The 71498-nt window shown below is 44.2% G+C and overlaps 2 protein-coding genes and 2 pseudogenes across 3 annotated transcripts; 2 read left to right on the forward strand and 2 right to left on the reverse strand.

Moving 5' to 3' along the window:
- Btf3-ps1 (basic transcription factor 3, pseudogene 1) lies at positions 2510–3369 on the forward strand (annotated as a pseudogene).
- Cox20 (cytochrome c oxidase assembly factor COX20) lies at positions 17942–29811 on the forward strand. Of its 2 annotated transcripts, none has more exons than XM_039090533.2 (4): positions 17942–25928; positions 28519–28633; positions 28723–28850; positions 29251–29465. In XM_039090533.2, the coding sequence occupies exons 1-3, from the start codon at positions 25890–25892 to the stop codon at positions 28824–28826; spliced, it is 258 nt and encodes an 85-aa protein (XP_038946461.1). In that variant the 5' UTR covers positions 17942–25889; the 3' UTR covers positions 28827–28850; positions 29251–29465. The 2 variants fall into 2 exon arrangements, with proteins under 2 accessions (XP_038946461.1, NP_001099446.1); NM_001105976.1 differs by having other exon boundaries at positions 25641–25928; positions 28723–28786; positions 29251–29811.
- Positions 29812–35472: 5661 nt separating this feature from the next.
- Positions 35473–44262, reverse strand: Hnrnpu (heterogeneous nuclear ribonucleoprotein U). Its single transcript, NM_057139.2, has 14 exons — positions 43483–44262; positions 42560–42671; positions 42398–42471; positions 40428–40567; positions 40117–40216; positions 39638–39750; positions 38861–39124; positions 38602–38721; positions 38250–38378; positions 37993–38161; positions 37471–37725; positions 37055–37236; positions 36759–36830; positions 35473–36309 (listed from the first exon to the last, which is right to left on the reverse strand). Exons 1-14 carry the CDS (start codon positions 44093–44095, stop codon positions 36256–36258), a joined length of 2397 nt encoding a protein of 798 aa, NP_476480.2. The 5' UTR covers positions 44096–44262; the 3' UTR covers positions 35473–36255.
- An 8183-nt stretch (positions 44263–52445) lies between these two features.
- LOC108348314 (60S ribosomal protein L17 pseudogene) lies at positions 52446–52974 on the reverse strand (annotated as a pseudogene).
- Between the last annotated feature and the right edge of the window lie 18524 nt (positions 52975–71498).

A 71498-nucleotide genomic window follows, 5' to 3' on the forward strand; every position in this document is an offset into this window, starting at 1 on the left:
ATAAAATATCCAATAAAAAAATGTCTCACTAAATCCCCCCCGGGGGGGGGCATGAACTGAGAAGAAACAGGAATTGAGGGAGTCAGGTAAGTCAGCTTCTTAATACTATAACAAAATTCCCAAGGAAAATCAACTTACAAAAGAGGAAAGGTTTATTTTGGCTAATAGTTTTGGCGATGCCAAATAAATAAATATTATAGTGAAACTGAGATTATTATAATATGAACAATCAACTGGTCCCATTGCTTTGGGCCTGTGGTGAGAGCATATAGAAGAGTAATTCAGCCTCATGACCAGGATGCACAAGATGCCAGGTCCCATGATCCCCTTCAAAGACATTCCCTCCAGTGACCTAAGACTTTCCTCTAAGCCCCACCTCCTAAAGGTCTCTATCTCCCTGTGGAATCACCCTAGGGATCAAGATTTTAATGTACAGGTCTTTAGAAAACATTCAAAATACAAACTACAGGACTCATGTGAAATATTTGCCCTAGGCAGGGGCCAGAGAAATGTGTGTCTTCCACAGTGATGCACTTTTCTAGTGACCATGGCTACCTCCCCAGACCCTGAGCTGTCAGTGGGCACTGGTCTAGGACAGTAACTTCACATAACTGTTGCTGTAAAATTATTTTAAAAAATGCTGTCTTTTACCCCCACTAAGTCCAGCACCATAGTGCCCCAAGATATCTGGTGGATATCTTCAACTCAGTCAGCAAAGCCTCTCACCCGCCTTGCTCCATCCCATATCACACTGCCGATGGCTACTCTCTGAGCCTGGCAACAATCTCTCTACCTATCCAGTTCCCAAGGCAGGTTGCCACCATGCCAGAAATACATATCCCAATTCCATGGTGGCCTAGTATCTCTGGCCACCACATACTTCTTAAACTTAAATCACCACATGAAAGAACACACAACACAATAACCTCTGATCCAGTTGATAAGATATAATTGCCCACCTAGACATACAAAGCCCTGTACACATCCATCCCTCAAGAACATTCATAACAACCTGTAAAGGTGCAGGGAGGAATCTTAACGTCAGCCTCCATGTTCTCTTGGCCGCTTCTCCCCACTCCTCGGTTCCAGTCTCCTCCGCTCTTCTGCCCATTCTTCCTTCCCGTCCAATGACAGGCCTCATTCCAACTTGTACCTGCCTTCACCTGTGTGGCATCATCCTACACAGAACATTCCAAGTTGTTTTTTGTTTTTGTTTTTGTTTTTTCCTGCAGAGGTTATGATGTAGTAGGGTCATTTTCAGGAAAGCATGAGAGAACGCGCTTCAGTCCCCAGATGGTGACAGCTACCATCACTTCTCACTCTGGGTCACTGAGGGGAGCTGTAGCCAGGGTAAGAAGGTCACACAGGCCATCCCCATCTCTTGACCATTTCATGGGGGTATGCCACTGGTCGCAGGGAGGCCTGTCAGAGGAGCAGACCCAGCAGCAGGCCGAAGGAGCCATCCCCACCCCAGAGCACCACACAAGTCCCCAGACCACAGAAGCAACAGCATAGGTAGTATTTTCAAGCCCTTACACTGTGAGTCACAAACTGCTGTTAGCCAAGGGCAAGATTCCTCCCTTTTCTGGGTCTCAGTCTCTTCAGTTCTAAAACCGAGAGTATTATAATATCAACTTCAGAGACACAAGATTACATGGGAAGTATGGAAGACCTTTGATGGGCGCCATGAAAAGTGAGGTGCTATCCTGAAACTGCGACTGGCTGGCTGGTTTATGTCCACTCGACACAAGCTAGAGTCATCGGAAAGGAGGGGGCCTCCATTAAGGAAATGCCTCCAGAAGATCCGGCTGTAGGCAAACCTGTGGAACATTTTCATAATTAGTGACTGATGGGGGAGGGTCCAGCCCATGGTGGGCAATGCCATCCCGGGGCTGGAGGTCCTGCGTTCTGTAAGAAAACAGGCTGAGCAAGCCATGAGAAGCAAGCCAACAAGCAGCACCCCACCCTGCTCTGACTGAGTTCCTGTCCTGACTTCCCTCCATGATGAACAGTGCTGTGGAAGTGTAAGCCAAATAAACCCTTCCGCCCCCAGTGGCTTTGCTCATGGTGTTTTATCACAGTGATAATAACCAAAGATAGATACTGTGTGGCATTTGAATATCCAGCAAAGGGTCATCGTGTAGAAATTACTTAGCAAGCATTTGAGAGTCAGGAGGTAAGTATGATCATTCTAGAAGGCGTTGATTCCCTGCCTCCCTCTCGCTCCTGTGGGGACATAGCTTAGTGATAAAGGCTTACTAGAGTGTACAAGGGCCTAGGTTTGAACCTCAGCATTGCAAAAACTTTAAATTTCTATTTACGTGTATATGATGGTGGCAGGGGTAATTTGCAGGTGACTGCAGTTGCCCATGGAGTCCAAAAGAGGATTCAGATGCCCTGGATCTGGAGTTACAGGAGGTTGTGAGTCACCCTACATCAGTGTTGGGAACTGAACTCTGGTTCTCTGCAAGAATAGTATGTGCTGGCGTTACTTCCGGCCTCCCTCTAGCTGCCATCTTGCGTCCCCGCGTGTGTGCGCCTTATCTCAGCTGGTCTGCCCGAGACCCCCTGAGCGTGAACCTTAGTCCCCCGCGCGGCCCCATTTCCACTCGGACAAGATGAAAGAAACGATCATGAACCAGGAAAAACTCGCCAAACTGCAGGCACAAGTGCGCATTGGTGGGAAAGGAACTGCTCGTAGAAAGAAGAAGGTGGTTCACAGAACAGCCACAGCAGACGATAAAAAACTGCAGTTCTCCTTAAAGAAGTTAGGGGTAAATAGTATCTCTGGTATTGAAGAGGTGAACATGTTTACAAACCAAGGAACAGTGATCCATTTTAACAACCCTAAAGTTCAGGCGTCTTTGGCAGCAAACACCTTCACCATTACAGGCCACGCCGAGACAAAGCAGCTGACAGAAATGCTTCCCAGCATCCTCAACCAGCTTGGCGCAGACAGTCTGACCAGTCTGAGGAGACTGGCTGAAGCTCTGCCCAAACAATCTGTGGATGGAAAAGCACCACTTGCTGCTGGAGAGGAGGAGGAGGATGAAGTTCCAGATCTGGTGGAGAATTTTGATGAAGCTTCTAAGAACGAGGCAAACTGAATCGAAGCAACTTCTGAAGAAGGTGACACTTGGCAGAAGTTACACTAGGAGCTGCTGTTTTATATCATGACTGCTTTTTAAAAATTTTTTGTTTATTATGGATCTGATAAAATCTAGATCTCTAATATTTTTAAGCCCAAGCCCCCCGGACACTGCAGCTCTTTTCAGTTTCGCTTAAGCCTAATTCATTCTTTGCAGCAAATTAAGCTGAAGACGCCTGGGAATAAAGTTTGGAAAAGGTTAATAAAATTCTTTGCCTAGTTAAAAAAAAAAAAAAAAAAGAATAGTATGTGCTCTTAGCTACTGAGCATCTCGCTGCTCCTAAATCTTTTTAAGGTACTCATGGAGCAAGCAAACCATCTTCAACGTTCTAAGGGCATCCCATGCTTTCTTTCCTCACCTAAAAGTAACCATATCGTTGGGCTTCAGGTTCCCAGCGACCACGTTCCACCCAGTCTCCCATCTCCCGTCTCCCGCGTTTTGATGTGTGAGTCATAGTAACAGTGTATTGCGAAAACTTCCTGCAGAGAAATGCAGCTTTGGAACGGAGTTGATGATGTCTTGGTGCCTCCCTTTAACTTTCTTTGGCATTCTGGTGATGTCTATGGATCTATCTGTTTTCAGACAGGGCTGCCTGATATTGCCAGGTTCCAGGGCTCAAATGATCCTCCTGCCTCAGCTCCCTAAGCACCTGGAACTACAGGTGCATCACGATACCAACTACAACTTCTTCTAAGAACCACACTTTTATGGTTCTGGTCGTGAGCGTCGTCTATGAAAGGCTCGTGCATCTCTTTAGCCCAGAACAATGATTTTATGCATTTAAAAAAAAATGAAATGGAGGGCTCTATAGGCAGCTCGGTGATAGGCTGTGTGATTTCTGGTTCAGTCCCAGTGCTGGAAGGAAAAAGTACCTAGAATCATAAAGCAAACAAATCATATCAAATATTATGAATGTTTTGTCCCATCTTACTATTTTTGAAGATTTAAGTTATGTGTATGTGTGTATATCTGTGTGGGGGGGGATGTGCATGTGTGTGCAGGTTCCCATGGAGACCAGAGGCATCAGAACCCCATAGAGCTGAAGTTACAAGTGGTTGTGAGCCAGTGGACCTGCGTGCTGAGAAGTAAACTCAGGTCCCGTGCAAGGGTAGTGCCAGTTTTTTAACCACTAAGTCATCTCTCCGGCTCATAAGTTTAAGATTCTGTGTATGTGTAGCAGTAACTAGTTAACCTGCTCTGAGCTCCCAGCAGGTTGTGTATGTGCTGTACCCACTCAGGAGCTCTCTGGATTCACGAGTGAAACACACACAGACACACAGACACACACACACACACAGACACCCTGCACACACACACACACACACAGACACACACACACAGACACACACACACAGACACATACACACACACAGACACCCTGCACACACACACACACACACACACATACACACAGACACCCTGCACACACACACGCGCACACACACACACACACACACACACACACACACATACACACACACACCATATTGCCGCTTCCCATTTGTATTACATTTTGGCTGTCTCAGCCTCCTCTCCTTCACGGGTGTGGTCCATTTTATACCCTCTCATGGGGATTCTGCCTCCTTCTCTCCCTCCTTTCTGTCCCAAGCCCAGGAATCCTAAAAGGCTTGCCTCTGGCTGCCCTTCCCAGGCAGTGGCAGCTGGCATCTTTAATTACCAATCAAAACCAACTGGGGGCAGGGTCCCTCTGTGTCTTATGTGCGGACACTCGTGTAAGCAGTTCTGAGGACCAAAAGTAACATAATACAAGCAGCGTTAGGCCAAACTCACTTCATTCTCCCCACCCCCCATTTTGTCCAATTAAAAAGGTTCTTTTCACTCACGCATACATCGAGCACAACCATAAAAATTATGTAAATTACAAAGTGTGATATACAATTAGCGTTAGCTAAAGTACTCTACCATCTATCTTAAAGAGCTTATGATTCTATATCAGAATTATGTTCTGATATCAGTTTGTATTTTCATCTGAAAACCACCTTTTCAAATCTCTCTTACTATAAAACGACTCAATGGCATGCGCTACTGTCACATGCCACGATACGTGTTCTTCACCACTGCAGCGTCTATCCAGCCCTCAAATAATTTCAGACATATGATTACTTCACATTCAATAACAATACTGGATGGAAAATATAACTGCTGATACCATAAAGGAGCAGTGCACACCAGGCAGCTCAGGACATCTGATGCAATGCCAGGTTGATACAGAAACAGCCGTGCTGGGGTTGGTGCGATGACGCTGCTGGCCGCTGTGCAAGCCTGAGTACCTCAGTGTAAGGCCCAGAAGCCATGTTTCTAAAAGTCAGCCATTGTGACGAGCGTTTGTAATCTCAGTTAGCCTACTTGTGGAGCTCCCGGCACATTAAGAGACCCTGTCACAAAATCATATGAACACCTACACTCTTGCACACGCAGAGATAGTTGAGTGGCATCTCAGGGACTGGTCCTGCCACTGTGGTGTGCCACCTGCCTCTACAGCAGGAAAGTTTAGTTAGAGGTCAGTAAATTCCCTATCAAAACTCAGGAGTAGCCTGTACTTTCTCTAGCACCTGTTCAGCATCCTATCTTTGGTCACCTTCAGTCACTCAGGACGCTGAAATGTAAGCCAGGCCAAGGCCAGCCGGGGAGACAGAGCAAAACCAAGTTCCAATTCCCAGAAGTCTACACTTAAGAGGAGCCTCGTGTAACCTATCAGCTTCACCTCACCCCTGTTAAAAGAATTACTATTAGTGAGGCTCCGCTAAGGGCTGTAACATGTGCGTCACAGCTCATGAATCACACCCGCACATCAAAAGCTCGGATGGGGAAAGCTGAGTTATAGTCTCTTTCTTGCCTGTGTGAGCGCATGCAACCCCACCCCCTCGAGGGCGATATAAAACACATGGTTTCCAGCAGTGAACTTTAACCTGTTCCTCTATCTCTTTCTTCTCGGCTTGGTGTGTATGGGAGTCTGGTCTAGGAAGGCTGCCTCTGGTAATGATGTTATTATTCAGTCTTCCACTCAGGACACAATTCAGTCATTGCCTTATCTCTGCAAGGTTAAAGCAGTACCATTCCTTAGAGATTTCGGTTTACAGAACACCTTCAGACATATTTGAACACTTTAGTAATTTGATAGGAAATGATCCCAATTTCTACAGATCAGTGAACCCAAACCCAAGAGAGGTTAGGGGACCTCCCATGACCCAGTATTGGTCTTACCCAGTGTTGGCTACTGTCTTCATCGCTGACTAAACGCCTAAAGAAAGCGACTTGAAAGGAAGGAAGGGATGGTTTGCTTTGGCTGCCATTTTAAGAGCACAGTCCATAACGGCAGGGGGCTGTATGTTGGCATCTCCGTCTATGGCCAGGAAACAGAGACGACCGTGGGTGCTCAGCTGAGCGCCTCCTTTTTATTTTGTCTGGGACCCCAGTGGAGGGACGATACTGCCTACTCTTTAGAGGGGGTCTTCCCTCCTCAATTAAACCCTCTGGAACACCTTCACAGGCGTACTGGCTGGTTGTGAGTATCAACTTGACACAAGCTGGAGTCGTCACAGAGAAAGGAGCCTCCCTTGAGGAAATGCCTCCATGAGACCCAGCTGTAAGGCATTTTCTCAATTAGTGATCAAGGGAAGAGGGCCTAGCCCACTGTGGGTGGTGCTGTCCCTGGGCTGGTGATCTTGGGTTCTATAAGAAAGCAAGCTGAGCAAGTCAGGGGAAGCAAGCCAGTAAGTAACATCCCTCCATGGCCTCTGCATCAGCTCCTGCTTCCTGCCCTGCTTGAGTTCCAGTCCTGACTTCCTTTGGTGATGAACAGCAATGTGGAAGTGTAAGCTGAATAAACCCTTTCCTCCCCAACTTGCTTCTTGGCCGTGATGTTTGTACAGGAATAGGAACCCTGACTAAGGCACATTGGTACCAGAAGTGGGGTATTCCTGTGACAACCTGACCATGTTTGGGAGAGGACTGTGGAAGGACTTTGGAACTTTGGGCTAGAAGAGCCATTGGAATGTTAAAAGCTTCTGTAGGAGCTTGGAAGATAAATGTTGAGAACAGTGCAGAAGATGGAGGCCTGGCTTATGAAATTTCAGAGGGGAGATTAAAGACTCTTATCAGGGCTGTTGCTATTTTGATTGTGAAGATTCTGTGGTGGGTTTTTTTGTTTGTTTGTTTGTTTGTTTTTGGGTTTTTTTTTTAAGCTGGGGCAAAGTTCTTCGGAAGGCAGGCTATGCTTTGAATCAGCATCCAATGTGTGGTGCAGTTTCTCCCATAGCCAGAATCCATGGGTCCAGGAGGGACATTGCACCACTGTAAATTTACAAATGTGTTTGCGATTGTACGAGAAATAGTTATATCATGTTAGGCGTATTCCTGACCTTGTTATTGTTTCTGGTGGACATGAGATATTTGTGTCAAGTTGACAAGGGGTGGATTGTAGTGGCTATTCCTGGTTGTCAACTTGACTCTATCTGGAATGAACTGCAATTCAGAATTGGAAGGCTCACCTGTGATCCTGATCTTGAGTCTGGGAGATACAAGTTTCTGACCTGGATGATTGTGTGGAGATCTTGAGGCAGAGTGGCTATGAATCCCAGGAGCTTAAGGCAAGGAGATCCCTTGAGTTCAAGGTCACCTGAGACAAAGCAATCCCAGACCCAGGCGCCCGTAGAACACACTTTAATCTGGGACACAGCTTCTGCTGGAGGTTTACATAAAGACATTGAAAGAAGGAAGAGTCTCTCTTTTTTGCCTGCCTGCCTGCCTCCTGGGACTGAGCCACCGCTAGCTCCTTGGACTTCCATTCACAGCCGCTGCTGATCATTGTTGGGGAATTGGACTACAGACTAAGTCATCAACCAATTCTCTTACTATATAGAGAGTACCCGTAAGTTCTGTGACTCTAGAGAACCCTGACTAAGACAACAGGCCTGCCTAAAGGTAGGCTTCCATAGTATCTAAATCCTGTCGGACCAAGCTTAGCCACCAAACAAGTCAAGGACAGCCAATCCCACTCTAGCCTGCACAGGTGTCACAGTGGGAAGGTGGGACGGCAGATGGGAACGTGGTAACAGACACGGGGACAGCACGGAGGGTGTCTTTCATGATCAGAGACACATCATACAGGGAGACAGTTCAGCCAACACACAGGCAGCGGGGGAGCTACCTGATGTGAGGTGAGCCAAGTCTCCAGGAAAGGACAGCCTTGGAGGGCAAATTAAATGATTCCAAGGGACATAGAACCCATTCTCAGATGATGAGGTGGAGTAATAGCTACATCGATGTGCCCTCACAATGCATTCACGCACGCACGCACGCACACATGCACATACCCACGCATCCATGCACGCCCCTACCTCCCCAGCCTACCCTGCCTCTCGTCTCCCATGCTGTAGTACTAAACAAATTCCCTTGAAACCAAATGGGCAGGTTTGCTTAGCAGGCCAAGAGTCCTTTTGCAGTCCCTCGGCCAGCACGGCTCTGGGCTCAAGGCTGCCCATGTACATCAAGCGTGCAGTGTTCCTACAGTAGACTCATCCCAGAGTGTATCATCTGTCCTCTCAACAATCCTACCTTTGCTGATGCTTACACCGGAGGAAACTCAGGCAAGCGCTAAACCACACGTCAAGTGCTCAAGGTGAAAACCGGTTCCTCCCCCCCACCCCCCAACTCTCTCTGGTCTTTCCGGCAAGTCCTCCACGCTCCCGTCGGCCATTGCACAGCAAAGGTGCTGAGCCTGTATCCAACCCCCATATGCTTACTGGAGGACCTGAGAGAATGAAGAGCCCAAATCAGCCTCCGGGACTCTGCCAAGGCTGTCACTGGCCTGAGACACAGCTTGGCTTCTGTAGCTGAGGATGGCGAAGATGGCCCTTAAGCCCGGAAGCTGTCCATCTCAGAGCCTGGAGCACAGCACTCAGCCTGAAAACTCGTTTGACCCTTGACCCTAAACTGCCCTGTAGATCTGTTCACGAAAGGATTTTTTTTTAATCTCCACAGAAGACTAGCAGAACTTGTCTGTACCTTCTTCTAAAGGACTCTCTTCTGAATTAAATCCACATACTTTAGTGATCCAAAAGCATTGCCCAAGAGGTCGTTTGTTTGTTTGTTTGTTTGTTTGTTTGTTTGTTTGTTTTAGAGACAGTGTCTCACTATGTTCTCCTGGCTAGCTTGGAACTCTGTGTAGACCAGACAGACCTTGAACTCATAATGATCTGCCTGCCTCCTCATTGTTACCATTGAGATTAAAATTTTAAATCAATAACATTTGAAAACCATGATGGAATCTCTGGGGAAGGATCATGGCAAAGAAAACTACACGTCTTCTTGGTGTTTTTAAGTGAACCTTACAAAGCAAAGGGACACACACACACACACACACACACACACACACATTTCCATTTCTCCAGTTTTCAAATGTCTCCCCCTGCACCTGATCAATGTTTTTTATTCCTTTTCTTTTTAATCTTCATTATATTCTCTGGTCTCTTTGGGGTTTCATGATGAAACTAAATACAAGTTCTTTGTTTTTAAGTAACTGAATTTGCCCCATCTTTAGTAAATTAGGAATTCATCAACTGAAGAAGCAATGGGTAAGTGTGCTGTGGCGCCACCTGGTGGCGAAATAGGCGAAAACAAGACTCCTGTAACAGAAGCGACCTCCACGTCCTTTTTTTTCTTTTTAAATAAAATTTAATATAAAGTGTAGAGGAGGGGTTAGAAGAGTAAACAAAAACTCAGGCTGTAGAAAAGTCCCACGTACACTTGGGATGCAGAGGCAGGCAGGTTCCTTCGAGTCTGAGTCCATCCAGGGCGCACAGCAGGACCCCGTACCAAAACAAAAATAAAACAAGACACCAAGGGATCTGTGGAATCCCACTATTTTGTAGGATAATTTAAATATATAACTTTAAAATTAGGAAGAGTTTTCTGGGGGCGGTGGTATACGTCTTTAATCCTGGCCCTCAGGAGGCAGAGGCAGACAGATCTCAAGTTTAAGGCCAAGAAGGTCACAGAGAGAAACCCTATTGAAAAACCAAAAAGAAGAGGGAGAGGAGAAGGAGGAAGAGGAGGAGGAGGAGGAGAGAAAAGAAGAAAAAGGAGGAGGAAGAGGAGAAAAGAGGAGAAGGAAATGAACTTCCTGGGTATGGTGGTGCACACCCTTAATTCCAGCACGGCAGAGGCAGAGGCGGAGGTCGAAGGATTTGAGTGAGTTCCAGGTTAGTTTCCGTGATACTAGAAGTTGATGTGCAGCCCACTGGGGGAATAAAGGACAGCAATGGTGTCCAGGAAAGGGGTACCTAGCACTCATGCAATCTGGGCATGAAGGCTGTGGCAGGGTAACTAATGACATTTGGACGGAAGGAAGGCAATCAGGCCCAGTGTTGTAAACCTGGTCAAAAGCCCGTGGCTTAGGGCTGGAGAAATGGCTCCGCAGTTACGTAGTGCACTTGGGGGAGACCTGATCTCAAATCCCAGCACCGTGTCAGGTGTCTCACATCCACCCATAACTCCAGCTCCAGGACATCTTCTCCCATCCCCTGATCTCTTTGGACCTTGCACACATGTGTACAAAATCAGTCCAGCACACACATATCCACATAATTAAAATTTGAAGTCCATGGCCAGAGAGAACCCACTACTATTGTTTTACTGAATGACATGTCAAATGCTTCAGAAAAATTTATGCTTATACCAATAGATTGGTGTTATCCTTGGCTTTGGCCAGTGAGATTCTCTCCACAGTGGTTAGTAGTAGCAAGACCCATAACTAGCCAAAGAGCTGAGAATAAGGCTTTTGAGTGCGCATTCCTAAATGGGACATCTATTCCAAGATGTACCCACCCCCACCCCCCGGGATTAGGAACAGCACAGAAGAGGGGGAAGAACGTAAGAGCTGAGGGACCGACAGCAGTGCTGTGAGGGACTGTCCTCCAGACACGACACACCTGTTGTGCTTAGGAACTTATTGTAACCAAGACCAAGGTGACAAGATTGGCCAATGCTCTGACAGCATTGGCCATCAGCATCAGTCAGCAGGCAGCACTGACTGGATTTACCAGATTATTACTTTTTAAAAAAGTAAAAATAAGGGCTGGAGAGATGGGTCAGCGGTTAAGAGCACTGACAGCTCTTCCAGAGGTCCTGAGTTCAAATCCCAGCAACCACATGGTGGCTCACAACCATCCATAATGGGATCCGATGTCCCTTTCAGGTGTGTCTGAAGACAGCAACAGTGTACTTACATACATGGAATAAATAAAACAAATCTTAAAAAAAAAAAAAAAGTAAAAATAAGTCTGGACAGTGGCGGTGCGGACCTTTAATCTCAGCATTCAAGAGGCAGAGGCAGGTGGGTCTCTTGAATTCAAGCCCAGCCTGGTCTACAGATTGAGCTCTAGGACAGCCAGGGCTACACGCAGAAGCACTGTCTCAGAAAACCAAAACTCAAGTAATGAATTAAAATTAAGGTGAGGATAGGAAGTGGGAGCGTTTGGGGGAGGTGTCTACCGGGGAGGGACCTTAGGGGGAGGGGCCTATAGGGGGTCCTTGGCAGAAACGGATGAGTTGGGGCTCCCAGGCAGGGATAGGAGGAGTGAGTTGGAGGTGCACATCATCAGAATGTATTGTTTGCATATATGAGTTACTGCAGAACATATAAACACTGTGCTGTTAAAAATATTAGATTACATGGAAATTCCAAGATCCATTCCAAAGAGCAGCAAGTGGAACCCACTCATGTAGCAACGCTGTGGGTGTGGGTGGAGCCCACTCGTGTAGCTGTGCTGTGGGTGTGGGCTCACCTTGCTGACCTCAGACAAGCTGTTTAGCCACTTTGGACCTCAGAATTTTCAAAGGAATCCAGGTCACTAAATAATGTAAGTAGAAATGGAGGGAATACCAGGGGAGGGGTTAGGGGTTAGGGCGTTTTCATTTTGTGGTATTTTTATGAATTTGTTTTATTTTAAAACAGGATTACAAAAGTAGAAGCAACAATTGCACATTTCTCCAGCATGTTGGTAAATAGTCCATGGCTGAACCTAGGAAAAGAAGTGTGTGTGTGTGTGTGTGTGTGTGTGTGTGTGTGTGTGTGTGTCTGTGTATCTGTGTGTGAGAGTTTGTGTGTGTGAGTGTGTATGTGAGTGTCTGTCTGTGTATGTATGTGTGTGAGTTTATGTGTGAGTGTGTGTGTCTGTGTATGTGAGTGTGTCTGAGTATATATGAGTGTGAGTGTGTGTATGTGTGTGTGAGTGTGTGTGTCTGTGTATGTGAGTGAGTGTGTCTGTGAGTTTGTGTGTGTGTGTCTGTGTATGTGAGTGAGTGTGTGTGAGTCTGTGTGTGTATCTGTGTGTGAGAGTTTGTGTGTGTGTGTGTGTGTGTGTGTGTGTGTGTGTGTGTGTGTGTGTGTCTAAGCATGGGAAGGCATCCAGAAGTCAGTCCAGCCTGGCCCTCCCCTCCCTGTCTCTAATAAGTAACCGGTGATCTCAGTGCATCTGTTCTCACTCCTAGGATACCAAGGAGTGATCTTTCCTGTAACTGTTTCAAACCAGCCCTGAAATCTGAGCAGATATGGGCACTTCGTATTACTGTGTCTCTTACCACATTTTTTATATTATGTTTTATTTTGTGTGTATTGGATGCACATGTGACATAACATGTGCGGGGAGAGCATGCTGTGTTCTCTTTTTCCACCACATGGGTCCTGGGGACTGAATTCAAGTCATCAAGTTCGGCAGTGAAGACCTTCACCTGCTGAGCCATCTCACCAGCCGGCATTGACCGATGTTTTAGTTACTTTTCTATAGCTGTGGGATGACACCGTGACTAAGGCACCTTATAGGAGGAAGGATTTATTTAGCCTTAAGGCCCCAGATGGGCAAGTGCACAATCACCATTCTGGTGGGAGGAAGCAGGAAGCAGGAAGCAGACATAGCTGGCGTATATCGAGAGCAAATGAAGAGTAGGCCTTAAGCTCTCAAAGCCCACCTCAGTAACATACTTCCTCTGTCACACAAGCCCAAGCATCCCCAAACTGTCCCACCAGCTGGGGACCATGCATCCATATTATACTGAGCCTGTGGGAGACATTCTCATTCAAACCACAGTAGGAATGACAGGTTTAAAAACTTGACTTATTTTTTTTAAAAACATTTATTATGTATACATCATACAGCTTTCTGCCTGCATGTACACCTGCAGGCCAGAAGAGGGCACCAGATCTCATTACAGATGGTTGTGAGCCACCACGTGGTTGCTGGGAATTGAACTCAGGACCTCTGGAAGAGCAGACAGTGCTCTTAACCTCTGAGCCATCTCTCCAGCCCCTAAAAAATTGACTTTTAATAAGCAGTCCTTGACTTAAGTCTAGCTCTTCTGTGTGTATGAAATTTTTAAGAAAAAAAATCTGGGGCTGGAGAGATGGCTCAGCGGTTAGGAGCACTGACTGCTCTTCCAGAGGTCCTGAGTTCAAATCCCAGCAACCACATGGTGGCTCACAACCATCTGTAATGAGATCTGATGCCCTCTCCTGGTGTGTCTGAAGACAGCTACAGTGTACTTATAAATAAATAAATCTTAAAAAAAAAACTTTAAAAAAAAAAAAGAAAAAAGAAAAAAAATCTGAATTTTTTCTATGTACCAATGTTTTGTGTATTTTTTTGTTTGTTTTGTTTTGTTTTTAAAGTAACTCATGCTACTGGAAGAAATGCCTATGGGGCTGGAGAAATGGTTTGGCAGTTAAGAGCACTGGCTGGTTTTGCCAAGGACCCATGTTCGATTCCCAGGACTCACATGGCAGCGCCCAACCATCTGTAATTCCAGTTCCAGAAGATCTGATGCCCTCTTCTGCCCTCTTCTGGCCTTTGTGGGCACTGTGTGCACATGTACACACACACACACACACACACACACACACACACACACACACACAGACATACTTAAAATCAATCAATCAATGACGTATGACTGGCTGGTGAGATGGCTGAAGGAGTAAAGGGACTTGCTGCCGAGCCTAATGGTCTGTATCATCACAGGACCCCCAAGGTGGGAAAGGACTAACTCTCGAAAGCTGTCTTCCAGCCTCCCTGTGCCTAACATGAGTAAAAGGCTCAGGGTCCAGGGACATGGCTCAGCAGATAAAAGGTTTGGCACCCTGAGTTCAATCCCCAGAACCCGTGTAAAGGTGGTTGGTAGGAGGGACCCAGGTCCTGAATCGTGTGTTCGAGTATGAGGGGAGATATATCTGTGATATACCACACATATGGAGGTCAGAGAATAATTTGAAGGAGCCGTTAGGTCATCAAAGCTGGTGACAAGCGCGTTTACCCACTGAGCCATTTGCTGGCCCCAGAATGAAGATGTCTGTGTGTTTTATTTTTATTATCATGGCAGCCATTTTGATCCAGCGTGTTTCCCATTTATTTGGAGCCACAGTGTCTCTCACTTCTTGATGTTATTTCCAGACTGAAAAAATCCTTTGTCCAACCAGAAATCCACATACATATTGTATTATTAAAGAAGATAAACACTCAAGTCTTTAAAACGTCAGCACAAAGCCAGTGGCTACTGCTCTGAGGCTTTGTGGAACAGGTTCCTGCTTCCCAGGTGAGCGGCTGCCCTAAAGACTGAGCTGCTCTTTCCAGGGCTCTCCAGGTCTGGCAACCTCCGGGGCAGTTAAGGATCGCTGTGAAGGACCACGTTACAAAGAACTTAGAGTGCTTGTCTCTAGAGTAGTATAAAAATCACCTCAGTGTCAAAGCGACAGTGTCCATTCGAATCCATCTCTCCAGCCTTCTGACCAGTCAAATGCCATTTTCCTAAGACAAAGCAAGTCACTGGGAAAGCTCATCACACACAAACACAGGACCTACAAGTGCATAGCAAGTTAGAAACGCAGAACCAGACGTCCTTGCCTAATGCAGGATTCTGGGGCCTAAAGCTTAAAAGGCACCTTCAGATTAACCCTGCTTAGAAAAAGCCAGGCAGTGGTGGCACATGCCTTAGTCCCAGCACTCAGGAAACAGAGGCAGGTGGGTCTCTGAGTTCAAGGCCAGTCTGGTCTACAGAACCAGTTCCAGGACAGCCAGGGTTACCCAGTCTCTCTCTCTCTCTCTCTCTCTCTCTCTCTCTCTCTCTCTCTCTCTCTCTCTCTCTCTCTCTCTCCATTACCACCACAATCGGCCTAAACATTTTGGAAATATAGGTTTACCTAAATTTTGAACTTTTTTTTTTCTTTTTTCTTTTTTTTTCGGAGCTGGGGACCGAACCCAGGGCCTTGCGCTTGCTAGGCAAGCGCTCTACCACTGAGCTAAATCCCCAACCCCTAAATTTTGAACTCTTAATGACACAACACAGGCAGGAAAGACTAGGGAGACGGCTCAGGCAGTAGGACCTTTGTCTCACAAGCAGGAAGATCTGGGTTCCACCCCAACTTGGGCAGCAGCACCAAGACAGTAATCCTAGTGCTGGGGAGGCAGACACAGTAAGATGCAGGGCTTTTTGGCCAGCCAGCAACCTCACCGACTCAGTGAGCTCCAGGTTCAGTGAGAAGCTCTGTCTTAAAAGCCAAGATGTAATGCAATCAAGAAAAACTCTGACACACACACACACACACACACACACACACACACACACACACAGAGTGGGGGCACGAGTGTGTTCCCTCGGGTGGTTCTCTAAGAACAGGTATAATGAAGGGTAGGGGAAAGCCAGTAGTAAAAGTGTTTTATCACTTTTATTGATACAATAAAGCCAAGTGCTTTATTGATTGTAACCGTTCCTACATTTGCATCAAAAGAGGAGGAGGCCACACCCTGTGCATACATTTCCTAAACAACAGGCTTTTACAATTCTGCACTCCATACCCTAAAAGCTGCTGGCTCACCCTGGTGCCTAAGCTGGCCTGGGAATGCTGGATTTACAGGAGCAATTTGCTGCATCATGAACGTTGCAGGTAGCTGGGCTTGGAGAATTCTGGAAAGCAGCCTGTATGAGTTAGCATTCTACTGCTTGAATAACACATAACCAAGGCAACTTATAGGAAAGTTTAGTTTGCCTTACACTTGCAGGGGTTTAGAGTCCATAATGGTGGGGACAGCAGGATAGCAAGCATCTGGAGCAAGCTGAGATCTCATCTTCAGCCTTAAGTAGGAAGTGAAGAGAGTGAGCTGGAAGTGGGACGACACAATGAGCTCTCAAAACCTGTACCAAGTGATGCACCTTCCTGCAGCAAGACTGGGCCACTTCCCCAATGCTGACTGGGAACCGAGTGTTCAAATATCTAAGCCTATAGGGGTCTTGGACAAACCATCACACAGAATCTTTAGCATGACATCACTTAGGTTGAGTTGGACAATGCTGGTAGGACAATTAATCTTCTAATTAAGGCAGAGACATCGGGATTCTGGAGATGCTTTTGGTGGCCACCGAGGTCCAGCTGGGCAACCTGACACATGTGGAGAGCCTCTGCTGCTGATCTGCAGTCTCGATGTGGCACTAGGTGGGGGAGGGAGCTTCAGCTCACCCAGTGTGAAGCAACTGCTTGGTGAGCTCCTCAAGGTGAATCCCAAAAATGCAGAGCACTTGGGTTTAGTGTCCCTACATTTTCATTCAGCACTGGATTATCAACAACGGTATCCAAAAGCTGTGGGCTGCCTGGGTTTAGCAGCTTCCGAGACTTGGAAAACAATGCTGTCAGGGGCTGACACGGTTATAGGTCAGTTCAACAGATGTGCACGAAAAGGGCTGAAATGGTTAACCAACGTAAGTAGTCTTACCTGGATGAGGTGTAAGGTCAGCCAGAGACTCACCAATCCCTGCAAACCTTCCACTCTCAGCACAGGCAGGAAAAATATCCCCGAGGAACAGGTCATCTCCTAGAGTCCCAGGCAACTGACAACAGTCTCTCCATGGAGCCCGTGCCTCTGAGTCTGCCATCCCCTTGCCATCTCTTAGCCTTTTCCTCGGGCGTTTCTGGAGTTGGCCGGTTTGTCAGCAGTTCATAGGGGATGCTTTTCCTCTCCTCTTCCCCCTCCTCCCCGTGCCTGATAGCAGTTCAGTCTTGCTGGAGTCTCACTGTCTCAGCTGCTGGCCACATCTAGTCCTGAGCCTCTGGAAGGTGCTCCCTTCTGCATGGTGACCACTGGTTCAGGAGTTTTAGGTACATTTGTTAATTGCATAGCTGCTGCCCTATGGTTGCATGGAGCACTGTCCTCTCCCAGGCTGTCAAACTGTATTTCTTGGCCCAGGTGGTAATTACAAGAGTATTTTTCATAAGAGGACCTATCAAACTATATATTTGGTTGTGTGCAATTATCTGCATCTGCGCTTTATTTTAAAACAACAACAAAAACTTAAAAATAGTCTATATAGAAATTTGCAGAATCTGGGGCCAGTGGGAATGAGAAAACAAACTCCCTGTCAAGCCTGACAACTTGAATTCTATCCTTGGGACCCACAAGGAGGAAGAGAACTGTCTCAGATTGTTCTCTGACCTCCACCTTTCAGTCTTGGCTCCTTGGCACTTGAATAGCACATTCCACTCGAGCACACACATGTGCGTAAAACATTTAATTGTAGAATCTTTTGGTAACAAAAATTCTCTGGAGTTTAACTGCTGTTGTGCTTTCCAATAAACAGTGTAATAAACACACTGGCCACGAGGGTGCACAATTTGTTGCCCAATTGCATCTGTGCTCACAGTGGTAAGGGAGATTGTCAAACTCACTGTAGTCAAGGATGACCTTGAATTTCTGAATCTCTTGCTCCATCTCTCAAGTGCTGGGCTCTTGGGCAGGCACCATCATGCCCTCCCTGCCTCTCGGTGCTGGAGACGGAGCCCAAGCCCTTTGCAGGCTGGGCAAGCATTCTACCACTTAAGCTATGTCTCCAGCCTGGAAAAAAAAAAAAAAACTTCATAAAATTTCATAACCTCAGAATTTAATGAATGGAGAACAGAAGGGGAAAGGCTTGGGAATGAATGAATGAATAAATGGTTTGGGTTTTTGTTTGTTTGTTTGTGTTGTGTTTGGTTGGTTTTGGTTTTTCAAGACAAGGTTTCTCTTGGCTGCCCTGGAACTTACTCTGTAGACCAGGCTGGCCTCAAAGTCAGAGATCCATCTACTTCTGCCTTTTGAGTGCTGGGATTAAAGTCCTGTGCCACATTGCTGGCTATAAATGTGATTTTTTTTTTTTTTGGTTCTTTTTTTCGGAGCTGGGGACCGAACCCAGGGCCTTGCGCTTCCTAGGCAAGCGCTCTGCCACTGAGCCAAATCCCCAACCCCGTGATTTTTTTTAAAGATTTATTCATTTATTATATATAAGTACATTGTAGCTGTCTTCAGATACACCAGAAGAGGGGATCAGATCTCTTTACAGATGGTTGTGAGCCACCATGTGGGTGCTGGGAATTGAACTCAGGACCTCTGGAAGAGCAGTCGGTGCTCTTAACTGCTGAGCCATCTCTCCAGCCCAGCACTGAGGTCTTTGAGCTCACAGATGAGCACCAGGAAAACCCAGAATGTTAGCCCACAGGGTTGTTCATCCGAGGGAAGGAATGCAGACTGCTACCCAGCCAGAAAGGCTGTGAGCACATGGGGTTAAAGGTGATCTGTGTTATGTGTGGCAGAGCCCACACAGGATCCTTCCCGGACCCTCAGAGCTTTGCTTTGTTTGGTTGGGGTTTTTTGTTTGCTGTTTGCTTGCTTGTTTTACTGTGGTTTTTCAAGACAAGGTTTCTCTATACAGCCCAAGTGTCCTGGAACTCATCCTGTAGACCAGGCTGGCCTCAAACTCACAGTGATCCCCCTGCCTCTGCTTTGCAGCAACTCTGCCTAGCTTCCCCAGACCCTTACTGTAAGCTTTTCTCAGCCAATCCATAGAGCTCATCTTTACAGAAGGTGTCACATGTACTTTACAAGAAATTTTGATGTCATAACATCCAATCTTTTTTAAAAAGATTTATTATGTATACAGAATTCTTGCCTGCACAACAGAAAGGGGCACCAGACCTCATTACAGATGGTTGTGAGCCACCATGTGGTTGCTGGGACTTGAACTCAGGACCTCTAGAAGAGCAGCCAATTCTCTTAACTGTCCAATCTTTACTTAGCTTATTTATGCTTTATTGTGCACATAAGACTGAGTTAATATCAGAAGGAAACATTTCACCAAATTGTGCTGTGTTTAAATACACCTAGCATACACCACTCAGGGTCAGTACTCCAAGTCTGAACTAACACAGACCACTCAGTGTTGGTGAATCAGATCACCTTGCCTCCCTTGGCTCATCAACTCTGCTGGCTGAGTGTTCACAGACAGCCCCTGCCTCAACACCACCACACACACACACACACACACACACACACACACACACACACACACACACACACACGTTTTCACATATATGGATGGGATGGAGATAGATAAAATAAAACAGGCACAATGTTCACTGCTGAAGCTAGAGGGAGGACAGCATTAAGTTATCCTGTCAACTTGAAGCTTATGTGGTTTTCTGAAATAAAACTATCTAGAACTAATCCACATTAAAATAGCTAGTGAGAACAGAGGCTGCTCTCCGTCTGGAAATTACCTTCTAACTTACTTCGCTGGCCTGCCTATCTACCTTCTGGTTCTGGAATCCATCCGGGACGCCACGCGTTATACCCTGCTCTCCATCCGCAATGTCCCTGTTTCTCATTTTAAAATGATCTTGTTTCATTTTAACAGATTGTTTTTATAGTTTTACACAGGTCTTAGACTAGTTTTTTTTTTAAATTGTAAGTAAAATACAAATTATTATATCTAGATATTTGTGGTTTATGACAGGATCTTGCTATGTAGCCCAGGCTGGAGGCCCCTTGAGTGCTGGCACTGCAGGAAGAAGGCACCATGCCTGGCTGTGTTTAGATCTTCACACTGCTTTCACTGTCCCAGCGGATACTCCTCACGGCCAGTGAAGAAGAGCTGCAAAGGAACTATACTTTGTCCATGGAGATAACTGACTCACCTGGCCATCTCAGGGAACCACGGGAAGGGAAAAACAGGCCCTCATCCCAGAATCTAGTTTAAGTTGTGCCTGCAGAGAGCCAAGAATGTCTACATAGCTAACAAAAATTGCTATGAAGATGACTACATAGACATTTCCTCAGCATTTATTTCTGAGAGATATTTCAAATAAGAATATTAATGAAGGCTGGAGAGATGGCTCAGTGGTTGAGCCCTGACTGCTCTTCCAGAGGTCCTGAGTTCAAATCCCAGCAACCACATGGTAGCTCACAACCATCTGTAATGGGATCTGATGCCCTCTTCTGGTGTGTCTGAAGAGAGGGACAGTGTACTCACATACATACATACATACAATAAATAAATCTTTTTTAAAAAGTCACCAAAATCAGGGGTTGGGGATTTAGCTCAGTGTAGAGTAAAGCACAAGGTCCTGAGTTCGGTCCCCAGCTCCGAAAAAAAGAAAAATGGAAAAAAAAAAAAAGTCACCAAAATCATGTTCCGCTATTGTTCAGTTACTTAAATGCCCATTCTCTCTACTCAAATCTGTTCTTCTTGGGTGTATGCAACTATTCTTTTCTTAATAACCATGCCCCTCCTGACTCCTGTACTTAAATCGACATTAGAACCTTTTAACTTCATTTTCTTCCCCGCCCCGCTCTCTTTTAAAAGACAAGACTTTCCTGTACAGCCCAGGTTGATCTAAACCTCATTCTGTAGCCCAGACATGCCTCAATCTCAATAATCCTCCTGCCTCATCCAACCCTGCCTAGGGTACACTGACATGTGTGGAAACATGTATAGGCATACACAGAATAGAATAAAGGATTCAGAATAAATCCACACGATTTACCACTGATATTTCAAAAGATTATTTTTGTGTTTACCGATGTCTCTGTGGAGGCCAGAGGGGGGTGTCAGACCCTGAGAACAGCAAGTGCTCATAACTGCTGAGTCCTCTCTCTAGCCCCAGTTAGCTAATTTTTTACACTGGAGTAAAGATAGACTCTTTTACTAACGGCACTGGGAAAACTAGGTATTCACAAGTAAAAGAATAGAGGTAGATTTCTATCTCCCACCAATCGATTGATGAGAGCAGATTCCTGTATAAAAATCAATCCAAAATGGATCAACAGTTTGAATGTAAAGGCTGAAGCTGCTAAAAGGAAAATCTAGGGAAAATGCTTCAAGATCTAGGTACAGGAAAGGACCTTCTGAACAGGACATCAAAGGCCTAGGAAAGAAGCCCAGATGACAAACTGATCACATACAATCAAAAGGTTTCTACAGCCTGCTACACACCTTTAAATCCATAGATCAATATGAGTGCAAGGCCAGCCTGGTCTACAGAGAGTTTCAAGAAAGCCAGGGCTACACAGAGAAACCCTGTCTCAAAAAAAGAAAAATATAACAGCAAGGAAAAATAAATAATTATCATGACCACAAGGTTCAAACATTCTAGGCTCTGAACAAGAGATCAAATCTAAGAATCTGTAGCTAGGAGCTCACACCTACAATAATGACATAGAGAATTTATTCAATGAAATTGTAACAAATTTTCTACTGTGTGACTATTTCTCTAGAAATACATTTAGAACCTTAAATAAACATGACTAGAAAAGGACTTCCCCACACTACATTACAGTCAAGATGTCAAGGATGCAGAGCAGAGACAACATGAGAAGCTGGGCAGGAGCAGATATACCACCTCAGCTACAAGAGCAGGAGGTGTACGTTAACTCAGAGACGCCAATCTCTTATCAGCGACTCTCAAACTCAGGAAAGCAGAAGATGTATTTCAAGTCCTCTGAATAAATGCCAAACCCAGAGTTCAACATCTAGCAACATTATCAATTCAAAGCTACCTAAAGGGCTGGCCACATGGCTTAGCTGGTTAAGGGAGATTGCTGCCAACCCTGACAGCCTGGGTTCAAACCCTAGAGCACACAGTGCGAGGACACACTGACTCCCACAAGGTGTCCTGACTTCCATACACACACCACAGTACGTGTACTAACATCACAAAGCACACATTCCTGCAAATAATAAAGTCTTCAAAAGAACTATTAGAGAATACACTGGCGGATGTGACTCCACAGGAGAAGTTAAATGTCTGATAACTGAGAAATTCCAAAAGCAAGATCACCAAAGCAGCTGAACGAATAGAGCTGCGAATTTAGGAAATAATCACAACTATTATTCGTCTTTGTGCTATTAAGGATGGAACCCAAGACTTCACTCATGCTAAGCGCATGCTCTACTACTAGCACCCCGTTTTATTTAGGCTCACAACAGCATAATGCTGAACCTGACTCTTACCGAACAAGTAAGCAGGGCTGGTGAACAGCTCAGCACTCTGTTGCCCAAAAACCTGAATTTAATTCCTGCGACCCACGTGGCAGAAATGTAGTAGGCTACTGACCCACAGTTACGACATCTCATCAAAATATTCCTGAGAATACTTTAAGTGCTAAATTATCTTGGGTAAAACTGGTCTCTGGACCAGCCCCAAATTCCTACATAATGGGGCCGTGAGCTAAAGGTTAATTGCCTGACCATTAAACTGTTATCTCTCCACTCCTGTAAGCAATACTTGCTTTCTGTATATGCCACAATTGCATTGGTTTTTCCCTTTAAAAAATCAAACCAACTGGAGTTCCACAATGCTTCCCAATAATCTGCTTGGAGCAGTCCAGCCTGAGGTTAATAAAGACTCCGTTCAACTTAGTCAGGCCTTTTGGGAGCTTTTCTCTTCAGATAACCTATAACAGGACAGAAGGACCCTTACAAGTTATCTTCTGATCTCCACTCCTAAACTGTAGAACACACCCACACACATAAAGGTCATAAAAGGATTAAGACACAAAGTAACATTTGAAAGAACTCAGTTATACTGGCAATAGGGAAGTTTAAAGCAGCAAGACCCCATTTTTCTTCCATCAGATTCAGAAACTGTCAAAACATTATATAAGGCAGTTCTAAAAAGCAGTGAGAAAAGTCACACTCATGTTAATTCATGGGACCCACACAGGTAATATTTTTGAGAGGACAATTACCAAGATCTAACAAAGTGTTAGCATGTCCAAGGCTTTTGGGCAGGCTCCCTCCTCTAGAAACCTATTCTACAGAAATCCTTACCATGTGCTCAAGATGTTCACTGGAGCTTTTCCTTTGGATTAGTAGAAAACTGCAGCTTTGTAAAGAAATGTCATTCAGCAGCAAAAAGGTTGGGGATCAGTATGACCACTGAAAGGAGCAAATCTCCAGGTGCTCACACAGGTAGAAAAGAGAGCGCCACTGATGGCCAGGCCCATTCTGATCATATCAAGTTAATGTAAAAAAGATTATATAATAGATTGGAGGCTATAGTTTTTACTACATGTATTCTGGTAGGTTTAAAATTTTTTGTGTCTGTGTATGTATTAACAGTTCTGGGTATCAAATCAAAACAAGGTCTTGGGTATACTCGGTAAACATTCTTCATCCACTGAGTTCTACTCTCAAACCCTCCATTGTTACTATTTATCAATTTTTCTGAGACAGAGTCTCACTTTGTAGCTGGCCTTGAAGTCACAAGAAACCTACTCTTTCAACCTGAATGCTGGGCTTTTAGGTGAGAGCCAACACGTCCACATCCAGTATTATTTTAAACGACTGCAAAATGAATGTGCATAATAATTTTAATTAAGAAAAAGGAAAAGTTTGGAAAACCACAACGGTTAACTCCTTTGTTAACTCTAGTTCCTAGGAGGGGAAAGCCACACACCCACTCACCCAATGCTGAGTTAAAAGTTCTACAAGGCTGATTCTTCTGTGATAGCAGAGGCCTGGAATGCTGAAGCCTGAGGCTAAAATTATCTTGGGCTCTCCAGAGCCTTCCAGATAACCTCTCATTGCCCACTTCTGCTTAGCATCTTTCCTTGTGACTGTCCTTCCAGAATGTACAAACAGAACACTAGTTTCCGCCAATCCCAAAGACTAAGAATGTTATCAGATGAAATCTAAGGCCTATAGCCAGAGACATTCTATAAATTGAAGTGTCTTATCTCTTTTTCACCACATAAAATTCATAAAACTCTAACAGTTTTATGTTGGGGGCAGGCTGAAATCTGTTCATAGGTCATGGTCACTCACATTTTAGTGCAGAATAAACTCTATTCCTTTTAAGGTGAAATTGGTTTTTTTCATCCACAACTTCAGGGAGAAGGGGCAACAGTGAGCTTGTTACTTTTCACTATTAACTGTTAAAAGAAAAAAACTGAATATTCAATTTTTGTTAAATTAAGAAACTTCAGCGAATCCATGAGGACATTTTTCAAACAAGTGAATTGTCCTCCAACTCAGTATACCCTAGCAACGTCTCAGTCACAAATAAAATGGCAACGTTATTTTCTCGGTACTTTTCCCGTTACGTCCTTTATACGGCAATTAAGGATGCAAAAAAATTCCTCTCCTTTATGGAATATTACTGCCTTAAATATTACCTTCCAGTAAGAATGCAAAGCCTGGCTGGCCAAGAATTTCAGCAGAGCATTCCAAACTGTCAAGATTCCCTTTCTAGTCCTATTCTAACTGTTCAGTTTCCTTAAAAAAACAAAAAACAAAAAAACCCTATTACACATAAGGAGAAATATAGATCACCTTTACCCCGTGGGATTGGCGGAAAGCAGTTAATGAACATGAAGTATGACACAGTAAACAGTCGGCATGGTAGTTAAGATGAGACCCTCCCGGCTAACACTATCGGGCAAGGAGTGTGCAGCACGCTACATTAAAACCAGCATGACTCTGCACAATGACAGGCCTGGACATTTTCCGGGGAAGGGCCGTTTGGAACCGAAGAGACCAAATCGGGAAATACAGAGGTAAACAAAGAAAGGCAAAAGGCCGGACCCAGGACATTAACCCGAAAACGGAGTCGCCACCGCCTGCTGAACTGGCTGAAACTTGGGCCCAAGCGACACACACGTTCTGGGCTCCTTCCCGCTCTGTCACCGTCGCGTCACCCCACGGCCTCCCTCCCGAAGGAAGGCACTTGCCGCCTGACGCATGCCCCTTAGATAGCGGCCGCCTCCATTTTGTCCTGGGTCTCCTCCGCGCGAGCGGCGAGCTATTTTTAACGTTCTAAATCTGAGGGCCGGAGGGGGAGGGGCGTGGGCTTGCCCGCCGGGCGCTTGGAGATCGCCGCGAGGGACTGAGGCTGGGGATGCAGGTTGTCAAGGTCACCAAAGCCAGGACAAAGGACACGTAGGGGACAAGGCCCGCGGAAACAGCGCCAGGCGACTTCCGGCAATGCGGGGACCGTCAAGCCCGGACTCCCGCCCTCTCGGAGGACAAAGCAGCGCCGGACGCGCGGTCCCGGCTCCGCCCTCGGCGCGCGCCCCGCGCCCAGCACGGGAACGCGCACAACGGTTGGAAATGGCGGTTAAGGTGGAGGAGGGGCTGAAGGGAAGCGAAGTTTCTCGATGCTCCTTGTCTCGGGCCGCCCCGCCTGCGAGACAGGAACCGGTGGAGCTTCTCTAGGTTGTCTCCTCTTGTGTTCCATTCCTGATGGTCTGTTGCGGGGTTGGAAAAACAGTGTGGTTGGTTCCAAGGAACAAAAGAGGGGGCCACGGCGGGCTTCGGGACGGCCCCAGGATCGCTCCCTAAGATGGCCGCCGCCGTGAGGGAGGGTGGGCGGAGCCCGTACTGCTTCCGTCGCGGGCCTGGGCGGGGCGGTAGCGACTACTTGCACCCATGGCTGCCGCCTCGGAGCCCCACGAGCCGGAGAAAAAGGTAATGTTCGCCGTGGGGCACGCGGGGGAAAGATGCGCAGTAGGGCGACTCGGTTTCCTAGACCTATCCGCATGGCCGCGAGGTCTAGTCCTCATATCCCAGATGTCTAAATTGCCAGTTAAAGTAGCGAAGAGCAGGCAGGCCCGCAGGATCAGAAAAGGGCGACTGATCCAAACCTAGCATACACTGTACTTGTTAGAAAGGACTAATAGAAGGGCCATGAGAAATCGAGAGCTGGGCGTGGTGGCGCATGCCAGCAATCTCCACACTAGAAGGCTGAGGCAGGGGTTAATAGTTCTGGGCCAGATAATGTCAATCCATTTCCTTACAAGAGCGCACATTCACAGGTATGGTAGATTTGTTCATTATGTACTGCAGTTCGGCCTCTTATCAAAAAAGATAAAAGCCTCCATTCTCCATGAAGCTGACATCCTACTTGGGTAATGGAATAGTCTAATTTCATTCACTTAAGGTAGCCGGGATAAAACTAATTTGGCCATGAACTATGCCTAATAGAATGGCTACAGGAAGGTGTCACGGTAAAGTGTCCACAATATATCATCAGATCAAATGAAAACTTGGTAGCACTACAAGGAAAGTCAAATATAGTGGTTTGCTTCGTATCTCATCTAGACTTGGTGAAACAACTGCACGTGGATTTGACAATCCTCTTTATTGAGGTTCCTTTATATTTGACAAAGATAAAACACTGGAGTTCTGCTCTTTAACTGAAAAATAAGGCTGTTAAGATTTGGGGTGGAGCACACCTTTAAACCAGCACCAGAGTTCCAGGATAGCCAGGGCTACAAAGAAAACCTCAGAAAAAACAGACTTTGGAAGCAAAAGAAACGATTTGAAAATACTTTTAATTTACAAAATGAGTAAATAAGCATATGAATACAATTTAAATCTCACCAATGGGGAGTCGAATAAATGGTATTCAGTTGGAATAGCAAGCCACAAGGCAAAACTAAATCCATTAAAGGAGGGACACTGCTACTGGAACATTGCTGCCAAATCCCCAGGCCAGTGGATTAGCAAGCCAAGAGACATTTACTGTAAACTATACCAAACAATTGCTGAGATTCCCAGTGAGATGGAATCTAAGCATAATGACCTAAATAGTGGCCATGAGCATGTAGGCACTAAATTAACCTTTAAGTAAAAGGAGGGGCATCTAGGTAATATCAGTAGTCTTTCCATAAAAGGGAACAGAAAAGTGGTAGTTTGCAAAAACAATGTAGAAGCTGGATCAGAGGGTAAAGGTGCTTACCACTTTCCTTCTTGAAACCCTTGTGACAGACCTGCCCAAGCCAGGGACCTACACAGATAACTTACAGAACTTAATCCTTTCAAATGAAATAGCAGTCCTTTAGGAGGGAAGACTGGTTAAATACAGAACAGGCTCTGGGAACATTGATGGGGAACTTGCCACTGGAGGCTCGAAAGGTTTAATGCCAGCCAGGTCTCCTTTTGCAATAGGATCACAAAGTTCCATCCTTGTTTTGTACTCTTAAACATTTGTGTCCTGGTGTTCTCTGGAACTGCAGTCAGAGCCACCATGCATGATTGGATATAACCCAGGCACTCAGATAGCCAGCACAGACTGCTTTGGAAACATCCAAGGAGAAAGGTGTAATCATTTGCCATTCACAAGGAAAGATTTATAGCTGTCTGAACTAGGCAAGAATATAGGTGGTACAGACTGCTTTCATTAACATCAGAAATCCCTTTGGCATCCCGTCTTGTGGCAGAATGTGTCCATAGTTCATCATGGACTAGATGCTAATAGGCCATAGCAAGTCATTTCCAGAGAGGGTCCCCATGCCTCCAGGGAGTTCCCCAGTAGACCTGTAGCTTATTTATGTGAAAAACCAACAGCACACAATGTGTCCTGTTGTATTGAGCCATCCAAAAGCAGGGTGTGTGATATAAACAAGAAAAACAAGTCATCTGGGAAAGAATTGTACTTTAATGAAAACCAAGTTACATGTTATCTTCAAGCAGATTCTTGAGCTAAGGGAAGTGCAGTTCTACCCTATCTTTAACAGGATCTGAAGTCTTTTACTCCATTCCCCACCAGTATAGGTTCCATTTCTTATGCAATAATCCTCTAGCTGTACTGAGTGGCACTGTAGAAAACATTTGTTTTCCAGGGCTGGGATCCAATAGAGGATGGCTTCTTTTCACACATGTTGTTACACAGTTGTGTGTAGTCTTGCTTCTCAGACTTTCAGAGCTCAGTCAGTCTGACCTCCAATTCACAGCAATCTTCTTGCTGTGGTTTCCTGATTGCTGGGATTACATTACACTCAAAACCACCAGATGTCTAAGACTCACATGAACAGAATGAAATAAAGTCTGTTTTGACCCCCATCTATGACTGGCTGAGTGACATGTCCTTGGAAGACTGGTCACTTCATGCTAGAGGTTAATTACTATGTTCACTAGATTCAAATGCTGGAGTAAATAAATCCCAAAGTGGCAGATTCAACACACAAGTTAGCTGACTGGTAAAGTTTAGTGTTAATTAAAAATGGAGTGGGGATCCATGTTGCCATGAACTATTTTCTTGTTCATTTTATCCTAGCCCTTCAAGCTCCTAGGTATTTTAGATGTTGAGAACACTCCATGCGCTCGAGAATCTATACTGTATGGCTCACTAGGATCTATTGTGACTGGACTTGGACATTTCTTGGTGACCAGTGAGTGTATTTTTTTTAAATTAAAACATGTCCACTATGGGTTTCCCACACAGAATATAACTTATGCCGACCATGCTTGTTTTTGATAGGCAGAATTAGAAGATCCTGTGATGTTGGAGTAGGAGGATTTATCCTGGTGACTTTAGGATGCTGGTATGTTTGCTGGATATTCCAGGAAAGTCAGGAGAAGTAACAACATTCACTCAATAAATATGGGGTGGGTATGTGTGCACATGCAAATTGAGACAGGGTCTCTCTCAGTAGTGCTGGGATTAAAAAGGCATGAGCCATCAGTTGTTTTGGTTTGGGCTTTTTTTTTTTCCCTGTAAATACATAAACCTCATTATCCATTGAATGTTTGACAGTAGTGGCAGAATTCCATTAAAATATGAAGTTGAGTAAATAAAGGGAGTCAGACCCAAGAGATTCCAGCAGGTATACTTACTCTAAGACAGAAATTTATATCTTATGTAGCTATAAAAAGTATTTGTATTTTGACAAAATACCTTTAAATTTAGTTTTGGGATAGTAGTCATCTTTTTAGCATTTTGGTTACATAATCACTCCTTAGGTTATTCATATAGAACTAGTAACTTACTCATTTTCTTTCTTATAAGGTTCCACTGTAGGTATAATTTTGCTAAGCAGAGGATCCAGGAAAGAATTGCCAGAGAAGGAATAAAAAACAAGATTTTATATGAAAGCACCCACCTTGATCCTGAAAGAAAAACGAAGAGCAGTAACAGCAGCTGAGCGACTTCATCAGCTTTAAACCCACAACTATGCTTCCTTGTGAATCAACCATAAATTAAACTCAAGTGTGTCAACTGTATTGTTACCTACATGAAATCCTTTTGTTTACTGCCAGTAAGTTATGTCTGTCATGTATCACAGAACTGCCATGTCAAACACATGGGAGTCAGGGTCCTGCTCTTCCTAAGGTGTCAGATTCATTATCTGTTCACAAAGTACATCAGATTGAAGGAGAAATCACACCTGAGCAGGGATATGTATCTATTACTGGCCTAGGACTTTGTCTATTGAAGCTTCAACAGGAAAGACTGTTAACGATGGACACTAAGAAGCCTTGCATCTGGTAGCCCTACTATTTCATCCTTGATAAAGTTGAGTTTGTAGTAGGTCAATCAAGTATTTTAACAAGCTGTGGACAGTGCACTTATGCTCTCAGCCATTGTCACTGTGAAAAACCAGAGACTGGAATTCTGCCAGCTTTACCATGGTGCAGTTATATCTTACCATGAAAGAGACCTCTCTTGGCTGGTAACATCTTCACTACTTACAAAGTTCATTTTCACAGCAGCACAACTGGATAAAAAGAGTCACAAAGCATTTAGTTTCCTTGATTTGCCTGAATCATGCCATTTTAAAGATCTATAATCCCATGACCACTGATTCCTTTAATATTATACTCTGACCATTTCCCTGTAACCTAGCCTACCTCAGTATTCCAGTGTTGGGATTACAGGTGTGAACTACCATGTCTCTAGCTTAATTCAACCTTTCATCCCATCTACACAACTAGGCTGAGCCTCCTAAACACCAGAAATGTTTAATAACTACATTTTCCTTAGAAACTTCTGGTGTTTTATCTTCTGTAGATGACTTCTAGTCACAGCCCATGTAACACACAAGCCCTGCATTTCACAAAAGGCCAGGCACAATTGCATTCCATAGCTATCTATATGCTACTAGGTAAATTCTAAGACAATGTGCCCACCCAACCCACACTTTTACACTGAAAAATTTAAATTCAACCTACCTTCTTTGCCCTCTGTGCAGTTTCCTTCATTGTCCCGATAATCCCGAAATGTCATACTAGGTGATATAGCAGTAGGTACCAGCCAAAAGCTGATTAAAATAGAATCGTAGTGTTAGTTTTGAAGTTTTGGGATAGCTTATCTACCATTCCTAGGCTTTAATTCCTTCCCCCCCCCTCAACCCCTCCCTCTTTGATTCCTTGTTTTTCCGTCTTAGTAAAAGGACCTGGGGAGATTTAATAGGAACAGCTTTTTTTCTGGACTTGTGACTTATTGACTGAGCTTGGCCACAATTAAAACTCAACTATGCTAAAACCAGTATTTGATTTGCAAGCATCTTTTTAGTCTACGTACCTCTAACTCCATCGGTGGTTTCCCTTTGCTTCGATTATATAATGCGGAGGTCTATATAATAAATTCAGGATTCCTGTTTATGCACTTTTCAGCAAAGAGCTAAGGATCAAATAGGGTTTGAATCCTTCTATTCCTAGATAAAAATCTGACAGGTGTCAACGCACCCCTTTAAAAGTCATGTTAAATATAACTATTCTTTGGGTACGCAGATCTTAGCAAATAGGAAAATTAAACAATTTCTATAATTCTGACTTGTAACAGTTCTCTAAAATCAATTTTGAAGCAGGTTAATGTTCTAATAAATATTATATCAGGTCAATATAATAGCCAGAATCCACTACTACCACCCAAATACTGGTACTGTATACATGTTATATCAAGTTCAATTTTTAATATATTTGAGAGCAAAGCTGTTGCAGCAAGAAAAATTTAGTATATTTTTCAATGTGTTAGTTAAAAGCACTACTAGGTAGAAAGTTGTATGTTCACTTAGGCTAACCTTCCGGTTTCTAATGAAGACATTGACTAAAATGAAATGTTAAACATTTCTAAATGTAACAAAGCTTACAAAGTTTCTAAACTACCTGTGTATGGCACCCCTTAAGAGGATGCATGGACTGCAAAGATGCGCCCTAGTAAATGCTTCTGTATCATGAAGACATGCTTTGCCATGGAACTTACAGCATACTTAGGACTTGACTAGCTGTGACTCTAGCTTATGTTTTACAAGAGTAAGTGCTCTGAGGGTGGCATAACCAAAGCTCACACCACGTTTCCCATTAACTTCAGAATCTTGAGTTTCTTCATCTAATTTTTGGACTTCTAAGGATGTATTCACTTCACTACTCAGAAGAGACCACAGCCTGGTCAAGACAGGAAAAAAACTTGGTAAACAAGAGCAGAAGTGCCCTAAAGGTCACTGTTTTGCAATGAATAGGCCTCTAAGGGTAAATGTCTAAGGGTAAAAGTTTAGACTTGGTTAAAGTCTTTACACTTCTGATGTACAAAGGCAAAGTTAGAAAATCTTTCAGAAGATGTACGTCCTGTCCGTTTGGTTGCCAACAGCTTTGAGTAAGGTGGTCCTGGAGGCCTAGCAAACTGGTAAACATACAAGCAGCAATTAATTAGAGTACCTATGGAATCACTGGAACACACTTAGTTGGGCCCCTGTACTCTTCACACAGCACATTCACATGGACAGACTAAGAAAAAGGAGATGAAATGTAAATCAACACATTGCTTTTATTTCTAAGCTAACAAGAAAATGAAGTAATGCTGGAACCCTTGAATTCTTGTTTCTTGTCCATGATCCTCCCATCTCAAATTAGCTAAGTGATCCTCCCATCTCAAATTAGCTAAGCAATTAGCTGGCAAACTAGAATCATTTAAGTATGCTTTTAATACCTCAAAAGTTTTGATTTGGCTTCACTTTTTTGGCCAGTATCAACTTCTTCAAATAGGTGTTAAAGTGTTGGATATTTGTAAGTGGATAAGCAATTTTCTATAGTCTCAAAGACAGTCAAGGGAAAACAGGTTAATTTAACTAATAACCCAACAGCAGTTCTGCTGTTAGTTCAGACTCAAACCCAAGTAGATTTCATAGATTAACTTATATCAGTCGCCACTGCTACACAAGGTTTTCAGTTGTCCAAAGAAATGCCTGGAACTTCCTAGAGGCTTTTACAGACACACAACTGTCACTAGTGACTTAAGCACAAGCTCCCTATATGCATGCTCAGCTATTAAAAGGCAAGCTCTCCACTCACTTCTCTTGGTTTAAGTATACTCTCAGTTGTCATAAAGACAGCTATCTCTTCCTCAGGCTTGTATGATAGATAGGTGACTACAAACTAATGTCCTGTTAACAGATTGATGGCTTATTGAAATCTTCAACACATTTAGCCTACAGCACTGGGTTTTATAAGAGGCTTCATTAGTTTTTGCTTTCTGAATTTCACCTTACACATAAAATGAAATTCTGGGGCATTTCAATATTCAATTCCTGTACTTTTTTTTTTTACACAATGGGGAAAGAACATATTCATATTATCATTCCTAAGTTCTTACTTTCAACCTGCTATTGGGCATCTTGAGTCCCATGAATTTGCAAATAAAGCAAAAATTCCTGATTCTACCCACTATTCTATACCAATGCTGCATATATCCCTTTCAATCAGCACTACAGCTCATTTTCCAAGGGCTTTGGGAAAAAAAGGTTAGTGACAAGGAGTACTCCAACTTGAGTCAGCTAGACCAAGTTCTTCAAATACTTGTCTCTTATAAACATGTACCCATACCAAGTACTAATAGCAAAAAAAAAAAAAAAAAAAAAGAAAAAACTAGAGACTATTAATAAACCGCCTAGACTTCTCATCTTCGTATTATTTGATTTATGCCTTGTATCTACCCCTTTATTTCAATGCAAAGCTAAAAGTCATACAAGGACAAGGTTCCTCAAAAGAACAGTGTTCTGGACAAGCCACAAAGTCAGATTACGGCTTATGCCAACTTACTCCTTTTCAAGTGACCTTGGCCAAGCTAGGCCCTCAATGCATCTATCATCCTGATCTTACACACCTTGGCTTATTAGCTATTACTTTAAAAAAGAAAAAAAGAAAATGTTACAACTTAGCAGCTACCACACATTACCTCCAATACCCAGGCACCAGAATGTTCTAGAGAAGAAAAGCTCTTGTGAGGTTCACCCACAACAGCTTTAGGTATCACTGCTCATCTAAGAAAATCGACTTCATGTTGGGGCATAATTATCTGCTACAAATTTTGTTCACTTTATATTACATTTATGTAAAAAGGAAAATTAGTTTTAAGTTTATTCTACATTTAAAAAAAATCTATTCACATTGATGTGCACTGAACTAGGCTTTCTCACCCAAGTGCATACTACCTAAAATGCCATTAAAGTATTTGTGTGGTATAGTCTATAGACTTAATTTCACTAATGAGAAAGCCTTTTTCTTCGCTATTAATCTACACTATTTTCCCTGTAACAATGTTAACTCCTTTACCTCTTAGGTCCTGATAAGTGCTCTACCACTATCTACAATGGCAGCCCTTCCCCACCTTTTGGCTCTGCAGGTACTGAATTACATTAACTGTTTCTACAAAAGAACTTTTTTCCTGGGGAGGGGGCAGAGAGAACCTCACAATGTATTTATAGCCCAAGCTGCCCTCCAACAACTTGTATCACTTTTGCCCCTCTGTAGATTGACTACAGGCTTGTGCTGTTATGCCCAGCTTGATTTAAAGTATGTCTTGAACCAAAAACAAGCTCTACTGTTTTCTCTAGCCAACATGTTTCAAAAACCAATGCTGTCTGTTCAGTTTGCTTACCACTGGGCATAATTAAAGTTAGTTCTTTCCTTCAAGTCTGATCCTATCAATATTTGGAATGTTTTAGTAACTTGTCATTTTCCCCTTTTGTATGAATTCCCTCATTAATTTATTAAAGAAATTTATTATATGCAGAGATGTAACTAGTGAGATCACTTTCTCTCCCCTCCAACTTTTTTAGGCAATGCACTATCATGGTCTTTGTTATTTGACCTTTTGTTGCCATGAAATCTAGGTCTATACAGACTTTTTGAAAGGCAGATTAAGCATCAGGATCAATACTGATCTAAATTAAAAGTCTGAATTGTTCCATATATATATAATCCTAACAATGTAAATACAGGATACTCCTACCAATGGTTTGTAGCAGTTAACTAAGTCAAGATACTACTTTGTAGGACTTTGAGGCAACCTGTTACCTGTTTGCAGAAGCTAGCCTGTAGCAATTCCTAGAGTATAATATAGTATTTTTTAAAAAGTCTGACTTAAAACAAAAGTACAGCAATCAATACAGGAAAACCTGAGCTTACCAAAAGCAGGCTAAAAACACGCTAGGCTAAATTCTAATTTTAGTTCTACAATTTGACTCCTGATTCCTCACTTCACATAAGTGAGGCTCCTTTAGAAGATTAAGTGTTCTGTGCAAACCCAATAAAATTACAATTAGGGGATCTGATTTTTATCACAGTTAAGTTAGCAGCATTGTGTAGTAGTGAAATCAACGACTGGCTTGCATGATGGCTTCTAAAAGCATCTGTTCCCAAAGTTCATGTATCATATATGTATATTATCAGGTGAGGACAGCCATTCAGTTTGTAAACATGATCAACTGAGCATTAACTTCTCCCAGCCAGTACCTTTGCCCCTCATAAATGTTAAAAGCAGTCTGGGGAGGGGAGGGGAGGGGAAGAATTCAACTTTATATTATAAAATCATCAGTATACATTTAAGTTTTTAAAACCTAAATGTTCGAAAAGTACAGAGTAAAGAATAAGCTGTCCAGAAAGCACACACTTAAAATTTCTCCTCTTGGGAGTTGTAGTATAAAGGGATTTAGACCTTGATGGCGAGAATCCCAAACGAGAGTAAAATGAATTCTTTTTATTGCAAACAAACGTCTAAATTAATTTCTCCACCCACTTTCTTTAGAAAGAAAAAGAAATCAGCAGGCTAAGGAGATACCCATTCAAGAACTGACATGATTAAAAATTAAGATATAAATGGGTGACTCACAATTTCATTAGCTTACAAAGATGGTGGAGTTAACTACTACAAGCACACTAGTAATACAGTATTTTGTGGGAGAAGGGCATACAGACATAGCTAACTTCATATAGATCCCATTAGACAACTGGATTTACAACAAGTTTTTTAATAAGAAAATGGGCAAAGCCAGCTTTCTTTTCAGAATCAAAATGCAGAACAAATGGAAAATTTTGTGGTATTTAACCTTCACAAGTTTGAGCCTCCACATATAATGCAACCAAGTTTACATTTTTAAACAGCCCTTCTACATACACTCCATCTTCTCAGTCTTGGTTCCAAATTTTATCTTCAATCCCAATTATGCCAATTCCATTGTTAAGCAGAAAAAAAATAGCCTTCCCTTTTTTTTTTGTCAGAGATTACCCCTCCACTATTGCCCGGCCATCTAGAGAGGATGGAGTGTATTATGAGCAGTACAGAATCTTAATGCCATTCATGAGGACCCTCAGTCCTTCCATGAATCTGGTTGCTGACATTGCTATTTCATTGTGACAATGACTCCCGACTGTTATTCTCTGTGAGAAATGGGGGAGTAAATGCTTAATAAAAGACACCAGGTACAAAGCAACATTTTACTTTTGTTGTGATAAAAAAAAAAAGTCACATTTTACAGATAAAATGTAGAACCCTGAAATACTGACACATTCTCTTATCGTGCACAATGCTGAGGTTCTCTTACGATTCACTTTAAAACTGCAATTAAAAATGTACAAAAAAGAAAAGAAAAAAAAATCAACCCACAAAGCTTCTAAAAAAGGAACCCGCAGGCACTTCCTCTTGTGGAATGTTTAAAAAGTTAGCCTACTAAAGAAAACAGTCGACTTCTTGTGAAGGTTTTGGAGAAATATGTATCAGTTCGTTTTATTTGGGTATTCAATAATATCCTTGGTGATAATGCTGACTCCATGGCTTCTGACCCCAGAATTGCTGTAAGAGAAAATGTTGTTTTTAAAGAAAAAAACATCAATAAGCCACTCAAATTGTTTTTAGGAAATGACAATGATCTAATTCAGAGTAATTGCTGGAAACAAATTTATGACACTTAATTTCTACATCAGAGACTTAATTTTAATTTACCAATTACCCATACTATTTACCAATACACATTACAAAAGGAAACACAAGACTTGGGGTTAGTTTATGTAATTAAAACTATTAAAAATGACCATGTAGTAGTAAACGACCATATGTATTAAATTACTTTATCTAAAAACTGTTAAAATCCAGCCTATTCATGGTTATAGTAACACAGTAACAATTTATAGAAACCTTGTCCTATTAATATGTATCTTCAATCCCTAGGTTAAGAACTTCCAACTGAGTTTGTAAACATAACACTATATATAATGTGTATAATCATTTAAGAAACTACTTACACCCTGCTGCCACTGGTTGTAGCCCTGAGATTGATTTTTGTAGCCACGATTATTTCCTCGTCCTCTGAAGTTCTATGGAAAATTAAAAACAAAGCATCTGTAAGAACTCTGAAGAAATGGTTGGCTGTGTTAGAGAAGGCATGTAGAAAAACCCTTTTACCCCAAGCTCACTGATGTTACTAATTAGTGACCTGAAAAGCAAAGTCCAATAAACTGCTTCATAGCTATGTCAACACCTCCAGTTAAGACTCCCAATATCCATTCATCTACATTTCAGGGCAAACTATAGTCAATACCTGGTTATAGTTCCCTCTGTTGGGCATTCCACCTCTGTTGTAATTTCCTCTGTTTGAGTAACCACCTCGGCCAGGAAAGACAGGGCCACGCGGGTATGGATAGCCAATTCCACCACTTCCGCCGCCACCACCTCTCTGGGGCATGTTGCCTCTCCTATTATATCCACCACGATTCCCAGGAGCTAAATGCAAGAAGGGTTCAGTTTAGTCCTGTCACATACTAATGTCATAAGTCATATCTTACCATTAATAAAAAAAAAGCAATGCCCAGTTTTAAGTATACCTAATATACTTCTTCACTGTGTATTAAACATAGCAGCATCATTATCTAAGACACCTATGCCTATTTAACTTAAAAAAAAAAACTCAGCTCATTTTCACATTTCAAATACAACAGGCAAAATAAACAAACTTGCCTCCCCCTCTGAAATTGCCACCACGCATATTGAATCCTCCACGTCCTCTATGGCCACCACCTCTGTTGAACTGGTTCTTGCCACTCTTATTTTTATTGCTTTTCTTTGAGCCAGTGTTTTGCTTTTTTTCTGGTGGCAGTGCCTTTTTGCTTTCTTCTTTATATTGCTCCAAAAGCTTCTGGGCTTCCTCCTTCTGAAGTTCAACATAGGTTATTTCATCAAAACACTCTGCAACCTCTGGAAGGGTGAAGTTTCCTACAGTGAATAAAGTCAAATTAAACATGTAAATTTATAAACATGTAAATTTTACAATCTTTAATTATCTCTGAATATGTTGAATTTTTTCACTATCACAGTATCTGGTCATGGCTTTGTCACATTCTTTGCAGAATAAAAAAACCATACACAGAGCTTAATTTACCAGATTAGTATAGTATAATCCCTAAAGTGGCTAAGTCATTTTCTAGGTATAAATCACCAAACCAGACTTAAAAGACAGTAAAAATGAAATGAATCTCGTGCCTTTCATCTTGAGGACAGCATGCTCTGGTAGGTCTTTCCCCTCTACTTCCGCTTTCTTCTGTGTCCTCTGCTTATAGTCTTCGTCTTTTGGGCAAACGACCACGGCTTTTCGTTGGAAGCCTGCAAACAGGCACATTTTTCTCCTCTGGGCAGCAGCAGACACATTTGTCTTGAAGGGAAGATGTTGAAGATATTAATCTTACACCTTTTCAATTATCAGTTAATTATTTCTGTTTAACTTCAAAGCTACTACTTACCTGATCCAGAATAAAATTTCGCTTCTTTCGGGCAGCAATCTCAATAAACTTGCCAAGACACTGTGGGGCTCTCTGCAACAGTGTGTTCAGTTTTCCAGTATCTGCCATTTGCTTCTTAAAGCCTGCCACCTACCAAAATATTGTAAAAACCTTAGAACTACAGCAACCAGGCATCATCATATATTCAGTTGCATCCTTTCAATAGTTAACAAAAAAAGCTTTAGACATTGCTCTCTAAATTGCTGTTATAAGGACCTACAGAAAAGCAGTCACTGGGAAATGTATAAATATAAGTACTCCCATTTTGTTTTAGCCAAATCACTTCAAGTTATTAATCTCAATAGTTACTTACCATCATTTTGTCCATAATAGTGTTTGTTCCAAGAATGTTATATTTCCCAGGGTTTTCAGCTGCATGTTTAGTAACCCAGGTAGTTTTTCCAGCTCCTGGCAAGCCAATCATCATCACAACCTACAGTGAGAAAAGAAAACGCTGTATCACTACATTACCTCTCAGTTAAGTATTAAGAGTTCTGTATATAATCTCATCCTTTACCCTTCCCTCAATGCCATCCGCAACACAATCTGCACCATCTGCACAATACACTTACTTCACAATCCTTCTTCTCTTCAGGTCCTTTTGGTCCTCTGACTCGGTCCTCTAATGGGACATTTTGGATAAAAGTACAGTCTTCAGGTATTGGAAAGTATGGCTTTTCCTTTTGACCAAAATTAAACTCAACTGCACAGTTATGGCAGAGAACATGGGGGAATAATGGCCGGTCAGCAAGAACTTCCTTACTAATCTTAAAGGCAACACCAAGATCTTGTCCATTCTTTGCGTAAGAGAGTTCAACTTCATCAGTCTCAAAGTTCTGTTTAACAAAATTTTTAAAAATCAGCTTTAAATTATTTACCTGTATGTAAGGCCTCTCAACCCAAGCACATACACATTAACATGTTTAGGCTAACTGCTAAGAACTAATGGTTATAAACAACAAAGCCCAAGGATCAGGCCCTTAGATTTTTTTTCCAGGCAATCTTTTTTCTTCTTTCAAAATGATCCTTCAAACAATAGCCATTTCTTTTCCCAGTTTCAACAGCTTTGTGTGTAGCCAGGGTTCCATGTCAGGTATCTTCCTGTCACTAAAGCTGGAACATGAGGCTTTTTAGGTAGACTGCTTCTTCCCTCCCTCACGAATCTGACTGAAGACTAGTATTGGTGAAAGGTACCCAAACTCAGGTCCCACACTTACACAGTACAAATTCAACCACTGAGTTTTTCCTTAAGCCTCTCCTGTTATAACTTAGAACTAGTTGCAAAACAGTTATCACCACATCAATGAGCACTTTTATATGTACAGCTAATGACATAACAGGTAACTTACAGCAAAGCACGTAATCACATCATTTTCATCAAACTTCTCTCCATAATCTTCTGTCTCACAGTTGCAGGTTTTTATTCCTTTCAGAGAATACCCATAAGAAAATTCTTCTTCACCTTTAAAATAAAAAAAGGGATAAAATTGGTATCTAAGCAGTCCAAGGACTCATCTAACCTATTTAAAATCTATGCTTAAAATACTAACCCAACAGTCTAGCTAGCATGCCTTGCATCTATAACAAATGCCTAAGTGACATAAGGTCAGGTAGAATACATACAGTAAACTGACAATCTACACGTCAAGAGCAGTGTATCTCAACTGCCTGTAAACCTACAAAAGGGGAAAAAGAGCCCTCTCCTGGCCTGCACACAACAACTTTAAGATAGCAATACAATCAGATCAAGGCTTACAATTCACTCTAGGTCTCATGTAATTCTGCCACCAGACACTAAATGCATGTTATCTTCAAATGTAAACTTTACCAAGCAACATTCCACTTGTGGTTAGTGACCAGCCAATCCGAACTTCATGTATATCAATATCTTTTGTATATAAATGTCTTACTGGAATCTTCTCTGTTACCTAAAAATCAAGTAATTACCATGATTAGCTGTAAAACACAAGATAATCCCAATAGCTTATTTCATATGGGCTACAGTTAAGTAGGCTATCTCTGTATACTATTATCAAAAAATAATGAACAAAAGAATCCCTTTATTTCAGAGAAACAAATTCCTTTTGACCTGTACAACCAATAAATACGAATAGGCTCCCAAAGTCACAATTCATTTACCTTCATCTCAAAGCAGACTTTGCCTTTTGACACACCATAAGAAGCTCTTCCTCCAGCCCAAAGAAAAGCGAAACTCTCCATAGTAAGGGAAGAAGCACTGAGACGGTCTCTTGATATTTTAAAATGCAGATCACAATTATCTGAAATTATATCAAATATCAAATTATTCTTTTGATATCTAAATTATTTCAGCTCCATAGACATTTAGCTTTTCTAATTTATTACTGCATAACTTTTAACACCATGCTCTCCTTCCTATTCTCATTTTAAGCCCCACTCCCCCCCAAGTCAGCCTTCCTTGACCATGTAACTAAAAGGTCAACCGCCAATTAAAGTCAAAATTGAAGTGCTTTAAGTACGTTTTAGCTGATTTAGACAACGCAACATTAATACATACCTGCTCTGCTCTTTACCTTGTTTTAGAGGCAAGCAGTAGAGGACAGCAGGAAATGAAAGGGAAGCATGCCAGAGCCAGGTACAATTACCAGTGACAATTAAAAACTGAAGGGAAGCCACCACATATTTGAGAGCTGCTGATTCCATGCTTTGTAAACCAACGTCAGGGTTCCAGAGCCTTAATTCTGAAAACCTGTCACTATGTCAGCTTGAACCCATAAACCTGGCAGTCTAAGTGTTAACGTGTAGCCCTTTGAGTTTCTTTTACCTAACCTGGAAAGGTGTCACAACGACTAGGAATTAACTATTGCCTGGATTATACAAATCCAGTCTTTAACCTAGCTATCTTTGGGTGACTAGAGCTCATTAACTGGCAGCTTTTCACAGTTCTCACTAATGTTCACTTAGACAGCGGTTGATTTCAGGGATCCACAGATCTCTCCTCATCTAGATGCTTTCCTTAAGCTTTGTGCTTTAAAACTCCTGCTGACTGCTGATACAATTAGAATTTACTTAAGATAAATATTAGCTGACGGGATCCAAAACTCCTTTAAGTCACAATGTTAACTAACCTCTTGAACCATACCTATAGCTACTTGTGAATTCCAAAGTATTTTATATTTCAGTAAAGAACAAAACTTCTTTTCAAGATGTAATTGACTATAAAAGGTATGTGGTTAGAAACCAGCCAAGTTTTACATAATTAACTCTCAGGGCTCTGAACACGATTTGTACAGGGAAACATGAGAACCCAAGCTTTTAACCCTTAACTTCCATCAAGTGAGGCCCTGTAACTACACACTTATTTGTATTTTTTGTTCTGCTCACAAAAGATGTTATTAAATACTAAACTAGTCGAATTTTTTTAAAGGATAAAAATACAAATCTGACAGCTAAAGCCCATTTCATGGTTTGCAATACTTCCTCATATTCAATTGCAACCCAGCTGGGTAAAGTAGCATATTTACAGCGCTGCCATTGATACCATTCGCTGCTGAAGAAAGCTAGTGGCTCAGATAGCCCACTGCTGCTGCCCCAGGTCTTTGGAAGAAATCAACTTATGTTAAAGCAGCAGCTACTGAACTGGAATTGAGAACAAAAGAGCAGTTATTGAAAGGTAATATTACAATCCTTAGAATAGGGAATACACTTGTGTGCTAATGGGAAGATCATTAGTAAGTATTCAGCTACCCCCATTTAGCTCACTTAATATAGTTCCACAAGAGAAAAGATTAAACTATATAATCTAAGGACAAGTTACAGGCAGATTTTTAAAATACAAGTTCCTGGTAGCTAAACGAAAATTATTTAGTTTTACATCCCTAAGTACTGAGAAGTTCCAATTCATAAAACTATTATTACCAATCACTAGAGCTTGATAAATCAATACAAATGAAGTGGTATTAATATTAAACGGTTATGGCCTTAGCATAAGCCACTACCTTCCTGCTTTAAAACAAAGTTCTGGTTTTCTGCACTTTAAGATCAACACACATCTTTCCTAACACTTAAAACCAAAAAAATAACACTGCACTTGAAAACGAGTAAAGAGCGGGAAAGTCCGCCTCACTTACAAGTATCAAGACAAACCACTGTGTCATCGAAGTGTTCGTCTTCTTCTTCAACAGGTGGCTGAGGAGACTTGGCTCTGAAAGACAGAATTGTCTCCTGATAAAACTTTTCCCACCACATATAAAGAATGGGTGACAAGTGAAAACTAGGTTAGGATTCTCTACCTGCTGTACTTGTTTTCTTCAATGTACTCAAAATATCCTCGGCCATGATCTTCCCGGGGTCTTTTAACACCTCTCTTTTTATCTCCAGCTTTCTGTTCTGTTTTGCCGTCTCCTATAACGACACAGAACACGGCCTTAAAGTACCAGGCTGAAAACTAAATGGGGGAAAGCACCTTTTCCTGTTTCAAGCCTCAAGAGCTGTTACTGATTTTCTTTTCAGACTGGTTCTGTGACTTTTTAAACCACAAATGAGAATTTAAAGGAAAAAAAAGTCTGGAATTGGACTGGAGACAGTGACGCAGTCTAAAGACGTTATGGATTTTGCCAGCCTACCGCAACCTTCCAGAAAGCATTTTTAAAATAGTTCAAAAAAATTAAAAAAAAAAAAAGCGCGACACCGCCCGGGCCCACGTGCGCGGCGCTCAAGCGAGAGGGAGGGGTAGCGTGGGCCCACCTCCCCTCCCCCACCCGAGCCCGCGTGCCCCGCCGCCGCATTGTACTGAGCTTCCGCCCCGCTCCCCGCGCCTCCCGCCGGAAGTGACGTCACACCGAGCCCCTGTGCTCCTTGCACAATACCGCTGCGCAGAGCCGCCAAAGCCCGCCCGCTCCGGGACCTTCGGGCTTTTCCCCTCCCCCCCCACATGTGCCCGAACCGCGCGCACACAGCGCCCCAGCGGCCGGCGCTCCTGCCCGCCTCGGCTCCTCCTCCCCCCCCCACCGCAGCAGCTGCAGCTCCCCCCGGCGCCCGACATACATAATGGAGGCGCCGCCGGCATGGCGAGAACCTCTCCGCGGCCCCGGGGCTCCCCGCCCCCACCTCCCGCGGCGCTCGCCCCTAGGGGCCCCAGCAGGCCTGGGGCACGGTCCCCACAGCCGCGCGCACCCACAACGCAACACTCACCCGCCACCTTCCGCCTTCTTACCTCCCGCCTGCTGTTGGCCCTGCCTCGCCCCTGGCGGCGCCACCGTCACCGCGAAGAGCGAGGTGGGGCCGCTGCTTTTCCCCGCGGCCTCCTTGCCAGGCCCGCGCTGCTGAGAAGCCTGCTGCGCCGCCGCCGGCGGTTGGGACTGCTGCTCCCCGTGGCCGTTCTCGTCGCCCGCGCCCTCCTCTTCGTCGCCGAGCTCGTCCTCCCCCTCCTGGAAGCCCTGGTCGTCGCCGTTCTCGTCTTCCGACGCCGCCTCCTCCTCCTCCATCGCGCCCGCGTCAGCCGCCCCCGCCGCCCCGTTCTCCTCGCCCAGCTCCATCTGGTCGCCGTCCAGAGCGGCAATGCCCTCCTCCTCCTCATCGTCTTCGGCGCCGGCCGCGGCCTCCTGCTCTAGGCCTGCTCCCGAGCGCCCGGCCGCATCGCCACCCAGGTCGAGGCTGCCGTTCCCGGGCTCCATGGCGGGGCGGCCTCCTGCCTCGTTGTCCAGCGCGGCCTGGAGTCGATCCATGAGATCGGCCTTGAGGCCCTTGTCTGAGAGGCGCCGCTTCTTGAGCTCCTCCTTCAGCTCCGACACCTTCAGCTTCTTGACATTAACAGGCGAAGAACTCATGGTGAGGGCCCGGGTTCACCGCTGACTGCTGGCTCCCTCGGCCTGTGGCGGCGGCTGCTGGTCGGCCCGGGCGGCGGCTGCTGCTGGAGATAGCTGAGTGCTGCTGCAGAACGGACCCGCCTGGTGTCGAACGGCGCCAATTCCTTTCACCGAGTTCGCGAGGCAAGACGCGGAGACTCGCCTGGCGCGAGCGAGCACGCAACGTCCTCTCGCAGGGGCGGCGCCGCGCACGTAATATAGGCGCCCCGCCCCCTGCCGAGGCGAGGCCCGCTAGGGCGACTGCGCGCGCAGGCCCCGCCCCGCCCCCACGGCGCGACCTCCGCGCTGGGCCGGGCCGAGCAAATGGAGGCTCTGGAAGCGGCCTTTCGGTTTAACGGACCCGCCGCAGTGGCCGCCGGCCTTTCCGGCTCTTGGGTCGCCGCGCTCCATCGGCGCTCTGTCTTCTGTATCCTGGAGGACGCTCTCCTCCATCCGCCTTCAGTCCTCACCTTGCATTTCCCACTCGAGAACAGCCTCCTTTCTTCCATCTTCGTTTAGGTTTTGGGGTTTTTTTTTTGTTTTGTTTTGTTTTTTGGGTCTGTCCCTCCGGCTCTAGGTTTAAAACCTTCAAGTTTCCACTGCTTCTCTGTAGAACACATGTAGGCGATTGTTATGCAGAGGTTTTTTGTTGTTTAGTTTTTCCTCCACTTAATTGCGGTTTAAATTTTACTAGTCGTGCCTTGCCAGTCGGACTTATTTTACGTTCCGCAAGGGCGAGGCCAGAGCCTTTCTTTTGTCTCTTCCCCAACCAGCGGTGCAAAGTCTGGGAAAGAGGCTTGTTGTGCTGCTCCGTGCGCCCGCCACAGCGCATAAAGCCGGCCTTGTGCACTACTGACCCTTAAGAAAGCCTTAGATTTGCATGGAAGTTTCCCCTCTATGTACTTACTGTAAAGACAGGCCTCTTGCAGGACAGTCTGTCCCTGCAGATCTAGTCCACCAGTTTTGAGATCCTGTAATTACAGATGAGTAGGACAACACCCAGCTAGATTATTCACTTTGATCTTCTCCCTGTTTTTTCAGACACTATAAACATGTTTGTATACCTGCTAAGTTGCCTACAAACTGGTAATAACAAAAGGCTGGGTTTTAGTTAAAAAAAAAAAAAAATTACCTGTAGTCCTATCACTTGGCAGAATGAGGCAGACATATCAAGAGTTAAAAGCCAGGGCTACTTAGTAAATTCTAGGCTACCTTGGGCTACATACCAGATCCTATCTCAAAAAATAGGAATAAAACTAAACTATCTGTTTTTCTCTTATTAAATATGTTGTGTTCTTGAAGCATATAGAATTTTATTTCTACACGGGGGCTTCCTGTGCAGACTGAACCCAAGCTAGGTTTGGTGGTACATGTGTATAATTCCAACACTTGAGAGATACAGGCAAGATGATCAAGAATTCAGTATCAGACAGGCCACTGGTGGTGGCACACAAGTTTGGCTCCAACACTCAGGAGGCACAGGCAGACCTCTTGAGTCCAAGGCCACTAGTTCCAGGACAGCCAGAGCTACACACACACACACAAAAAAACCCTGTCTTGAAGAAAACAAAACAAAAAACAAAACAAAATCAATAAATCAGTAAATAAAATGCAGTGTCATCCTTGGCTACAGAAGGAGTTCAAAGCCAATGTGAGATACCTGATAGGCTGTCTCTACAAAAACCACGGACACCAAAATGTTAAGCTATACCAGTAGGTACTCTGACAGTAAACCTGTGGTCCCTGTATTCTGCCTGTTCACCTGAAACGTAGATGTACAGAAATGAAACCTATTACCTGTCCAATATAATTTAACCAATTAATAAAATGATTTGTTATTTGCTTTTTTTTTTTTTTTTTGGTTCTTTTTTTCGGAGCTGGGGACCGAACCCAGGGCCTTGTGCTTCCTAGGTAAGCGCTCTACCACTGAGCTAAATCCCCAGCCCCTATTTGCTTTTTTTTAAGGGTCTCTAGCCAAGGCTGGCTGAGGGCCTCCTGTCTATGCCTCCTGTATACTGGAATTAAAAGCATGCACCACTGCTCCCTGCTGCAACCATTTTTAGAAAGCATTTTATCTGAGGGCTGGTGAGATGGCTCAGCAGTTAATAATACTAGCTATTCTTCCAGAGGTCCTGAGTTCAATTCTCAGCAACCACATGGTGGCTCACAACCATCTATAAAGAAATCTGATGCTCTCTTCTGGCATGCAGATGTACATGCATCAAGACATGCATCAAAAACTTTTTTTAAAACATTTTATCGGGGTTGGGGATTTAGCTCAGTGGTAGAGCGCTTGCCTAGGAAGTGCAAGGCCCTGGGTTCGATCCCCAGCTCCGGAAAAAAAGAACCAAAAAAAAAACATTTTATCTTAAAACTATGGCATCGAGAGTAAACAAGAAATATCAATATTTATGAAATTATGAGTTGGAATCAATGAAATAGTAGTGTCTGGTAATTCTCCAGTTAATGGAGGTGGTGGTGACTGCCACCAAAATGGCTCCAAACTCACTTTATCCTTAGGATATAATGTCTTTGAAGCTTAAAGATGAACCACCAACTAGAGTTTAAACTCTTGTTCAAACATAGACAATAACTATAGAGGCTTTCGAGGTCATAAACTGGACTATTCGTTTCTTAATCAGGCAACATCGAATTTTATTATGGTCCTATGTGGTCTCATAGTTACATTTTTAAATATGAGTGACATGTTAAGAATCTCCACCTAACTCGGTAAAAATTAAACTGTAGCTGGATGTAGTGGTGCACACATTTAATCCTAGTACTCAGGAGACAGAGGCCAGCAGATCTCAGTGAGTTGAAGCCATTCAGGGATAAATAGCTACAAAACACCACAGAACCAAGAAGGTTTATACAGTTAATAATACTAGGTTTCTTTATAAGCCATTCTTAGAACATTGTTGGTTGCAATAATGAATGTGAAATTTTAGAAGGATCCACAGTTTCATATTCAAGAGGTTTGCATATTTGTAGGTCTCAGTGGGCAGCAGAGTCCCTCCAGCTGGTTCATCCAATGGCCCAAGAGGCTGAGACATTCATGCCCACACTCCTCTGTTCCTTTGTGCTGCCCTGGACCGAACTGGAAAACAGCTCTTCTCAGTGCTCAGAAAACCATCATTTTCCTTTTAAAAATAGTTGCAATTTCATATTTTATTTTACCACTTAAAAGGTCTAAATAGGGGGCTGGAGAGATGGCTCAGCGGTTAAGAGCATCCACAGCTCTTCCTGAGGTCCTGAGTTCAAATCCCAGCAACCACATGGTGGCTCACAACCATCCGTAATGAGATCCGATGCCCTCTTCTGGTGTGTCTGAAGATGGCAATAGTGTACTTATATACAATAAATAAATCTTTTTTAAAAAAAGTCTAAATGGTTATGCCTTTAATCCTAGAACTTGGAAGGCAGAGGCAGGCAGACTTCTGTGAGTTCTGGGCCAGCCTGGTCTACAGAAGGAGTTCCAGGTGATTCAACTATAATGATTTTTTAAAATGTTATGTGTATACATTTACACACATGAATAACATACGCACGCATGTTGAAATAAACGTGATATATGTGACATGAGAGAGCAAGCCTAGGGCCCCATGCCTTCCCACTAAACTACACCCTAGCTCTGCTTCATATATGTGTGTATGTTCATATATATATATATATATATATATATATATATATATATATATTTCCCTCTTTTGCTTGCTTTTCAGACAGGATCTTACTGTGTAGTTGTGGTTGGTCAGGAACTAGTTATGTAGCCGAGGTTGGCCTCAAACTCATAGTGATTCATCTGCCTCTGGCTCCCAAGAATTGGAAAGGTGGGGGCGGGGGTGCAAGAAAGACAGCTTGGCAGAGACAGCTCAACAGTGAAGAGCAATTGCTGCGCTTCCAGAAGACACAGGTTCAATTCCCAGCACCCACATTAGACATCTCACAGACACTCGTTACTCCAGCTCTGAAATCCTCTTCTGCCCTCTGTAGGCACTCATGTGCACCGCGTATATAAATAAGCATAAATCTTTGAAAAGGAATATTCTCTTTAACGGTGAGTGATGTAAGACTTCTAGAGAAACTTTCCAACTATAAACACTATCAAAAAGGGTTGCGTGTCATCTGCCAGTTGATTATGGTGTCGAAAAGGCCAAGAGATGGCCACCATAAAAGACTAGAATCAGGGAGGATGCCACGTATGCATAACATGAAGCAGCCTTTGGAAGGTGGACCAAAAGTTGAAGGCACCCTCAGATACATAGTGAGTTTAAGGCTGTTCTGGGCTACAAGAGGTCCTGTCTCACCACTTCTCAAAGAGAGACTGTAGACTAGAGTTGGCCAATACAATAGCCACTAGGCACATGTAGTTACCTAAATCTAACAACGAAAACTTGTTCTTCAGTCACTCTAAGCACTTTTCAGTATCCGTCACATCAGTCACCTGTGTAGTAGAGAATAGGGTATTTCCTTCCCAGACTTCCTTGGGACAACAGTTAGACCAAGGATACAGCTATATATAGTCTAGCTGTGACTCAACACTTGACTTTAGCCAAAAGGCCAAGCAGCAATTAGATATGACTCAATTGACAGGCTACCTGGAAAATTGGCCCAGGAATGGGAATAAAAGTGAGTCAGAGTCATAGATAGACAAATACGAATATGTGTCTGCAATTTCCAATTTATCTGAGTAACAGGTTTATAGAAGAAATGTAAAGGTTCTTTGGAAAGTCGGTTGGACGGTGTGTTGCTGGGGTGAACGTGAAAGAATGTTTCATTAAAGTGGACACGGGCGTGAAAGGGTAAGGAAGGAACGTTTAGCTGAAGCAGACGCAGGAGAGGATGTTCTGCTAAAGCAAGCACGTGAAAGGACACGTGGTGAAGGATTCTTTGCTAACCACACATGTATTGGTCAGCCTTACATTATGTAGTTTGTGGGGACTCTATAGAGAGAAACACACCAAAAAACTTGTGGTGGCATGCTGCAGTTTCTTGCCACTTTCTCAGACTCAGGACACTTAGGTGATGCTTGGAGGGAATAAATGGAACTTGATGGACAGTGACAGAGGCTTGGCTTGGCTTGCTTATAGCTGCGTAAGGCTTGTGGGTCTTGAGTATTTACTTCCCTGAGAAAGGCACAGCTGGAAACTCCTGGCGTTCATGTTGGCCCTGGTCCCTCCTGCTGATGTGAGGCTGAGGCCTGGCTGTCTCTACTAGGTAACACCACAATGGCTGATCCATGTTTGCTATCCTGACTCTACTGAGCTGGACTGCTGGGGTATCCATGATGTGTTTGTGAGTAGATCGAGCTGCCGCTGCTGACCTGTGAACTGAACTGCAGATTTCCAGACAACACAGACGGGAGTTGCTCCAAAGAGCCATTTCTAAACAGGTCCACATCTCTGTATCCTTTCTTTTCCATTACCTCTGGTGGTCTACAAGGGAGGTTAAAGCATTTAAAAACCATCATTAAAAAATCATCATATGAAAAATTAGAGTTACACAAGTATTTACTGGACATTTGCTGTGTGGCCCATACCAGATAGTGTGCAGCCAAAACAAGATGTGTGCAACACAGTGCCAGCTTGTAGTTTGGAGAGAGGCATGCTGGAACTAAGATGCTGTGAGACGTGAAGGCAACCACAGAGAAGCCAGACTTCTTGACCAGCTAGCTGCAGGATTCCTAGGATGTAGGTTTGCACACGTTCGCCCACAAGAGCATCCACGCACTCAAAACCAAACACCAATCAAACCTTACACAACCCCCTCATGAAGCCAGTTGTATGGCATTCACTAGTAAGCGGTAATTAGCCAAGATCACATCCTGTAGTCATTATTTTATATTCAGAATTCTGCTAGGTGATTGTTAAGTAAGTCCTTCATCAAAAGCCGGGGTAGAGGGGCTAGCGGTGGTGATCAGAGCTTGAGCATGCTGAGTTCAGTCACTCAGAAAAGCGACGTGGGGTTTAGGGGTAAAATTGAACTCCATCCTAATTGGCAAGACAGAGCACACTCTGCCCCTGTGGAACACCTTCCTTCTCCTACACTCGATCCAATCACACCGATAACACTCTATATAAATGACTTGTAAGTGCTTTGTCCGAGTTGATGAATTCGTGATTATTACCTGGTATAATTGAGTCCCCGCTGTGTACCAGCCACTGTGCCCGGCATTTTGCACGAAACAGGCCTGATTTTCGTGGCAGTCTTGCAAGATGGGAAATATTAACCTCAATTTACCAAAAAAAAAAAAAGGGAAGCAGAATCGGGGTGGCTTAAATACAGGCCCAAGGTTAATAAGTGATGAAGCTGAGGTGTTAAATCAGGTGCTCTATTTCCTGTATCAAAAAGTTCAACCCAGGGCTGGAGAGATGAAGATAGCTCAGTGGTTAAGAGCACCGACTGCTCTTCCAGAAGTCCTGAGTTCAATTCCCAGCACCCACATGGTGGCTCACAACCATCTGTAATGGGATCCAATGTGCTCTTCTGATCTGTGTGAAGACAGCAACGGTGTATTCATGTACATAAAAATAAACCTTTAAAAAAAAGAAAAAGTTCAACCTAGGGCAGGGGATGCAACGGTAGAGTGCTCTGCCTCCAGTGCCTAAAGCCGCTTACATTTCATCAGCAGCAACCAAGTCCTGAGTTAACTGGGCATAGTGGTAGACACCTGTAATCCCAGGACGTGGGAGGAAGAGACGAGGAGGAGCAGAAGAAATTCAAGGTCATTTTTGGCTACATAGGGAGTTTGAAGGCAGCCTGGGATTTCTGTTTCAAAAAAGAAAGAAAGAAAGAGAGAAAGAAAGAAAGAAAGAAAGAAAGAAAGAAAGAAAGAAAGGAAGAAAGAAAGGAAGGAAGGAAGAAAGAAGGAAAGAAAGAGAGAAGGAAAGAAAGAAAGAAAGAAAGAAAGAAAGAAAGGAAGGAAGGAAAGAAAGAAGGAAAGAAAGAACCCAGAACCCAGAAGTATTGTTCTGTAGGAGAGCAACTGAAGGGGAAAAGAGGGAGACCCACCCCAAATGCAGGCAGCACAGTCTAGTAGGCTGGTGGCCTGGGTGGAAATTAAGTAGGAGAGGGAGTCAAGTGTGACCCCAGCTTCTCTAGTCTTTCAGCTGGACTCACCAAATTGACTCCAGAGATTTACATAAGGACATTGGAAGAAGGAAGAGTCTCTCTTTTCTGCCTGCCTGCCTGTCTCCTGGGACTGAGCCACTGCTAGATCCTTGAACTTCCATTCACAGCTGCTGCTGACTGTTGTTGGGGAGCTGGACTACAGACTAAGTCATCAACCAATTCTCTTACTACCCATAAGTTCTGTGACTCTAGAGAACCCTGACTAAGACAGCAAGACAAGACATTTTGAGCAAACCAGTAGCAGCTTTCTTGCCTCTGCTTCAGTTCCTGCCTCTAGGTTCCTACTATGAACTCTTGCCCTGACTTTCCTTCATGATCAGCTGCATCCATAAGCTGAAATAACCCTTTCCTCCCCAGGCTGCTTTTGGTCATGGTGTTTTATCACAGCAATACAAACCCTAACAAAGACACTAGCTATATTGTCTATTAAATTCTTAGCAAGTACAGATATGGATGGTACCCTATTATATACATTTCTAAGAAGTTTTGAGGCTAGACCTTACAATGCTTTTGTGTTTGATGTCACCCCTTCCTGCAGAAAGATTCTCCCAGCCCCCACCTCCACTCCATGCCCCTGTATAACATATTTATATGATATGTATGTCGGGTATACCTTCTCTGAGGTTTCACAAGCTCCCTGGTGTCCTTGCTCCATAGTTTTGAAAATATTTGTATCCGTGGCTGTCCCTGCTCTTTGACCAGCTTTCTCATAGTGGGTAACTGCTAGACAGAAGGGTTCTGGATCTCAGACCCTCTCTGAGGTCGGTTAGCCAGTGGCTTCACCCTGCACTGCCAGGTAACTTCAGGCAAACTTGTTTCCAGCCTCAGTCTTTTTACTTTATTTTATTCTTTCCTTTAAATGAGGGCCTGTGAGATAAAAGCTCACTGGATGAGGATACTTGCCACCACAAGCCCACTGACCTGAGTTTGATCCCCCAAACCTATATGGTGGGGTGGGGGTGGGCAGTGACTAATGAAGCTGTAGCGTGTCCTCTAATTCCACACTCCAGCTGTGGCCCTTACATGCCACACCCCTCCCCCCTCCAACAACAGCAACAGAAAAGAAATGAATGTAAAACAACACATTTTAACTGTGTATATTCGTTGTTATGTAAGGACAATACTACATAAGTACACTCTATGCTAAGCCAACCTTCTCTGAAGTCCTCCCTTCTTCTCTTTTCCCTCCTCCCACTCTGTCTTTTCTTTTTTTTTTTTTTTTACTTTATCCGCATTTATTTATGCTGAATTTATTCCCGTGCCATGAGTTTTTGTTTCTTCAGTTTCTTCTGGGATATCTTTTTCTTCTGTGCAACCTCCTCTTCTGGCTTTGGAACAATCTGTTCCTTCTCAGTGAGGATCATCTCGATGTGGCAGGGGGAGCTCATGGATGGGTTAATCCGGCCGTGAGCTCTGTAGGTTCGTCGGCGCCATCTTAGGAGCCTTGTTCACCTGAATGTGTTCAATGACCAGAGAATCTACATCCAAACCCTTAAGTTCAGCATTACTCTCTGCATTTTTAATAATGTGCAGCAAAAATTCAGCACTCTTTTTTGGCCACCGTCCCTGTGTCCAGCCCCACTGTTTGGCCTGGGCACATCTACCAACTCCACCATTATACCTCAGGAATGGCACACACTGCTTCTTTAAAGTGACATCCTTCAGATGCTTGGTGGCTTTGTGGATATGCATACCCTTGATGGCCTGGCAGTTTCCCGGGTGTTCTTAAAGTGAACAAGAAGGTTTGAGCCTCTTGATTTGCATGATTTTGTGGGGTTTTCTGGGTCAAGAGAGTAGCAACCATCTTCACAGGTCACCTCTGGCCGCTTACAGGAAGAGCCCACTTTGTCTTTTAACCTATAAAATGACAACTGCCTTGGTCCTAACTACTCCAGAGTGTTAAAAGTCACACCTAGGAAAGCTCTTAACTATAAAACAGTGCTGAAATGAATGCTATTCATCCAATTACCATTTATTTACCAAACCTAGACCTTAGAGTGAAGGTAGACGGAGAAGTTTTGTTTACCTCTCCTGAAATCGAGTGACAATATACTACTTATTAAAAAGGCTTTGCAACTTCATTTTAGTAGCTCTTCAAAGAAGAAGCCAACATTTACTGCTTAACAAATGCCCCTTCTTTTGATTAGAAAGCAACACCAAGCGTCATTCTTCTGAGTTCTGGAGACAACATATCTCTGTGTAGGCCTGGCTGTCCTCCGTGGAGGAAGATAGCCTTGAACTCAAAGAACCTCCTGTCCCTCCCTGCCTTCTGAGTGTTGGGATCAAAGGCGCGCATTACTGAGCCCAGCTGGATGTTCCTGGCTCTTGGGTGCTTATCTTCTTTTTTTTTTTTTTTTTTTTTGGTTCTTTTTTTCGGAGCTGGGGACCGAACCCAGGGCCTTGCGCTTCCTAGGTAAGTGCTCTACCACTGAGCTAAATCCCCAGCCCCGGGTGCTTATCTTCTGCCCAGGATTCAAACACTCTTTTTGTAAGGAAAGCAGAACCAGATTCCTTATTCACATAACTTCTGCAGAAGCATGGTGACTATTGTAGACAACAGAAAATTAAACCTGGGGCCAGCCAGATGTCTCAGTGGGTAAAGGTGCTTGTCACCCACATATACATTACCATATACACCAAAACATGTAATGAAGATTTAATCTTTAAAGACACAGGAGTGTGCCAGGTATGGTGGCAGACATCTTTAATTCCAGTACCCAGAAGATCTAGCACATGGGTCTCTGTGAGTTCCAGGCCAGTCTGGTCTCTTAAGTAGTGAGTTCCAGGATAGCCAGGGACACATAGACCCAGCTGGATAAATAAAGAATGAAAGAAAAAAGAAATACATACATACATACATACATACATACATTCATACATGCATGCATGCATTCATACATATATACATACATGCATACATTCATACATGCATACATTCATACATACATACATGCATACATACATACATTCATACATGCATACATGCATGCATGCATGCATGCTTACATACATACATTCATACATACATTCATACATACATATATTCATACATGCATACATACATACATGCATACATACATACATTCATACATACATGCATACTGATAAAGTTCTAAAAGCAGTGTAATGTTTTGAGATTTATTTTCTGGCAGGCTGGAGAGATGGCTCAATGGTCAGGAGCACCGGCTGCTCTTACGATGGACCCAGGCTCAGTTCCTAGCATCATGCCTCCTAGCATCATGCCTCACAGCTGACTGTAACTCCAGAGCTCTGACTTCTGTGGGCCCTGGGTGCACATGGCGCACTAACACACGTAGGCAAAAATATTTACGCACATAAACTTAAGATAAAATATTCTCACCAGTAGCACACGTTTGTAATCCCAGCACTTTGGGAGGCAAAGACAGGAGAATCTCAGTGAGAGGCCAGCCTGGTCTATAGAATAAGATGCAGGACAGTCAGGGCTATGTAGAGAGATACTGCCTCAAAAATAAACGAGCAGGTAAGTAAAGTATCACATGGCACGTAAGTGCAGATGCCTATGGCAACAGAGGTGCCAAATTACCCTGGAGTTGGAGTTATGGGCAGTTGTAAACTGCCCAGTGTGGGTGTTCAGTCCTCTGGAAGAACAGTACAGCCTCTTAACTACCGAGCCATCTCTCTAGCCTCAGTGTTATGCTTTAGATTTTGAAGATAGCATCACTAGCTGTCCACCGAGTAAGACAGTTTGTTTTCCTGGTAGAGGGGTTGAATTGTCCGTCCCTGCCTGGATAGTGAAATGACCAACAGAAGGACATGAGTGGCAGGTGATGGGTGTATAGGACATAGAGTGCAATTCCACTCTAGAAGAGCTAGTTGCTCTATTCCTCGTCAGCAACTGACCTCTGAACTTGGCCTGCGTTGCATAGGGTAGATCCGTAATCCTACAGTGGATGAGTTTGAAGCTAATTCTCTCAAATTAAGTGAGTAATATCACCAGCTAATTAAGCACTTTGTAAACAGAATCCTCATTCCTGCCTGCCTGAGAGGAGCAGAGGGAATTTATCTTCTTGCCTCCAGGGGAAGACAAGAAGTAACAAGTTGAGAGGTGGAGGCCAGTTAAGCTCTAGGCACAGACTCGAGTCTATCGGAGACCGGCTGTGATCTCCTCCATTCCTGGGAGAGATTTGATGGGCTGCAAAGTGGAACTCGCTTCTCATTTCCCCCTTTGTCATGTCTTCAGAGTCTGGTTATATTATTTTATTAAAGAAATATGTCTGGACATGGTGACATGGCTTATGATGAGAGAGAAAGGGAGAGAGAGAGAGAGAGAGAGAGAGAGAGAGAGAGAGAGAGAGAGAGAGAATAGGGAATGTCAATTTGTGAATTCCTGAAACTGGAATTTCCAGTCCCCTTCTCCCTTTCCACCCCACCCCTCCCCATACCCCACTCCTCCTCTCTCTCTCTGGAGACATGGTGTCTCTATGTAGCCCTGACTGTCTGTAGACCAGGCTGGCCTCAAACTCAAGAGATCTGCCTGCTTCTGTCTCCTACATGCTGGGATGTTCCACCGTGTCCTGCCCAACCTGAATTTCAAATACAAAATGGGAAAGATATTTAAGGTCCAAATTAGCAGTGTTCTCCATTACCATGGTAATAAAGAGACGTTGGGAGAGAAAATCAGTTTAAATAGAGTGATTACTAAATATCAAGAAAAAGAACGTCTTTGAGACAAGATCTCTTGGAGCCTAGGTTTCCCTCCAACTCACTACATGGCCGAGGGTGACCTTGGACTCCTGGTCCTCTTGCCTGTTTCTCCCAAGTACAAAACCCCTATGCCTGTGTCACCATACCCTGCTGTCATTCAGAGACTCCAGTTGGGGTTTTGGTCATTGGGAGAACATTTGCTGTGTCTGTCTGTCTGTCTGTCTGTCTGTCTGTCTGTCTGTCTACTGGGGTGTGTACACATGAATGCAAGTGCCCAGGGAGACCAGAAGACCATGTCCAATTCCCTTGGGGCTGGAGTTAATGACCCGGTGCATGCCTGTGTGCGTGTGTCTGTGTGTCCGTGTGTCTGTGTGTCTGTGTGCATGCATGCCGAGAACTGAACTCAAGCCCATTATGAGAGGAGTATGCTTTCTGAACTGCTAGGCCTTTGCCTCTGCCCCAGAACCCTGGTTTCCAGTGCTAGGCAAAAAGGTAAGGGAAGAGAGGTGACAATCTCTGGATAAGAAGCCGGAGATATCCTTTGGCTTCCTCGTGACTGAGGCCTTTGACTTCTGCACAGAGGATCTACTTAGGCAGTGGGTAAGTGCACTTACTTACTGGATTTGTAAACTGAGGCTAGGTTCCCAACACTGAAAAAAAAGAAAAAAGCTGAGCATGGTTGTGCACACTTGTTATCCCAGATTTCCAGAGGTTGAGGCAGGAGGATGGCTGCGACTTTAAGACAAGCCTGGATTACATAATAAGACTCTGTCCCAAATAATGTCCCCTCACACAAATATTTTCCTACCCTTCTATACCTCAGTTTCATCATCCACAAAATGGGAATAAGATATTCACATAGAGTTTTTAGGTTGAGTAAATCCTTGCAAAATAGTGTCCTATTTTTTTTATAGGAAGAATCCTATCACTAATTGGCAAATGCAGTTGATTCACGTTTCGACATCATACACGTGTAAAAATACCCTCTCGTGTTCATTTCTTTATCAAAGGTCTTGGCTAAGTCCACTGAACTGACTTCTCCCCAAAGCCTTTAACTTATGAAACATTTAAAGTTAATGGCTTTAGGGAAATGTTGGTCAGAAAGAATATTTAGGTAGGCAACCTGAAGTCAAGGTGTCCCCCCAACTCCTGTCCCTGCTGGGAATTAAACCTGGGACTTCGTACATAATAGCCTTATGTTGTTCCACTGAGCTACAGCCCTGGCCCTTTGGTCAGAGAGGAAAATGATCATTCATGTCATTTCATTTATGATTGTGCCTTCTTTGAGGGAGAGGGGATAACACCTTTCTAATTCCCATATAGTCTTTTTTTTTTCTTTTTTTTTTTTTTCGGAGCTGGGGACTGAACCCAGGGCCTTGCACTTGCTAGGCAAGTGCTCTACCACTGAGCTAAATCCCCAACCCCTCCCATATAGTCTTGATGAGAGCATATGAAGAGTCACTTGTTTCTTTCTATAGAATTATTTCTATTTCGTGTGTATGGGTTGTTGTGGCTGCATGTGTGTCTGTGCCCATACAGGTCATACTGGTAGAGGCCAGAAGAGGGCGTCAGATCCCCTGCAGCTGGAGTTGTAGATTGGCGTACACTCACACATAAGTACTGGGAACTGAACCCAGGTCCTCTGCAGGAGCAGCGAGTGCACGCAATGGCTGAGCCGTCTTCCCAGTCCTGCTTGGGATTTGATTACAGCGAAAATAAATAAAACACTACCCACAGAAGGAAAATATAGTTTGAGTGTTTACATTCATAACATGTATGTGTGTTTCTCTTCTAAGGATGTTGGCTTATTAAAGACCTTTAGGCAACTTTGATTCAAGACCTATTAGCCTTAATGGTGAGTGTTACACTATGACTGTAGGATACGGTGAATGGTGACCTATTGAGGAGTGAATCTTTCCCGTCTTCTCCTGAGACTCTCGGGAGTTAGGAAGCAGTTTGTTTTCAGTTTTGCAGTCGTTGGTATTTCCATTTTAAATAGAGTCCTATGCCTAAGCCGTGGTTCCCGAGGAAACTGGGTGAGTGAAATAGTATCCCTTCTTTCTTGGGTTCTGGAACGTGCAGAAGTGTCTTCACGGGTCTAGGAGCTATGACTAGAGTGTGGGATTTGGTCTCAGCTGTGCTGATCGTTTTTAGTTGTGTGTCATTAGGCAATGGTTTTAGGTTTTCTCTTTTATAACACACACGTACAGATAGTGACCTTGTGGAGTTGTTGCTAATGGGCTAATTCAAGGACAGCTATGGATTACAGTGAGAGCCCACTAAGTGTCAGCTCTGGGTTCTGGGCCTAATGGCACAAGTTTATAATTCCAGATAAACCAGAAGCCGAGGCAGAGGGATCATGAATTCAAGGCCTATCTGGGCAACTTAGTAAAATCCTGTCTGAAAACAAAAGGCCTGGTGATGTAGTTTGGGTATAGGATGGTTGTTTAGTATTCACAAGGCCCATGGGTTCAGTCCCCCACCCTGGATGAGAAAGAGAAATAAAAAGATGCAAGGTTAGCATTTTTGTTCTACAGAACAGTTCCATCATCCTCTCCTGTAAGAACAGTTTTTTTTTCTTCTTCTTCTTCTTTTTTTGGAGCTGAGGACCAAACCTGAGGGCCTTGCGCTTGCTAGACAAGCACTCTACCACTGAGCTAAATCCCCAACCCCAATAAGAACAGTTTTTAATACCCCTCCTAGATAAGTTTTCTCTGTGTAGATCAGACTGGTCTTAAACTCAGAGATTCATCTACCTCTGCCTCCCCAGGTACTGGCCTAGAAGGCATGTGCCACCACTGCCTGGCTTTTTCTGGGGGGTGGAGGCGATGTCTCTATGTAGCCCTGGCTGGCCTGACACACTCTGTGTAGAAATCTGTCCGATTCTGCCTCCCAAGTGCTGAGAGTAAAGGTGTGCACTATCACATCTGGCCCCTTCAAACGATTTTGCTCTGTTGGAAATACATTTTGTATCACAGTCCAGCACATGCCCACATAAGAATGCAAAGGTAGGTGCTGGAGTGATGGCTCAGTGGTTAAGATCATTTGCTGTTCCTGCAGAGGACCCAGGTTCGGTTCTCAGCACCCACAATTGCCTGTAACTCTAGCTCCAGTGGATAAAAGTCCCTCTTCTTCTTTTCTTTAAAGATTTATTTATTTATTATATGTAAGTACACTGTAGCTGTCTTCAGACACACCAGAAGAGGGCATCAGATCCCATTACAGATGGTTGTGAGCCACCATGTGGTTGCTGGGATTTGAACTCAGGACCTCTGGAAGAGCAGTCGGTGCTCTTAACTGCTGAGCCATCTCTCCAGCCCCTTCTTTTTTTTTTTAAGATGTATTTATTTATTATATATAAGTACACTGTAGCTGTCTTCAGACACACACACTAGAAGACATCAGATCCTATTACAGATGGCTGAGCCCCTACGTGGTTGCTAGGATTTGAACTCAGGACCTCTGTTTTTTTTTTTAAAGATTTATTTATTTTATGTATATGAGTACACTGTAGCTGTCTTCAGACACACCAGAAGAGCGCATCGGATCCATTACAGATGGTTGTGAGCCACCATGTGGTTGCTGGGAATTGAACTCAGGACCTCTGGAAGAGCAGTTGGTGCTCTTAACCACTGAGCCATCTCTCCAGCCCCTGAGTCCCTCTTCTTACCTTATCAACGTTCACACATAGATATACACACATAACTAAAATTAATAAAACATAAATCTTTATAAATGAACTGGTGTTTCCCCAGAATTCACACCCTTACAGTAGGCCTTTTAAAAGAAAGAACTGGAACCTATTAAATGATACTTCTGATAAACAAGAGAACAGCTCTCTCCGATGTCCATGCTCGAATTCCCCCAGAACCGTGGGCACTACTGTCTTGTGTGGCAGAAAGGACTTTGCAGGTGAAGTGAACCCTATTGACCATGAAACGTGAAGATTCTCTGGGTGTCTAATCCTGAGTCCGTCCTTAGACACGGAGAACTGTGAAGATGTCTAAAAACACAAACCAGACAAAATGCCAAACAGCAAGGGAAGCTTTCCCGGCTATGGTCAGACGTGGCTGCGAAGAAGAGTCGAGAATGCAAGGAGAGAAAAGATGGGGATGTGGCTGCTGAACTTCAATATGGCGGAAGGAGGCCACGAGCCAAGCGGTGTGAGCACTCTTCAAAAGCTGGAAAAAGCAAGAGAGTAGATTGTTCTGTAGCATCCAGAAAGACACTATACTGGGGCTGGAGATGTAGCTCAATGGTAGAGTACTGCCTAGCAAGGTGACAATCTCCAGCCCTGCAAAAACCATTAGTGAGAACCGTGTGCAAAATATACCACGGCTTGGATGTAACCCAGGGAAGCGAGCAGCCGTGTCACATTTCCGACCCCCGGGGCTGTCAGTTAACAAACTTCTGCCAAGATCCTAGATTGTGGTAACTCATTATAGCAGCAATGAAAAGCCAACTCTCCCTAATAATAAAAACGAATAATTCCCTTTACCAGAAACCTCGACTCCTTGTCCCCTCACTTCCAGTTAGTCACCCAGTCCTGCTTCTGCATCCGAACATCTCTGAGAAGATCCTGTTTTCCCAGTTCCACAGATCCTGTTCTCATTTAGAGTGTCGATCGGCCTAAACTTACGCGTTGCCAAAGATGACCTTGAATTTCATCCTCTACATTCTCCAGGTGCCGGCGCCACAGCACTGCCATGATGTCGTGGTGCCAGGGATTGACCCAGGGCTTCATGCACTCTGGGCTCTCAGCCCTCAATTCCACCGCCCCTACATTCTATCTCCCACATTTCTGAATTTCTTCCCCATTTGCTCATTTTCCAGGGTCATTGTCACTATTTATTTCTGCACTCTCATAGCTGAATTTCAAAACTCTCTCTGCAGGAGATTTTCTACACCAGCAAGCACCAATAGGCTACCGCCCCGTTCTTCTGTTCCCTACAGGAGTGTCCTAGCTCTGATTCTTTCTGGACTGCTGCTGTCTAGCGAAGCCCTGGCCTTACCCTGCCACCCAACATACACTGTCTCATCTTAGTCCCATCCTCTTTCTCCTGACGCTGAAATCCATCCTACTCTTTCTGGGGGTTAGTCCCTCATCTGGGCAGAACACTGTCCTTGGTGACTTTCACTTGATTAAAATTGTACTTTCCCTTGATTAAAAGTGAAATCGAATTTTAGGTTTTCCTAAACTATTGAAGATTTTGTGCTATTGTCTGCGGGATTCTCATGTTCTTTTAAGTTTCTTCGTCTTTGCCTATCTCCCTCTCTTCCTCTCTCTCCCCCTTCCCCTCTGTGTGTGTGTGAGTGTGTGAGTGTGTGAGTGTGTGTGTATGAGAGAGAGGGAGGGAGAAGGGGAGGGGAGGGGAGGGGAAGGAGGAGAGGGCACAGAGAGCAGAATTGGGTGGTGACTCCCTGGAGTTGGACTCCCTGGTGTGCTTGCCGGGAACTGAACTCAGGTCCTCTGGAAGAGCACTAAGTGCTATTTTAACCACTGAGCCATCTCTCTAACCCCTCTGACGTTCTTGAGAACTTTACTGGTCTTCTGATTCCAGAGTCTGTACATTTGCTGGTCTGTGCCCTTGGGTTCACCTCCAGGCTCATCCCACGCAGGTTAGAAAAAAAATTATTTAAATGGCATGTGTTCTGAATTCATACAGAATTTTTTTTTTTTTGTCATTATCCCCTAGGCAGCACAGGATAGCATTCGCTGATAAAGCACATATCCCAAGAAGTAAGTAAGTATATGGGAAGGGTAAAGGCACAATACCACTCCATTTGATGTAAGGGTTTGACTCAATGGCTCTGGACCTCGGAGGTCCCAGAATCAACTCCTACCACCCCTTCAAAGAACCTTCGATTATATTTCTCCTTCCCTCCAGTGTTCTCAGCCGTGATGGGAGAGAACTCAACCAAGTGTGTTTCTGCACTTTCCTACAGGGGCTCTTTGGATCTTGCACTCTGGCCTTACGCACCAGGGAACTTTTCCCTGTCATTCCTTTAGCACATTTCTCCTCCTGGTGTTTCACGTCTGAAATTTCTACTAATGGTATATGAGACTACCAGGATTAAATCTTGTTTTAAAACTTTCTTTCTGTTGCCCATTTTTCTCTATTATGGGAGATTTCCTCACAAAAGTTTTTTTTTCTGTTACCTGATCCTTTTGAGAGACTGTCCAATTTCATTTATTACTGAAACTTTCTGTCCATTTCACACTCTGTCTTTGTTGTCTGCATTTTTCCTTCTCACTTGCTTCTTTCTGCCATTCACATAGGAGACCTCCTTACGTAGCAGTTCACGCTGAACACCAGTGACTCACAGCCACTGCTGAAAGAAACAAAGTAACACTTTCGAATGTCAACTTCAAGTCAGGGTAATAGGGCCACCGTGCCCTAGCCAGCTATTCAAGGTTTTAATGGAACAATTCCCTCCAGGAAGGCTCGTTCTTTCCTAGGAGAGCAGAGAGGATTATTGAATTCCCAGTGTCAGCTCTTTGGGAGCATGGTGATGGGCTGAGGAGCACTGTTTCCTCTTGCTGTTAGCCTTCTAGAATGTCACCCATCCCTAAGTTTCATCATCAGCACTATCACTGGTGTGTGTGTGTGTGTGTGTGTGTGTGTGTGTGTGTGTAATACAGGTGCTCTCTGTGTGTGCATATATGTGCTCTGTGTGTGTGTGTATGTGTGTGTATGTAATACAGGTGCTCTCTGTGTGTACATATATGTGCTGTGTGTGTGTGTGTGTGTGTGTGTGTGTGTGTGTGTGTAGGACTGTCATGCTATCTGTTCATGGCAGTAAAACCCTAACTTAGGCAGAAGTTGGTACCAAGGACTGGAGTATTGCTGTGATAGGCCTGACCATGCTTTTGTTTGGAAGAATGTGGTTTGGGGTCATTGGATTTGGAAAGCAGTGGAATGCTTAATGGAGCTTAATGGGCCATCCTTGTAGGAATATGGAAGACTTTGTTGCTGAGATTAATTTGAACTATGCAGACCTGGCCCAAGAGGTTTCAGAAGAGAAGAATTTCAGTATTTGACATAGAGACTGCTTTTGTGGTATTTTGGTGAAGAATGAGGCTACTTTCTGCCCTTGTCTGAAGAGATTACCTGAGGCTAAGGTGAAGAGATTCAGATTAATTGCATTGACAAAGGAAGTCTCAGAAGAGCCCAGCAGAGACTTCATTCTCTTGTTAAGTCTCATGAAGAGCATTTTGAACAAGTGTAGCACACTTAGAAAGAAAAAAATACAAAATATGTGGTTCGAGTATTAAAGGGGCACCAGGAAATGAAATGGACCTGAATCCTGTGTTCCAGGAGAGAGCAGGTTAAAGGGGTGAGACTTTGGGGCAAGAACATACACAGCAAAGATCCAGGCATGGCAGTGCACATCTTTCATCCCAGGAGATAAAGCCAAGCGGATCTCTGAGTTCATGGCCAGCCTGAGACAGAGCAAGTTCTAGATGAAGAAAAGCTTAAATCCAGGCATGGTCCCAGGAGACAGGCATGCAGATCTCTGAGTTCAAGGTCAGTCTACAGAGCAAGCTGCAGGACAGCCAAGCTTAGGCAATGAAGGGGTTGGAAAACAGAAAGCTGGTAATGATGTAATAGAACAAGGCAGGCCATGGTCCAGCCCCAGCAAGCAGCAGAACTTGGCAGCTTTGGCCATGTGGCTCTGGCTTTATAGTCAAGAATAGAAGGGATGACTGGGACAACTGATGCTGGACAGCTGGAGCTAAGAAATTAGTAGTGATTAAGAAGAGACCAGCATCACTGAGGTGAAATCTGGGAAGTGTTTTCTGAGAGTACAAAGAAGCTGTGTTCCAGAGATAGCTAAGGTTGTACCTCATGCTGCAGCTGGACTTGGTAATGTGTAAGAGTCACCCAGGTGGTTCTGGTTTTGAAGGCATGAAGGCTTCATGGAGAGCAGCTGAGGCTGGGCACTGTGAGAGGCCATGGAAGGCCACTGGTGAAGGTGCAGCCTCAGTTACAGTTGATGGCCCAGGACTAAAGGGATCATGTAAAGGGTTTGAGTCTTGGCACCATGAAGACAGCCTATGACGGGCTAAGCCTAGTTACAGCAGAGGGCCCTAGCATATTAGAGATGCGGGTACCATGGGATGATCACCAAGAAAAGCAGCAACAGTGGAGTGGATCAACCTGAGCTTACAGTGTTACATAGGGCAGAGCTGGAGAAGTGACGCCAGCCCAGAAGATCATGTGTGGATCCCAGACATTGAAACAAGAAGCCGTGACATTGAAGTTGCCTTGGAGACCCCCAAGATGTTCAAGAAGTCAGAGCCATGGGTTATCTGCTGAGGAAAGCTGCTAACAGGGAGTGGAACCAGACTAGGAGGGAAAAAGTTTGCTGCAGACAAGATGAAAAGGGAGTTGGGATCTGAAGACTGTTTTGACATCAGCCATGGAGATGCAGAGTTTGGAGTTTGCCCATCTGGTTTCCTGTCTTGCTTTGGGGGGATTACAGTTATGTGATTGGATGGATCTCAGAAGAGACTTCGAACTTTGGACTTTTAATACTGTTGATATTACTATAAACTATGGGGATTTTGGAAGTTGAACTAAATGTACTTTTTTATTGTGCTATGGCTAGCTATGGCCCCAAATAGACTCATGCATTTGAACAAGCCTATGGGAGCCAGGGAGTGAAATATGATGGTTTGTATATGCTTGGCCCAGGGAGTGGCATTATTTGGAGGTGTGGCCTTGTTGGAGTAGGTGTGTCACTGTGGATGTGGGCTTTGAGACCCTTATCCTAGCTTCCTGGAAGTCAGTCTTCCACCAGCAACCTTTGGATGAAGATGTAGAACTCTTGGCTCTGCCTGCACCATGCCTGCCTGGACTCTGCCATGCTCCCATCTTGATGATAATGGACTGAACCTCTGAACTTGTAAGCCAGCCCCAATTAAATGTTGTCCTTCACAAGACTTGCCTTGGTCATGGTATCTGTCCACAGCAGTAACAGTGACTAAGCCACGGACAAGTACATTTTGACAGCACATCGGGAGGCCACTGAAAGAAAAGAGGCCAGTGTTGTCTGACCTTGACTCTGCTTTGCCCTCTTGTTTGTTTGAGACAAAGTTTAATGCAGTAACTCAATCTGGTCTCAGACGCTCTGTACCTGAGCATGAGACCTTGAACTTCTGATCCTCTACTTTCTGGGTGCTGGGATTGTAGTCATGTGCTGCCCTGGCCAGCATATGCAGTGTCAGGGAGGGAAGTTGGTTTTTAGACATGCTAGGCAAGTATTCTGCCAACAGAATGTAGCCTTGTCATTTGTATTTGCGTGTCTTTCTTTTTTCCTCCTCCTCCCCCCTCCTTCTTCTTTTTTGAGATAGGGTTTCTCTATGTAGCCCTGGCTATCCCAAAACTCACTATGTAGACCAGGCTGGACTCCAATTTACCTGCCTGCCTCTGCCTCCCAAGTGCTTTAAGGCTTCATGCATCTTAAACCGGCTAAGTAGCAGAGACTGGCCTTGAACTCCTGATCTTCCTGCTTTTACTTCCCAAGTCCAGCCACTTACGTTGGTACTGAAACCTAGATTTGCCAGTACACAAGGCAAGTACTCTACTACTGAACTATGCATCTCGCCTACTTGACCGTCTTTGAAAAAAAGATTTAAAAAATTATTGGGTACGTGTGTATGTGTGCATACATGTGTGTATGTCATGGCATGTGTGTGGAGGTCAGAGGACAACTTTTGGGAGTCCAGTTTTTCTTCCACTATGTGAAACCTGGGTGTGATGGCTATTGCTTAGTTAAATCATTTGAAGTGAGAGGATATACTTTGTTTGTTTACTTGTTTGTTTGAGACAGAGTTTTTCTGTGCAGCAGCTCTGGCTGTCCTGCAACTCTCTCTGCAGACCAGGCTGGCCTCCGACTCACAAAGATCCACCTGCCTCTGCCTCACCACCTGGTGAGAAGACGCACTTCTAATCTGGACCTTTGGGGTGGGAAGAACCACCTCCAATCGGGGCCACACTCTCTGCTATATAAAGACAAGGAGGAAGGAAGCTTTTGCTCTTTGCCTGCTCGCTTTTGCCCTGGCTAGCAGGTCATTCCTGCACTGGCATTAGAGCCTCCTTCTTCGAGATTCCGGGGTAAACTGAAGACCAACTGAGACTCCCAGCCTCTATGCCTTATCTACTACTGGATTCTTGGAACTTCTGTTCACAGGCAGCCATCGTTGGACATGCTGGAGTGTGTCCTTTTCTATTTACACATATAGATTCATTCTATAATTCGGTTACTCTAAAGAATCCTGATTAATACACTGGGGATAAATCTCAGGTCACCAGGCTTGCTGGCAAGTACCTTTACCCACTGAGCCGACTCACAGGTCCCCACTTGGGCTAACTTCCTGTTCTATAAGATTATTGTCAGTGCCAAATAATGCATGAAGCCCTGCTGGCTCTAAGAGTCAGATAAGTACCCCATAACTGCTTGATTCCTAAGACACCTGTGTAGAGTATTCTGTTGTGACTTTACTCTTTATGATAGGGTCTCAACATAGTGCTCAGATTAGTTTAAAAGGCTAGTTTCTTGCTTCAAACTCCTAAAGTGTCTGGGCATGCATCTCTCCTCCTGGCTCTACATGAAGAAGAAGAGAAGAAGAAGAAGAAGAAGAAGAAGAAGAAGAAGAAGAAGAAGAAGAAGAAGAAGAAGAAGAAGAAGAAGAAGAAGAGAGGAGGAGGAGGAGGAGGAGGAGGAGGAGGAGGAGGAGGAGGAGGAGGAGGAGGAGGAGGAGGAGGAGGAGGAGGAGGAGGAGGAGGAGGAGGAGGAGGAGGAGAAGAAGAAGAAGAAGAAGAAGAAGAAGAAGAAGAAGAAGAAGAAGAAGAAGAAGAAGAAGAAGAAGAAGAAGAAGAAGGGGAGGGGGAGGGGGAGGGGGAAAAAGATCGGGGAGTCTTTATCCTCTGTAAAGTCCAAGAAGAAAGCTGTATGTCTTTCTGACAGATTCTTCATCTTCTCATTAAAAAAAATGTTGGGGGACAGGGGGCTGGAGAGATGGCTCCACAGTTAAGAGCACGGACTGCTCTTCCAGAGTATTTGGGTTACGGGTTAAATTCCCACACCCACATGGGAGCTCATCATTGTCTGAAACTCCAGTTCCAGGGTATCACCTTCGTACATACAGATAAAACACTGAGGCACATAAAATAAATAAATCCTAAGAAAAATTTATTTGTTGTGTGTGTGTGTGTATATAGGAGTGCACACAGGTCAGAAGACAACTTGTAGGAGTTACTTTCCTTCCGCCGCGTGGGTTCTGAGGACCATACTCAGATCACCCTGCTTGGTGGCACGAGCTCTTACCTTCCTCGCCATCTTGCTAGCCCCAAGAATCTTCATTTTCTCATATAACAAGAAAAGAAGGCTCAAGAAATAAAATGCCAGCCCAGGCGGCAGCAGCAGCAGACAGCCCCGCCACAAGTGCAAAATACAAAGGAGAAGCAGCTCGGATCCTGGCAGCGCTGGTGTTCCATGAAAAACACCTGCTCCATTGGCAGCCGGGAAAGAGAGACCCAGAATAGCAGCGGCCCACCCACTCACAAAAACATAGGAACTCCCTTAACTGTAGACAAGGGCGGGAGTGTCAGTAGACAGGCTTAGAAAAAACGAGCCCAACACCATTAAAAAGGTCTTGTGTTTGCTTTACAATAGGAAGGGGATGAAAGCCAATTCTTTGCCGAGGTAGCAAGGCTCAGAGCTTCAGAAGTGGCTATGCACACTTCCAGCCGGCTTATTCACACGGAAGTGACTCCAATGGGACTAGCCACCTTGGAAGGGCAGAGGGAAGCTGCCTTAGCCAGCAGTGGTGGAATTGCCAAGGGATGCCCCAGAGTGAACAGAGTACCCAGAATTCCAGGTGAACAGGGCGAGCCTGAAGACAGTAGCGCTGAAAGCAGAAACCGCAACAACCATAAACAAGCAAGCAGAGAGGCCTGTGGGTAAGGAAGCAAGAAGAGAGCCGGAAACTGAGCTGTGAAGACCACATTAGCAATGACCTTGAATGACTCCTGTGAACCCTCTTCAAGACGGTATCCAAAATACTCACTCGAGCCTTGGCTGCCTGGGAACTTGCTGGTCTCAAAACCAAAGACATCTATCCTCCTCGGCTTCCTGAGTGCTAAGAATAAAGGTGTGTGCCATGCCTGGGCTCCTTGGGATGTCCCTAAGAAAAAGCACCAATCATCCTGGAATGCTAAGTTCAAAGCCATAGCCCCAGCATCGCGGAGGGAGAAGTAGAAAGATCAGGAATTCAAAGTCAGCCTTAGCTACACAGTGAGTTTAAGGCTACCTTGGGGCTCCATCAAACCCTGTCAAAAGGCAGAGCGAGGGAAAGAGGAAGGAAAAAAGGTACCCGCGGCCATAGAAAGCTTGGGGATGCTAACGCCAGTCCAGTCGAGGAACTTGAACCTCTGGGTGGCCTCAAAGAGCTCTCCAAGAAAAGAAATGAAAACAACTGAATTTCCCAGCTAATATCCGCCAAACGAATGCTTCTTGGAGCAGATCTATCTTGATCTTGATCCTGGCCTTTAATCTTGAGTCAGACTCCAGAATTTTATTGTGAAAGATTTGGTTCCACTTATAAAGGTTTAGTCGTGAAAATTAGATATTTATTTATTTATTTATTTATTTATTTATTTATTTATGAGACTAAGTCTCCCTATGTAGCCCTGGCTGGTTTCAGACTCAGAGATTCACCTGTGTCTGTCTTCCAAGTGCTGGGATTTAAGGCGTGCTCCACCACGCTCAGCAGATGGTGGTAGAGATGGAACCCAGGGTTTTGAGCATGGTAGGCTTCAGAGAGTCGAGAGTCTGCTTATAGATATTTACTTCCGACAAGCATTTGATTACCTGATATTTTAGTGGGTGTATATGAAAAATCCATTGCTAGGTGTGGTAGCAAATGCCTGTAATTCTGGCATAGAGGAAGTGGGGTCAGGAGGATCAAGAGTTAGAGGCCAGCCTAAATCACACGAGACTACTTCAAACAATGACAATCAAATCAAACAACAAAAGCCAATTAAATAAACCAAAAGCCACCCAGGCCAAAAACAAATAACCATGTCGTTCAGCCAGGACGACATCTCTAGGTTTTACCTCAGGAAAGACAAAAAGGAAAAAAAAAGATTTGCAACGTGTCTAGTCAGGAAAATACAAGTCAAAAGCACTGTGAGATGCACACTGGATACCCACTAGGATAGTTAGAAGACAGGAGGATGGGGAAAGATGAGGAGTGTTGGCAAGTGTGGAGTAATCAGAATCTTGGGCTTGTGGGAATGCAAAGACGATGAAGGGGTTGTGGAAGCAGCCTGGCAGCTCTTCAGAAACCAAGCTAAAGTCACTGCGCGATGCAGGGAGTCAGCCAGAGGAGGTCTCGAGAAGAGCTGAAAATGTCCACGGACCCCCAAGCCCAAATGTTCAGAGCCTTCTACCAAACAGCTTTGTCTGCTGCTTTCCTGATCGTGGTTGACGAGCTACCTGACTGAAGCAACTTAAGGGAGGAAGGGTTTTATCATGGCTAACGAGTCGGTGCACAGAATCAGGGAGGACACAGCACAGGCTTCCCACACCCTATGGGCGGGAATCAGAGAAACCCACTCAGCATCAGAGGTGTATAACATTCAAGGCCCAGCCGTGGCGGTCTGTTTCTGCTAGGTCGATGTTCTAGTTTCGCCTTCTTGCTGTGATGACATACCTAGAAAAAAGGCAACAGGAGGGAGGGAGGTGGGGGGGCTAGAGAGATGGTTCAGTCATTAAGAGTAGGTTAACAGCACTGACGGCTCTTCCAGAGGTCCTGAGTTCAATTCCCAGCAACTGCAACATGGTGGCTCACAACCATCTGTGATGGTGACCTCTTCTGGTGTGTCTGAGGACAGCTACAGTGTACTCATATAAATAAAATAAATTAAAAAAACAAAAACAAAAACAAAAACAAGCCAACCAACCAGGGGAAAAGAGAGCTCATTTGGCTTACAGTTCCAAGATACAACCCATCATTTAGGGGCAGTCAAGAGCGAAGAGGATGAAATCACGGATCCTTGCTTGTTTGTATTTATTTATTTGTTTATTTATTTATGTTTTTTTTTTGAGACAGGGTTTCTCTAAGGGTAGCCCTGGCTGTCCTGGAACTTGCTACATAGACCAGGCTGGCTTCCAACACACAGAGATCTGCCTGCCTCTGCCTCCCAAGTGCTGGCATCAAGTGTGCACCTCCACGCCCAGCTTGGTCCTTGTTTTGTTTTTACACTCAGCCTTCTCTACTCCTATACAGTCCAGGGCCCCAACCAGGGAATGGTGCTACCCACAGTGGGCAGACACCACTTGCATCAGTTAACGATCATGACAACCTCCCACAGGCCAACCTGATCTTCGTAATTCTTCAATCGAGACTTTCATCTTAAGACAGTTTTAGGCTGTGGCGAGCTGATATTTAAAACTAACTGTCACAGTAGGTCACGTGTCCCAAAAGGTCTACCTCCCAAACTGCATCACTGCTGAAGAGCAAGGGTTCAAACACACTAGACAGTGGAAGACACGTCAAACGAGTAACAGAGCCAGTCAACCAACTCTCATGCTATACCTGAATCAGGAGCTGTACATGAATTGTCTATTCATCCATTCTCCCAGTCATCCGTCCATGTGGGAAAACGTGCCTGAGCTATAGTTATAAAGGACACACACACACACACACACACACACACACACACACACACAGAGCCAGCATCTTTTTGAAATGTTGATGGTTGAACAGAATAATCATGGCCGTAGCATCTGCCATGGAAATCTAAGACCATGCCCAGGTAGGAAGACTTCCAAAGGCCATCCCGTGTGCTGTGGGTGAGGCTCTGTGGTGGAGCCACCTGCCCAGCATGTACATGCCTGGTTTTCACGCTGAGCATTTAAAAGAAAAGAGCAGAAGGAAAGGAACTAGCTGGATATGGGAGAGAAGAAGATAGTGAGGAGGAAGAGTTGGCATTGGCCTCAGACGCTACTGGGTTCTTGGCTTCTTCAGTGTGAAGATGGTCATTGTTGGATTACATAGACTATATATGTGATCCAAGCCAATAAATCACTCTTTTAATACATATACATATTACTGATTCGCTTCACAAGAGAACCCTGGCTAATATCTTAGGTGGCCTCTGCCCCACATAATGCACAGACATGCTTTCCAAATGCAGTACAGTACTGTGGGTAAATAACATGTCTAAATAAAATCTACGACCTGCAACTTTTGACGTGCGCAGCATTACCACCCAACTGCTCCAGCAGCAACCCACACCCAAGAGAAGTGCACTTAGCGATTGCATTTATTCTGGTTGTTCCTGTGGGCACTGTGAGCAGGTTGCCTCTGTCTCCTGAATCCTGAATTTGTAGCATGAGGGTGACAACGTGACCATGGAATAGAATTGCTGATGTCAGTGTTCATAAACACTAGAGCAATGCCTGGTGCCTGGTGAGCAGTCGACAAACATTGTCTGCTGTTATTCTTATCATCAGGGCACATGCAAACTGGCAACTCCGTCTTTCAAGATCATTT

This window comes from Rattus norvegicus, chromosome 13 (genome assembly GCF_036323735.1).
Source record: "Rattus norvegicus strain BN/NHsdMcwi chromosome 13, GRCr8, whole genome shotgun sequence".
Taxonomy (NCBI): domain Eukaryota; kingdom Metazoa; phylum Chordata; class Mammalia; order Rodentia; family Muridae; genus Rattus; species Rattus norvegicus.

Excerpts from the sequence above, each read along its gene's own strand:
- Hnrnpu (NM_057139.2), bottom strand. The coding sequence starts at position 44,095 with ATGAGTTCTTCGCCTGTTAATGTCAAGAAGCTGAAGGTGTCGGAGCTG. Across the intron at positions 42,672-43,482 it reads GGGCCAACAGCAGGCGGGAG|GAGACGGCAAAACAGAACAG; the intron begins GTAAGAAGGCGG and ends GTGTCGTTATAG. Across the intron at positions 40,568-42,397 it reads AGTGGTTTGTCTTGATACTT|ATAATTGTGATCTGCATTTT; the intron begins GTAAGTGAGGCG and ends ATATAATTTCAG.
- Cox20 (NM_001105976.1), top strand. The coding sequence starts at position 25,890 with ATGGCTGCCGCCTCGGAGCCCCACGAGCCGGAGAAAAAG. Across the intron at positions 25,929-28,518 it reads CCCACGAGCCGGAGAAAAAG|CCCTTCAAGCTCCTAGGTAT; the intron begins GTAATGTTCGCC and ends ATTTTATCCTAG. Across the intron at positions 28,787-29,250 it reads CTGGTGACTTTAGGATGCTG|GTTCCACTGTAGGTATAATT; the intron begins GTATGTTTGCTG and ends CTTTCTTATAAG.